This window comes from Poecilia formosa, unplaced genomic scaffold (assembly GCF_000485575.1).
Source record: "Poecilia formosa unplaced genomic scaffold, Poecilia_formosa-5.1.2 Scaffold135, whole genome shotgun sequence".
Lineage (NCBI taxonomy): Eukaryota > Metazoa > Chordata > Actinopteri > Cyprinodontiformes > Poeciliidae > Poecilia > Poecilia formosa.
Genome location: NW_006800074.1, coordinates 985,985 through 1,049,502, shown reverse-complemented (window position 1 = coordinate 1,049,502; position 63,518 = coordinate 985,985). Strand labels below are relative to the sequence as shown.

At 39.7% G+C, this 63,518-nt stretch overlaps 4 protein-coding genes across 16 annotated transcripts in view; all 4 read left to right on the top strand.

Annotated features, from left to right (window-relative positions):
- Positions 1–16,005, top strand: part of LOC103145080 (serine/threonine-protein kinase WNK2) — a 51,975-nt gene extending 35,970 nt beyond the window's left edge. For 5 of the 8 annotated variants that reach the window (XM_016676510.1, XM_016676511.1, XM_016676514.1 and 2 more), the window contains 15 exons: positions 241–397; positions 482–598; positions 1,139–1,309; positions 1,942–1,984; positions 2,129–2,227; positions 2,619–3,388; positions 3,900–3,954; positions 4,037–4,113; positions 4,248–4,900; positions 6,394–6,623; positions 6,819–7,043; positions 9,207–9,305; positions 11,584–11,628; positions 12,086–12,390; positions 13,475–16,005. In XM_016676510.1, coding sequence (XP_016531996.1) covers positions 241–397; positions 482–598; positions 1,139–1,309; positions 1,942–1,984; positions 2,129–2,227; positions 2,619–3,388; positions 3,900–3,954; positions 4,037–4,113; positions 4,248–4,900; positions 6,394–6,623; positions 6,819–7,043; positions 9,207–9,305; positions 11,584–11,628; positions 12,086–12,390; positions 13,475–13,837 — 3,409 coding nt within the window. In that variant the 3' untranslated portion in view covers positions 13,838–16,005. The remainder of the gene's footprint in view (positions 1–240; positions 398–481; positions 599–1,138; positions 1,310–1,941; positions 1,985–2,128; positions 2,228–2,618; positions 3,389–3,899; positions 3,955–4,036; positions 4,114–4,247; positions 4,901–6,393; positions 6,624–6,818; positions 7,044–9,206; positions 9,306–11,583; positions 11,629–12,085; positions 12,391–13,474) is intronic. The other 3 variants (XM_016676513.1, XM_007562349.2, XM_016676512.1) reach the window with 3 other exon arrangements.
- Positions 16,006–17,127: 1,122 nt separating this feature from the next.
- brpf1 (bromodomain and PHD finger containing, 1) lies at positions 17,128–29,971 on the top strand. 5 transcript variants are annotated; one of them, XM_007562345.2, is made up of 16 exons: positions 17,128–17,386; positions 19,220–20,007; positions 20,679–20,868; positions 20,955–21,242; positions 21,370–21,887; positions 22,521–22,710; positions 22,823–22,954; positions 23,067–23,195; positions 23,410–23,791; positions 24,295–24,597; positions 24,708–24,959; positions 25,051–25,198; positions 25,444–25,577; positions 26,900–27,015; positions 27,127–27,281; positions 28,933–29,971. In XM_007562345.2, the coding sequence occupies exons 2-16, from the start codon at positions 19,265–19,267 to the stop codon at positions 29,114–29,116; spliced, it is 3,864 nt and encodes a 1,287-aa protein (XP_007562407.1). In that variant the 5' UTR covers positions 17,128–17,386; positions 19,220–19,264; the 3' UTR covers positions 29,117–29,971. The 5 variants fall into 5 exon arrangements, with proteins under 5 accessions (XP_007562407.1, XP_007562410.1, XP_007562409.1 ...); XM_007562348.2 differs by lacking the exon at positions 17,128–17,386 and adding an exon at positions 17,586–17,660; XM_007562347.2 differs by lacking the exon at positions 17,128–17,386 and adding an exon at positions 17,667–17,754.
- Positions 29,972–34,198: 4,227 nt separating this feature from the next.
- LOC103145078 (uncharacterized) lies at positions 34,199–45,564 on the top strand. Its single transcript, XM_007562344.2, has 17 exons — positions 34,199–34,452; positions 34,642–34,657; positions 35,620–35,772; positions 35,908–35,978; positions 36,079–36,132; positions 36,240–36,339; positions 36,915–37,057; positions 37,141–37,194; positions 37,306–37,372; positions 39,420–39,598; positions 39,670–39,717; positions 39,800–39,845; positions 39,931–40,082; positions 41,633–41,701; positions 41,786–41,837; positions 41,936–42,043; positions 42,141–45,564. The coding sequence occupies exons 1-17, from the start codon at positions 34,378–34,380 to the stop codon at positions 43,040–43,042; spliced, it is 2,289 nt and encodes a 762-aa protein (XP_007562406.1). The 5' UTR covers positions 34,199–34,377; the 3' UTR covers positions 43,043–45,564.
- Positions 45,565–46,764: 1,200 nt separating this feature from the next.
- LOC103145077 (uncharacterized) lies at positions 46,765–63,182 on the top strand. Of its 2 annotated transcripts, none has more exons than XM_016676473.1 (16): positions 46,765–47,176; positions 50,046–50,073; positions 50,165–50,290; positions 50,517–50,573; positions 52,076–52,173; positions 56,901–57,006; positions 57,087–57,119; positions 57,960–58,087; positions 58,181–58,243; positions 58,322–58,379; positions 58,487–58,710; positions 59,046–59,099; positions 59,201–59,252; positions 59,639–59,734; positions 59,818–59,856; positions 61,014–63,182. In XM_016676473.1, exons 1-16 carry the CDS (start codon positions 47,069–47,071, stop codon positions 61,793–61,795), a joined length of 2,052 nt encoding a protein of 683 aa, XP_016531959.1. In that variant the 5' UTR covers positions 46,765–47,068; the 3' UTR covers positions 61,796–63,182. The 2 variants fall into 2 exon arrangements, with proteins under 2 accessions (XP_016531959.1, XP_007562404.1); XM_007562342.2 differs by having other exon boundaries at positions 46,767–47,176; positions 50,514–50,573.
- The last annotated feature ends 336 nt before the right edge of the window (positions 63,183–63,518 follow it).

The window sequence follows — 63,518 nt, the reverse complement described above, 5'->3', positions numbered from 1 at the left end:
TTTTTTTTTACATAGCTGACCTCATTTAACCTCACTCTGCCAGTGTCCCACATTCAAGCATTTCAGCCATGCTTGTGACATGTTTAGTCCTGCTTCGTCTTGTTCTTCTGTGTAGATTAAAATCTTGAAGACATGGCTCCAATGATAATTATGTTTCCTTTTTAGGTATTCAGAGAATTTTAACTCTAGAGAATTTTTGCAAATGTCCATATTTTTATTTATTTTTTTCCTCTTAATCAGCATCAACTCTGATGTGACATCGGGAAGAGAAATGAGCGATGGCAATGAAGGGACACATGGAGGCAAAGGTGAAGGAAAACAGCGTAGACACCGCAAGTCATCACGCACGCGTTCTCGACAGGAAAAGTGTGGCAAACCAAAGCTGAGCATGCTCAACGTGAGTGACCTAAATACTTTATAAAAGTGCAGACATCTTGTGGTTGTTTAAGAAGTTGAAATTATGTTTTGCCCCTTCTTGCAGGTGTGTAACACCGGAGATAAGATGGTAGAGTGCCAACTGGAAACTCACAATCACAAAATGGTAACATTCAAGTTTGACCTGGATGGAGATGCTCCAGAGGAGATTGCTACGTACATGGTACGTGAGCGGCAGAGTCTAGCCCCTTGAGTTGTTGCAAAGGTTTTTGAAGCATGCTTTGCCTTTGACTCCGTCGTCCTGGAAACTCCTAGCTGGTTTCAGCTGCAATGCAGCAAAAAACAAACAAACAAACAAACATATATTTGGGTGTCTCTTGCGTTTTCTCTCTTCTCCAAAGCTTTCCTTACACATTCATATTGGCCATATAAAGCAATAAGTGAAAATTTAATTAGATGAATAAATCAGTAATATGGTTATTTATTCCAAAAAAGATTGAAGACTCCTGAAAGCATAAATAAAAAGCCTTTTCAGCAATTCATTGGTACGTATCCAAACAGAAGTAAACATTTCATTTTGTGTAGTTATAACTTGTAGGGATTTATTTTACTTTGGCAGCACACAAAAAGAGCATTATTCCGGATGGTTTCTTTGCTGTTTTCTCTTTATTTATTTTTATAAACTGCATCAGAATCAAAACCACTCAGATTTTTTTTAGGTCACATCTGTCTAAGTTTTTTTTGTCTTATTCATTCTCTTGAGGTGGACAATGATTTCATTCTGCCCCTGGAAAAAGAGATGTTTATTGAACAACTGAAAGACATTGTAGATAAAGCCGAAGACATGCTGAGTGAGGACACAGAGGGTGAAAGGAACTCCGACCAGGGGTGTAACATCAGACAGAATGACGGATGTTGTGCACTGGGAACAGAGGTGAGAAAGAAACTGTTGAGCCAGGGGAAATGATTACTGAATCATCTGGTTTTGGTTTTGTAAGGCTGCTCACTTACAAAGAAATGAGCATTCTGGTTTTTATAGTAGCAAAAATTACAAAAACAGGAAGACAAATCAATAAAATTGAGTTAAGAGACTGTGATTCCTGCGCATAATATGTCTCCGAATTTTATGAAGAACCGCTTGGTGACCAGTAAAACGAGAAGATCCATTTTATGTGGTTGGTCACCAGGAGAAACATATCGGGAGAAATTTTAGCACATTACTCTTTATATAAACTCCATAAATCTTCAAGGTTTCCAGCCTGACACTCAGCGCTTTGGCTCCCGCCACAGATTTCCATTAGGACTGAGGTCTTAGAATGATTTGCCCCCTTCGTGACCCTAATGTGATCCCTTTTTAACCATTCTTCTGCTGCCTTGTCATTAGGCCTTAACTTCCAACGCTGCCCACAGAAGCCAGAAATACTAGTTGTTAAAATCCTGATCCAATTAAATGTATTCTTTGAGCTTATTGCTCTATTAAAATAAAAGTTTTACAGATGTCTTTTAAGCTGTTTTCCATCCAGTTACACTGTGTTCCCTCTCTCTTTTTTTTTTTTATCTGTAAAGGCTTCAGAACCCACCACTCCACAGCTGGTGTATCAACAAAATGGTAAGGCTTTTAACATGCAGCACACACACTTATACAGTTAAGAATTCAGTACTTGTATTGGTTTATAGATCAACCTGCATCTTAAATTTCTCACTGAGCATATTTTGGAGGATCTATGAGTTTTCCCATCTTTCCCTGTGACAGTCCTGCACACTGGAAAACGCTGGTTCATTATTTGCCCTGTGGATGAAACGCTCATGCAGGATAAAGACAACACACCAACACACAGCTTTACAGCACAGGGTATGTCCTGCATTTTTCTACTTTCACTCCTGTCTTCTGTGCAATTTACCTACATTAGCTTCTTACCTTTTTGCAGGATTAACTAAATATGTTGCACTTTTTTTTTTTTGCTCTTCTTGATTTAAAACACTGTGTATGCAGTTTTAGTGCGACTTTTTGTTACCCCCCTCTCCTCCATTGGGGTCAGTTACATAAGACTTGGTCTGCAGTGGTTCTAGCCAGAAACGAAGTGCAGGCTTTTATGCCGGCACACAGAGGCTGATGGAGGGGAATCGAGTGATGATGTAACACTTTGGCAGCTACAGCATATAGATCCTCTTCTTTGTAGCTTGGCTGTTAAGTTCACAATCTGCTCCCTTTCTGATGAACTCTGCCCCTTTTCTTTCTCCAGAGTATGAAACGTCTGGCTCCCTGTCAGTCGAGTCCAGCAGCGCCGCAACTACTTTGACGACCCCGGTCACATCTTTACCTTCCCAAAGCCCCACCGCGTCCTCTGCCCCCACCTTGGTGCAACCTCCAGACCAAGTTATCGGAGAATCCGAGGTCCAGCAGACCCAGCCCAGTGTTTCCAAACGTACCGGCACAACTGGGAGCGTTAACCATGACGGCTCATTTCCTGTGGAGGAATCGTCTCTCTCTGCTGTGTCTATGGTAGCAGATATGCCATGTTGTGCTATTGTGCCGCCCGTCTCTGTGGATGCTAATGTCGCCGATAAAGAAGCGAGAGCCGCCGGTGTTCTGATCTCGTCGCTGAATAATCAAGCGAATCAGACGGCCAGCCCGACTGAAGAACAAGCTCCTCAGCTGGCCAGCCAGCAGCCCGTTGTCCTGCAGCAGCCTTACGCCACGCCCATCCAGCCTGGGACCGTGACCTCTCAGCCCCAAAGCCCTGCACATCAGAACCCGACTTCAAGTCAGCAGCAGTGTGGCGGGCAAGGTGAGTCGGACGGGGAGGGCCCTCCTAGGGGGGAGTTTGTTGATCGGACCATCAAGACTTTGGATGAGAAGCTCAGAAACCTGCTGTACCAGGAGCACCCCCCCTCACAGCCCTCCAGCTCGGCCTCTGAGCCTCAGTCCTCCAGCTCAGACAGACTGAGCTCCCCTCCGGTCTCAGATGGGCACAGCACAGAGGCCGTCACGAAGAAGAAGATGGAACCAATGGTAAAATACCTTACTCCTCTTTATGATTCACATAAATGTCAACATTCGGTGACGCACACTGTGATCTTGGAATACAGTTTACATATAGGAAAACTGTGTGCAGAAACAATTGTCCCTTTCACGCATAAATTATGATTACCTCGCTTTGGATTTTCACCAGTGTTTTTACTCAGAGTAGGGCTGCATGATATTAGAAAGTCATGCGATGGCAATAATATTATATATATATAATATATAATGTTGCGATGACGTAATCAGGTGCAATATATTCCTGTTTTCTTCTGTAAAAAGCTCAAAAGCCGTTTATTTTAATAAAAGGGAGCATAACAATATTTTTAGAGTCATAATACAATTTGAATGTTGTCCAATTATCAGCTTGTGACTCATTTAAGAAGCTACAGTGCCAAACCATTTCTCTCTGATCAAGTGTTTGTAATGTTTTAAATGTGCTGCTACTTGAATTAATTCAACCTCTCACACTCCCACAACTTTTTCTTTCCTTCTCGGTTAGCCGCAGATTCCTGAGCGGACAGATTGTGTGGGTGCGCCAAGCGACTCAGCAGCAGGTTGGTAGATTTGATTGTGTAATGTATCATCACATAATAGTTTGAATGATCTCTTATTTACTCCGAGTTATTCCTCCTTTAGCCGCCGGCCGAACAAAAGACACAAAAGCCGATGTGTCTGCGAGCTCCGGTTCATATAAATCCAAAAGTCGTTTTCAAGTAAGAATCTCCTAATTTAGATTGCAGAGCTATTCAATATGTGTCGCTGTTATGGCTTTCAGATAATATTACTTAATAGGGATACTAAACTTTGATTTTGTAACACTGACAACTTGGATTTCATGACCTTTTAGATCATCCCCACACCACCCGATGCCATTTGCTGTTCAGATAAAAGCAAAGCGAGCTGCAGCTCTGCAGCACCCTCCAGTGGTTCTGAAGGGTCTCGCAGCCAGACTCAGAGCACTGAAAGAAAAGAAAGCAGCTGTGAGGTGGCTTGCCGGACCTCTGCCACACCTGCTCCTGATAATGACGGCACAAGATCTTCCAAACCCCAAAGCGGGAGCCGCTACTCTGCCCCTCCTGAGTTCGCTCACACCACTCCCACCTCAAGTCCCGACGCCACCCCACGTCACATCCCACGAGCCCAAACTGTTGACATGCCATCCCATTGCCACGGTCGGTCCTCGTCTCAGCTTTACTCCGACTCAGCTGACGAAGACAGCAGCACCATGGCGGTTCCTCCAGCTCCGGCTGCTCCGTCAGCTCACAATCTGACTGAGCACAGCGGAAGCGACCTCGTCAAGAGGGCGGTCGCCTTCTTGCGGCGCTCCGGACGAAGCAAAAGTGAGCAGAGCTCTGAATCACCAAGCTGCCAGACTGTTGCAATAAATGGCCACACTCCTTCACCTTCTGTTGGACATTTCCCCCCCAACATCAGCAGTGACAATGACTCAGAGTTTGAGGATGCGGATATGAAGAAGGAGCTTCAGAAACTTAGAGAAAAGTAAAGCATCACACTCACCCACAGATAGACACCCCTTTTAATCTCCTTCACACTCTGAGTGTCTTTCTTCAGCTAAGAATTACATGTAAACAATTATATGTATTATCTCTAGCTGACCCACAATAAGTTTGCTTTCTCAAGAAAACAGACAGATTTTTTCTTTGTTTTTTTTTTCTTTGTTTTTTTTTTACCATGATAAAACAAATCCTCTCCTGTTGGGGCTATCTGACATCAGGAGAGCCATGCCTGCTTGTAGAGATAACATCATGGCTGCATAGAACTGATTTAATCTGAAAATGATTGTAAGCAGATGGACTTCCTCAACTAAATCCAACCATACTCTTTAAATAACAATAATTGCTCTATGATTTAGTTTAATGTCTACTAGATTAAATGCAGAAAATTTGATTTTAGATTAAACTTGAGGTTTATTTAGTTTAACAAACCATTTTAAAAGCTGATTATAGGTTTTCTTAAATTGAATTTGGTTTCTTCTATCCTTTGATAGAACTTGCATGAAAACACAAAATTTTCATGAAATAATTACAGTGGTTGTTTTTTTGTTTTTGTTTTTTTTTTAGGTTTTGGGAAGAGTAATAGTCAATTTTAAAAGGCTTGTAGAAAGTATTATTCCAGACAATCATTTTTTTGTGATCATTATTTACTTAGCAAGAGGAAGCATTATTTATTTTTCTGGCAGGCATATTTATATTTCAGTCCTGTACTTTTTAAAATATTTTTTTGTAAAACTCAGGATGATTAATGTTGATTTGGACCATCTTAAAGAAAATGTACGTGGTAAAAGTGACATTGCAGCAGAAAATCCTTGTCCAGATCAGAAGTAATATATCTTTTTAATCTATTTACTGATCGTTCTAATAATTCTTTATATTTGGACAAATTAAGCCAATAATGACACCATAAAAATCAATAAGTTTCAATAACTTACAGTTAGTAACCTGTTGTTGCTTTCACCTTCCAAATGCAAATATTCAGTGTTATAACGAATAAAATAACCACTTTTATGCATCTACAACATGCACATTTCAATAAATTTAAATATTATTTGCAAGTAAATATTTACTCAGTGTTTGAGAAACTGACTTTTACAGCACTGTGTCATAGCATATTAATTCAAATTGTGTGGAAGGAAAATCTGATAGAAAAGGATGAGAAGCAGCAGAGATAGTCGAACCTTGAGAGGATTGTGAAGCAAAGCCCATTTTAGCGTTTGGGGGAATTTCTTAAGGCTTGAATCGCGACTAGCTAAAGAGCTATCGGATAATTTAAAGTGGTCTTATGTATTTATTCCCCAAGTTTTGTTTTTAGTGATTGTACGCCTCAACCTTAACTTTATACCTTTTCAGAACAAAATTATTTAAATTATTTTTTCAATAATGGTCAAATTTATTGAAATGCATTACTTTCTTTAATTATATATTTTTATTATTTTGGGAGCGTTTGTACCTTATTTCTTTGTGTTTTCACAATAGACACATGAAGGAGATCTCTGAGCTGCAGGCATTCCAGAGGAGTGAGATCGAACGTCTGTACAAAGACCTGGGAAAGTCCGTACCCCCCAAGGTTAGCCTGCTCCATGCTGTTCCTCCGACGGGTCGAAGGCGCAAAACCAGCAAACACAAACTGAAAGCTGGGAAACTGCTCAATCCGATGGTGCAACAACTCAGAAATAATCCCATCAGCACCAGTGTGGAGAGGAAAGGTGTGTGGGTAGAGATGTTAGGATGATAAACAGTTTGGATGTTTTTAGTCTAGTAGAACACGTTTTGTATTAAAAAAAAAAATAAAAAAATAACTGAAGTGGTTTTGATTTTATAAAGGGAAAATAGTAGGAGTGTGAAGCAGTGATTCAGTCTGACTCATCCGTTTTATTTTTTATTTCATTTTATTTTTCAAGGAGAAAGTGCTACCAGTTCATCCAGCTCTCCAGCTAAAAGTTCACTTTTGTCAGATGGCTCTGCCCACTCCAGCTGCAGCTCCTCCTCCAACAGCCAGCCCAGCAGAGTCCAGGAGCAGGTTCACACACAGCAACCCTGTTCTTTGAAAGGCTCTTTCTCCTCAGACAACATCTACGCTGGAAGACACGGGGATGGGATGGCCAGCCAAGCTGGTCCTGGCCAAGGTACTCTTCATGATAGTCTTTGCTCAGGCAAACAAGAAAAGACGCGCAAATAAAACTAAAATCAACTAGAAATATAAACACCTCAAAATGTTTGTCAGATTGCCTTTAGACAAACTGAACAAAGAAATTACCACTGTAGGTGTAAATAATTCATTATGTCCTCCACAAATTTATAATAATTCAGTAAAAGAGAAAAAAGTGTGCTATGAAGCACTTACTCCTTATAGTGCTAGAAAAAGAGGCTTATAACAAACCAAACACATTGAACAAGGCAAAGTGTTGGTGTGGTACAGATTTTATTACACTTTAACTATGCAAGTCACATGTCACAGACATTAACAACATATTATCCAACATGTATTAACAGCATCAATGATTAATCCTTGAAGAAGCTCATCGGTGTAGGATGTTTTCAGATTACATGACTGTGGCAAAAAAATATGCCGGAGCCTTAACTGAAACCTTTATCTGCAACTATTCATCAGCCTATCCACATATTCTTGATCTAAGTTTAGCTCCTTCTTCTGCACATAACAGGTGACGATGGTTTGGTTTCCTCATGTGAGTTCAGGAGTTGTGTGCCGACAGTCACTCAGCTTCATCACCCACCTTCTAATTTGCCATTTCACAGTGAAACATACAACAGCAAATAGTTTCTGTTAACCCATTGGATGTTTTGTGTATTCTACCATGCTCACCGTCATCTCCTGTTGTTGTTGTAACGGACTAATGACCAATGAGGAATAGGTCTATAAATGCTCCACATAGTATTTCTTCTATCTTTTTAGTCAGTTAATTTAAGACCCCTGTCACATGAGTTAAATCTGCCTTTCAGTCTCCACAAACATTTAATTGTTGCTGGATTGTGACACTTTTTTTTTTTTAGCTTGATGACAGACATGACCCTGTTGCAATCCTAGAGTTTAGGTCATATAATTTCCCTGCTATCCTGCTATTTGCTGCTATCCTGACCACTTATTATCTCTTCTGCCAACTAAGATATCACATCTGGGACTGAATATTTCCAAAACATCTGCTAAACTCGTGTTTAGATTGGTTTCTTAGCATTATGACACCAGTTGGGTGAGGAGATTTTATGTACAGAGGAAAGTGTACAGCTAGGTGTGCCATTTTGCACAGTAATTTTAACTTACCGGAATGTTTTGTGTATATGCATTTGCGAGTGCAGTCAGAATGAATCATACTTGCAAAGTCCAACATTTCAGTCTTTTTCTTATCATCCTAACTTATCACATGTAGGTTCTGCATACTGGCTTGATATATTAAAATTTGAAGCATGGTTTTACTCCTCCTTGTCTTCCTTTCCCTTCAGGGCAACAGATAAGCTGAAAATAATTCACATTTTTGTCAGATTTAAATCTGAAATAAAGAGAAACACAGAAGTGAGAATGCTAAATGCATTGTCACTAGATTATTTTCAGTCAACCAAGAAGTTTGTTTCTTATAGGAAATGAGACCAGCATCTCTCAAAGAAGATTTAAATTCAGATCAGCTGTGGTTCCAGAAGCTTTACACTAAATTACTTCAAGCTCTGCCAGTGTATTGTGGGCATGATGAGATTATCCTGATGAGAACTTCAACATGCTGATTGACTTTTTAAGATGTGTGGCTAATCACACATCTTCCTCTTAAACAGATTTGTCTGCGTTGGCAGAAGTGTTGGTTATATGTTTTCTAATGTTCTTGTTTAGAATTAAGTGATAGTAAAGTAGTATAAAACATTGGATGAACAATAACATTTTTTTTTCTTTCTTCCTCATATGTGACATGATGCACTTCTACAAAAAGATGTTTCACTTATTTGAACCCTTTTCTATGAAGGGACTAGAACACAGCCCCTTCCACTTAGTTATGACAACAATCAAACATCCAAATCGAATTTTACTTTAACAGTTTATCCATGCGTCCATTTTTAAACTCAATATTATTAGTTATATTTGTTTAAACAAGTGGTTATTCTTTCTTTTCTATTGTCTTTGATTATTTGCATCTTTGAATGCTGTAGTTGGTTCCAGCAACCCACTCAGTGTCCTTTTCTGATGCTTTTCATGTGGGGGTTTCTCATACCAATCTTTGTTCACTTTTTCAAAGTGTTTCTCTTGTTTCTCCTCTTCTTCTTCCCTCCTTTATTCATCTTTACAGGCTGGACGGTTTACCACCAAACGTCAGAGAGAGTCACCTATAAATCTAGTAGCAAACCACGCACTAGATTCCTCAGTGGACCTGTGTCTCTGTCCATCTGTTTGTATTTGTTCTTTTCTATTCCCCTTTGCTCATTTTTTCCACACACTTTATTTAACTTGCTTTTATTGTCACTCCTCTTTTAAAGAAAATAAGTTCAGTAGTTATTTTTTTTCCACCCTTCTTGCAGGCTTTCTCACCTGATGTGTGTCACTGTTTTCCTTTTTAATTTTATTCTCGCATATTTACACTCAGCCTCAAAACTTTTAAAGATTGTTCTGCGTCAACCACAGGATATCAGTGACGTGCATAGATTGTTTTAGTTTATCATTAAATTAGTTGAACCCAACAGTATATAAGGCGACAAAATGTTTGTGTTTCAGTTGCTGAGAGAAGGAAGTGATCCCTTTGTTTTTAGTTATTGCCTTTCTATTGGATCTTCTAATTTGGTTAGGTGGGGAAAGAAAGTATGTTATTTTTCATCAGTATTATATTGTCTACATTGGTGGTGTGATTGCATCCCAGCTTTTCCCGCTCACCTATGTGGATGCTACAGGAGTTGTTTTCATGGCAGCAACAGATTTTTTTTTCTTTTTGCCCAATTGGAGCTTCTGCAGAATAGCCTTAAAATGCTGCTTCAACCTGGTGTCAACTGATGCTGTAATTTTCTGACATTACAGCATAACTTCATTTGTTTCTCAGTGTATGATTCCTTGATAACTCTTGATAACTAGGTTTTTAGTAGAAGTCAGTTTAGTGACAAATAGGCTAAAGTTAATTCACCGTTTTGATAAGATTCATTGACAATTAGGCTAATTAGGCATTTTTATGTGGTCCCATTGTTTTTTGCTTTAAAAAACATTGTGCTTTTCCTTGAACATTGTAAATTGTAGCCAGTGGTGTTTCTACAGCTGCAGCAGTAAATGCTGTTTAACTTTTGCTGTGAATTAGGAGGTAATTAGCAAAAAATGTGCTTTTCATAGCTACTGATGTGGTTGGAAAAAAAAAAGTGTGCAGACATACCAAGATTATAGTTCAGAACATGAGTTGGTTAAGTTTAAAATCTCCATTATCAGGACATCCATTGTGCCTTCAGCCCTGAAATGTGTTTTTAGTCTTTTGTCATAATATTAGACCTAATTTTACCACTAAGCTACTGTTTCTAAGCGCCAACATCTTTACAGCTTCCTTATTAGCTTTAAAGCTAATAACTTCAATATAATAAGTAATCTTATAGGTAAATGGTTGGGTTTGTTTTGGTGGTCTTACAGTCCTCCATAATTCAAACAACAGCAGCATTCATAATCATTATAACTTGGCTATGTTGCCTCCTTTTCTCCATACTGTTGCTTAATGCAGTGCTTCTGGCTTAGATCAAAACACCTCACAGACACTCTGGCTTGGGAACAGCTAATCCTGTCCAAACATGGGTTGTAGGTCAGACCTAATGCAAAATAGTGGGACTGTGTCTACAAGTATCCATGTGTGCAGAGAAATGACCCGTTTTTATACCCTCTTAATTTCTTCTGTATGTCCATCCACTGTTGATTTTGATTGTTTAACATCCCCTAAGTAAAGGCACCCCAGTGCATACAGTTCCCTAGTGTTGGCAGGGCCCTTTACTCTCTCTGTCCCTCATGTTTGGATGGAGAAGACGTGCATGGTGCAGGCGCCAGACAGGGCACTGACGGAGACATGCTTCGCCACATAAAGGGCTGTATCATTGATATTGTTGGTTTTTTTTTTTGTTTTGTTTTGTTTTGGGGGGTTTTGTCACTTCTTCCTGAGTTATTTGCATGTTTGTGCTGACGAGTTTCAAATATTAGCAATGTCCTCTGTTAGCTTGTGACGTTTTATTTAGGTTTCACATTTTGTTCTACAGGCGTTCTCACATGGGCAGTGATTCTTTTTTCTCCAGTAATCTTTCTTTTGGTAGTAAACAGTGTTTTCTCTCACCTTCTGCCTAGCAACCAATAAAATCGTTTGTATATACACATTTTCATCTAGTTTATATGAGCAAATAAACAGTTTATCATTTCATTCTGAAACTTAAATGTCTTCGTCCTGACTAGAAGCACTGGTAGTCTTAACTTTTGCCAGTTAGGTGTAGCAGTAGGCAGTTTTGTTTTGTTTTTTTTCCCAAATGATCAAGTTGGGACAAGTTGGTTCTGTCTTCCAGTTTTACCCCCAGATTTATTTTAAATCCCCTTTTCCTCCTTTTCTCTCCCTAATTGTTTTAATAGCCGATTGTGCTTTTGAAGCAGCTTGTCCAAATCCTTGTGGCGTTCAGTGTCTTGGCCTAACTGTTTCTGTCTTGTGCTGTTTTACCTTTTTATAGGGTCCACTCTGAAACGACTATGTCTAGGCAAAGAGCGCAGTAGTAGTAACTATCTTATTTACTTCCTTTCTCTGTATTTCTTATTGTCCCCACAAACTTAGTCCTTATATTGTTTATGTACACGTTTTTGTCCTTGTTATTGTTTTGGATCTTGGAAATGTTGTACTGTGTATTTAAGACATGGACATTCTGACTACATATTGTTTAACTGACTTTTCTTTTGCATGACAATATCCATTGATTGCGTTTTCCTGTCACTGCTTGCATATCAAACATTTCATTTTTATGTTGTTATTTGGTTGCCAGGTAGGCAAATTAAATGTCTATGGCTCTATATGCATTTAGCCTGCCTGGCCTCACCAAACACTGTCTTAGCTGATTGTGACACAAGTTCCTTTTAATGCAGCTGCTTTTAAATTTTGCCATGCTGCAGCCAACCAATTTACCTGTCACTTTTAATGTTTTCTGTGTGGAAAGATTAAAGAGTTTTGTCTCTTTTCAGGGTCCCCTCTCAACACCACCACCACGACACAGATCACCTCGAGCCAAATGCAACCTTCGGTCACCACGGCGGCACAGTCGACCTCTCCTCAGCCGTTCACGAGGTTCGCTCAGGTCCAGACCAACAACAGCAACAACAAGAGAGGCACTTTTACCGAGGACCTTCATAAACTGGTGGATGACTGGACGAAGGAGACTCTAGCGGCAGCCAATCAGCCACGAACCTCCCTAAACAGGACGAGACGGCAGCCCCGCCAGCAGGCCACAGAGTGCAGACCTACACAGAGGGGTGCAGTTGCATGTGAGGTATTTGGGTTTGAGATGTGGAAGAAGTGGTGAGGGGAGTTTTTGCGGCTCTTATACACCAAACCAGACAATTCAGGCTTTCAGAAAAGCTTGTAGAGTCTGAATGTCCGCTTCCTTTCATGCACCAGTTAGAAATTTGAGACAATTTTCAGATCTCTAGTGTACAAAACCTTGACCTAGGAGCTATAATTAATAAGACTTGGAATGGTTTTTCTTACCCATTACGAAACATTTTTTCTTAAGCATTATTAAATATTATGTTAGGAAAAGACACAACTTAACTTGTTGGGTGTAAAAGTGGAGCCTTTGCTTCCTCTGACTTTTTTGTTTAACACCGATACTGAAAATGGGCGACTTTGAGTCGTCTTCCTTCAGTAAGCACATCTACATCAAAGACCGTTTCCAGAGTGACCTATTGGGGATTGACTCTGGTGAATTCGCAAATTTAAAAAGATGAGATTTTTGAGTTTCCATGAGGCTGGTCACACAGATTAAAGTGAAAATTGGCCAGTGCTAAACACTGATTTCCCAGAGCAACTCTAGTATATTGGAAGATTTTGTAAGTTAACCCCAATTATTTCAATAGTTTTCCATCCACATTTAACCTGCTGGAGTTGTAAGCAAGATAAGTTTAAATGAGTTGCTCTATGATGCTGACAATAAACTTAAATGTGCTTATATTGGCATTTTTAAATGCATCACGCATGGAAATGGGTATTACATTAGCTGCTAAAATCTGAATTAAAACAACCATTTTTCTTTTTTTTTTCTTTTTTTGTTTTTACTTATTCCCTAAAAGCTCCAAGTTCACTTCTTTTCTGCAAAGTTGATTTTTCGCACAGGTCTAGATTTTGCATATTGATTAGCAACCAGTATGTTATTCTTTCTGGTGTCTTTAAGTGGTATTTTTTCCCCCCCGATACTAACTATTTGAGCAAACATCAAAAAGGGTCTTTTGTGTTATAGAGGTTTGGTGTATAAGTGTCCTGAGACCCTGTGGTAGTGCATTTGGGGGGTTTCTTGCATTTTTAAATCTAAATCAAACCTGTGTAATATTTTCTAAAATACCTCCATTCTATTCCAGATGAAATGCCGTGTTGTTCCCAACAACTTGCGGCTACCTTTCTCATGCCCAAAGACCGCCGTTTTAGGCCATAATATGCCTGCAAATCTAGCACTAAACTCGTCCACAGTGCATCCTCCTGGCTACCTTGTGCAATCAGGCTCCTATGGTGTGATGGCTCCCACTCCTCTTTATTCACAGCAGTGGCCTGGCATGCCTAGTCCTGTAGCGTCTGTGGTTCCTGTAGGATTGCTTGGTGCTCCAAGAGCGATTCACTACGCCACATTGTCAAACCCAGGGATCCAGCCCTACTCTTTTGTTGTGCACAACCCTGAGAATGGGCCTTTCCCGAAAACCACAAGGACTACCCGATCCGCTAATTAATGTGTTGGTGTGCGCTCAGGACAGACTGATTTCGCCTGTGCTTTGGGCACCAGAGCCACACATGTGCATAGTTTTATCCTGTAAATAACACGCTATGGTGTTGCTATTCTTTCTGCAACACATTTATGTGTCGTAAATTGTGTATTTGTATGTGTGTATATTATACATTATGTGTTATGTCTGAATACTTACTGCTTTTTGGCTTTGTTCTTAGCTAAACTCAGCCATACAAGACATTTTATCTGCACTCACGGTAACCGACTTCACTCTGTTCTTCATCACATTTGCCTTTCTGTTGAAACACACTACATTGGAATCCAAATATTAGTAGCTTAAGATTCAGTGAGATGACAGTATTTTGAACAAATGAACAGTTTTGCAGGAATGTAGTGCCTTGAACATTTGTTTATGTATATATTTTCTTTAAACAAAGCATTTCTGCATCCAAGTTATTTTATTTGAAATGGTAGCTTGAGTGTGTTTTTTGGTTTACATACAAATGCCCTTATTGTAATGCACTAATAACACAGTATATAATCTTATTTTAATAAATACGAATATGGTTTGACCTTATTTACTTATCACCCCATTGATAAATGGAATGCCATAGCAGAGAGGTGATCTGATGCTTTCAGAAACAAATGACCAACGTATGAATGATGAGGTTAGGTTAGGGGAAAGGGTAGAAGCCAGCGTCCAAATCCACTTAATCCACTTAATTCAGGTCAAATGGTTCAGCTGGGCAAAGCCTCTTTATTTATTTTTCGATTGGAGAACCAACTCATTAGACAGCACGAGAGCTTCCAGTGTTGCAGAGGAAAGCCAGTGTCCAGAGCCATATAATACTGTACATAAGTCTTTCTACAGTAGATATCTCTGGTAGTTTTGTGAATCAGAATGTAGCAAATAACGTGAATTTTTTTTTTCTTTTCTTTTGAGGCTCAAAAGTGCAATTGAACCCCTTTCCACAAAGCTTTGATCGTAGTCTTGCCACAAGCCTTACCTTTAATGTGTGCAAGAGGAGCAAGCTTGAAAGGTTGAACAAAATTACAATTCACCAAACCACAGATGTTACCAGACACAAGAATCGATATTACAAACTACCCAGTAAACAGTTTATCACAGCTTATTGTTCTGTCAGTTTGCCTAGTACTCAACATACACTGTATGTAGAATACTTTGTGCAATCACCAGTTTAATCTGAGGTCTTAAGTTGTTTTGTTTTTTTTCCTTTTTTTTAATGCTGCTATTTATCAAAGTGATTTTTGCTGTACAGTTAAGCGTTTCTTTCTTGTTTGATGGTACAAAGCAGATGCTCATAAAGCAGTGTTATAGCCTTGTTAAAGGACTGGTGTTTTGTTTATTTTTGATGACAGCTGATTTAATTTTGCCTTTTTGCATTTATTTTCAGTGACATATTGCAGCATTAAACTGAAACTTGATGTCAGAGATTTGCACAACATATGGTCTCCTTTTATCCATCTACATGAGGAGTTCCTACACTGTATATATTTGGTGGGGTTTCATCACTGACGAGCATGGCCAATATTTCATCTTTCCACAAAACGTAGAAACAGTACAGATATAAGGTTAGAAATATGACATCTGCACAACCCCAGTCCTGCCAAAGCTGTGAATCGTAAAGTTTTCTTCTAGTAGCTCGTATTTGTACATTTTATTTTGACTCTTAAAAGTGGTGGGGCGTGGTTGGGGGTGGGAGGGTTGCTTTAATGTATATTAACTCCATCAATTCGGTTTGAATTGGATTTTTCTAAGATATTATGCAGAGTCTTCTGCTTTGGTGAAATACTTCCAATAGTAAGAGATTTCTGTTCTCTGTCACGTGTATCTTGTATGTTCTACTTTTCCTAGCTGCTAACTCATGGAGATCATGGGAGGAGGTAACCAATACCGGTATATATGATAAACTGGGGTAGTTGAACGTGCACAGAGGAGAAGGAGCATCCTGACGCTTTTTCCTCGGCACATCTCTCTTTTGTCTGGGAGAAACTGCTCCTCAAGATTATGCTCCAGTTGTGACTGGCCTGTGTTTGAACTGTGTGAGATTGCTTTGCCTGCTGTATGTCCCATTGCATTACCCCACCCTGTCCTGATGCACTCTTATCACAGACTGTATGTTGAGAGAGAAATAAATATTTTGTGCTTGATTAATTGTCTTTATTTCCACATGCAAAACCTGGACAGTAAAACAAACTGAGATATTTGACATTTAGTGTGGTTAAAAAAATCTTCAGTGACAAGCTAGAAAACTTTTTTTGGTTTGTATATTTGTGTAGTTGAGCTGCATAACATTAGGAAAACATGCATTATGCAATAATAAGACAAATAAGCCAGGAAATTGAATGATGTTTATAGCAAAGACTCCAGATAACAAGTTGTTTATGTAGCTACTGGGTGGAAATTCTGTTCCAATCTACAAGGTTTTGTTGCAAAAAGGTGAATCGAACCAGATATTATTACAACAAACAGACATTTTGTTATAATTATTGACTTTTTTTTTATAATTACTCGTTGCCATCACCTTATTTTTTTATTTTCCTTCACAGAAGACCTTAAATGAAATACCACTCCAAAACAATAACAGTAATTGCACTCAGAAGAAATGCACTTAAAATAAAAAAGATTACTTTAAATCTGAATCTTCCAACTAGTTTACTTGCTTCCCTGTCTTGCAGACATGTTTAGGTACTCTTCTACCTAAAAGGAAAATACCTTGGGAATTTGCTGGCTGAAATGGTATCAATATCCGCAATGACATGAGTACCAACAAGGGCTGAAAGAAGCCATTAATCCAAGCCAGATTAGTTTGCACATGGAGTCTGCATATTTTATCCAGGTACTCCATCTTCCTCCCAAAGTCTAAAAACATGGCTATTAATTTAATTGGCATTTCTCAATTGCCCTAGGATACAGTATGTGTATTCACGGTTGCTTGTTCTGTGATCGAATGGCAACCTGTTTAAGGGTACCCCACCTCTCACCCAATGGCCGATGGTAACATGTACCAGCCCCCGTGCGACCCTGTAAAAAAAATCACTAGTTATAGAAAATAGATTACACATATATCAGTTATGTGAGCAGGAATGGACGGTGCAAAGATAGACTCATTAAGCAGCAAAGGTAGCTCATTACTATGTGTGTGCAAACTATTTTGATTCTATCAACCAATCACGAAACGCATTCCAATTCCTCCGACCAATCACAGAAGAAACCTCCGCCCATTGCGTCCCTATGTCTCGTCCAATGTAAAATCGTTCTGGTTTGCGTAGTGAATGTGTCAACCCGCGTCTACGGCGAAGCAGCGTTACAGCTATGGTTGTCCCCCCCTTTTGTTCATCAGAGTTCCTCCATTATTGCACAAACAATGAAACTATCTGGATGTTATGCCGTTTCATGAAACATTTTACTGCATGTACGCCTTCCACGCTCTCCTCTGGGATTATCTAATGAATTAAAAGCGACCTGCAACCCTCCTGACCTGCTGTGAGGTGTCCGAAGCACGCAGTATTTCCTGAAGAACGTGGAGTAGTAAGTGTTGAAAATAAAGTATCAGTCTGGAAGTGTTGTGTTGGTGTTTAAGGGTTACTTTTGGTCACATTTTCACGGTCAGAAACTTGCTGAAGTTGTGATCCTGTGCTAATTATTGTAATCCATCATAACCCACTGTGCCCTGAAAAGACAGTGACGCGGGTAGCTCCCCTTATTATGCAAAATAAGCACGCCAGCCTTTTTTCTACATCACAATACCAAAGCATATTAATGCCGAAATAAAAATCTCACATGAATGAAGTTGTGGCGCTTGGTAAGATTCGGCATTGGACCCAACCACACTTACTGTTGCAGTTCGCTAACTTCATGAAATCGAACGTTTGCTGTTATTTTCTGGAATCCACAGGGTGAGGTGATTATGGAGGGAAACGCTGGGTCTGAATGTTTACAACGAGAACAGTTCAGACTCTGTTCTTGGATTTAGTCCTTACTATTTCTTACCGAAACGGTCTGGAACGGCTGTGGAACGGCTACCTTTGTTTAGCTAACATTTATTCCGTGAGTTTAGCTAACGCACGAGCCTTAAACGTTACCAACGGGAATAAGGTATTGAGCTAAAGTTTAAACGGCTTTTTAATGTCTGGATTGTTTGTTTGTAAAGGCTGTAAAGTATTTATTCCTCTGCTCCTTTGGAAGTTTGTAGAAATCGTGGTTTGCTAACTGTTGTTAGCAGGTTGGCTAAAGCCCCCTGCTACTGTAGTTCATTGTTGGAGAGAAGCAACACCAGAATGCTAATGTTAGCATGCATTTAGATGGTTGTGTTGCCGAGTTACTGTATATTTCGCGGTGTACAATTGAATTAAGTTGATTTTTAAGTTTTTTCCCCCTAGCCAAACCGAAGCTCATGTCCTAATTCACAGTCAGACGTTTTCCTGATTGTTTTATTGCTTAAACGTTTTATTTGTTGACCTGAATGGCACCTGTCACCGGGTAAAAGGGAAACATAAGTTGTTTCCCTGTTGGAGTGTGTTTACATTTTTAGAGGGTTATTTCCTGGTCATGTGACAGCAGTATAGATTAATTATTAGATTGTATTTGATGGTATTCATGTCTGTTACATACTGTAAAGAAAATTACAAAATAGCAAAATGGGGAAGCTTCATTTTTTAGCATTACTATAAACCTCTATGTTTCCATGGTAACTGGAGCCTATTCCAGCTGTCAGTGGGCTCTAGATCAGATCATCTGTGCATCACAGACCCAACCCGAGTTAATTCTGACAACTCATGTAATTTCTATCCTAATCGCTTGACTAAAATGGGATTTTTTTACAGTCACAGTGTGATCAGTTGTAGTCATTTCAGTTTTAGTCAACCAAACATTACTACATATTAATTGACTAAAGGTACTGTAAATTTAGTTGACTGAATTAAGTAGTCATAGAGAAATGTATTTTTTAGGCCCTAGTGTCTTTGAGGGTTATAATTCCCTTACATCAACGTTACACCTATTGATCTGAGAATGCACCTGAGTTAGATTTATATTTTTTAATACACAAACATGCGTACGAAGATCAAGTTTCTAATTGCTGTTCCACGCTATATTTCCACTGCATCATAATGCTTGATTAAAATAGTTTTTGTCATAAAAAAAATATAGACATTTGTTGCCAAAAAAATTGCATCAGTTTTTGTTAACAGAATATACACAACACAGTGGTTCATGATGATAATGGAAACAATGGAAAAGATTGAGGAAAACAATATCAGCCAATTACAACCCAACCCATTGCTCATATTGATATTGTGCAGCCTTATATTCCATTTATTTTGAAGTCATAGTTTCCATTTGTGTTTTTTTTTCTTTCTTCAGATGTAAAGCTGAACTTCAGTTGCCCCTGAAGAGGTTGTTGGCACCATGGGACTAGATTTTGATGTGAAGACATTCTGTCATAATCTTCGGGCCACAAAGCCGCCGTATGAGTGTCCAGTGGAGACTTGTCGTAAGGTTTACAAGAGTTACAGCGGCATAGAGTATCACCTCTACCACTATGACCATGACAACCCAACTCCTGCTCCCGCTGTGCCCCAGAAGAAGAGGAAGGGCCGCCCTCCTCGTGCCTCGCTGACCGCCTCGGGGGACCCGGACGACATTGGAGGCAGCGGAGGTGGAGGACCTAGTCCTGAAGGAAACGCACCTGGGAGCCCCAACCGGTCAGACCATTCTCACTCCCCTGGCAGGGAGACGATGACCTACGCTCAGGCGCAGCGCATGGTGGAGCTGGAGATTCAGGGACGCATTCACCGCATCAGTATCTTTGAGAACATTGATGTGGTGTCCGAGGAAGACAGCGATGCCGAGGACGCACCGCCGTCCGGCGCAGGCAGTTTTGGAGGAGGGGTTTGTAACGGCAGTGACAGTGGGGCTGGAGGCAGTGAAGTCGGAGGAAGCGGGAAGGACCGCTCTGATATCCCGTCCTCTAACGGCGGTAAAGCCACGCCAAAGACCGGGAAGCATAAAAGTAAAGATAAGAAGAAGGACGGTTCGTCTCACCATCACAACCCGCAGTCCGGTCTTGCTGTCAAGCTTCCAGAAGCAGTGTTTAGAGAACTGGACCAAGAAAGACCTGACGCCCCTACTCGGACTTTATCCTACTACAGGTGTGCAACTAGGATTGTAATTTGATTCATTAATATTTAAATGGCTTAGGTAGGTTAGTTTTTTTTCACTGTCTAAAAATAAAATTAGACTTAACTTTTCACTTTTAGTTAGGTTTCCTCAAAAGAATTCAGTTTATCAAATGTCAGAATAATGAGGGTGACTTTAAATCTTTTATGGAATTCAGATGTTTAAATACATTTCCTTAATATTTGGCAGAACTGCCTTTTGATCCATGTAGTTTATGTGATATATCCATTTGTGACCAAGCTGATGTCTTGAGATGCTGCTTCACTCTTCTAGAAAACGCTTTTTCTTCACGATCCCATCTATTGTGTGAGGTGTGCTAGTTCCTACTGCAGCAAAGTGCCCCCACAACGTGACGCTGACACCACCTTACACCCACATGTGGTAGGCTGTGGGCTTGCGAGCACTGTGATCATTATGACCAAACACTACAAGTAACTTTTGTAATCATTTTAGTAATCCTAACTGGCCTAAAATAGCAAAAGTTAAGTCTGATTTCACGTAAGTGAAGAAAAACAAGTTATGGGTTTGTTTTTTAATACAACGTGTTTAAATATTTAGTAATTCCATTTAGAAGCTTTAAACGTTTTGTGATAGATTTTTCTTTCTGCCCACATTTCCTCCTCTGTCTGCCTCCGGGCTTCAGGTACATTGAGAAGTCTGTGGAAGAGCTTGACGAAGAGGTTGAGTACGACATGGACGAGGAGGACTACATCTGGCTCGGCATCATGAACGACAAACGGCGACGTGACGGAGTGACGCCGATCCCTCAGGAGGTCTTTGAATACCTCATGGACCGCTTAGAAAAGGAGTCTTACTTTGAGAGCCACAACAAGGTACCCGAACTCGCATGCTAAAGACATTACAGGCATTCACCTGCGAATTTGAACTCTGACCCGTTCTGTTTGCTCGTCCCCCCCAGGCGGACCCCAGTACGTTGATCGACGAGGACGCCGTCTGCTGCATCTGCAATGACGGCGAGTGTCAGAACAGCAACGTCATCCTGTTCTGTGACATGTGCAACCTGGCGGTTCACCAGGAATGCTACGGCGTTCCCTACATCCCAGAGGGTCAGTGGTTGTGTCGGCGCTGCCTGCAGTCGCCGAGCAGAGCGGTGGACTGTGCTCTGTGTCCTAATAAGGGCGGGGCCTTCAAACAGACGGATGACGGGCGCTGGGCTCATGTAGTCTGTGCGCTTTGGATCCCGGAGGTGAAGCGATTTTTAATTTTTTTAATTTATTTATTTATTTATTTTTTTTTGCAAATCAACTGCAGAGATTTTGATTGGTTTCTCATGTTGCCCCAATAATAAAAAATGTTTTTCTCCCATTTCCTAGGTCTGCTTTGCAAACACGGTCTTTCTGGAGCCGATCGACAGCATCGAGCACATCCCTGCCGCCCGCTGGAAGCTCACCTGCTACATCTGCAAGCAGCGTGGCTCAGGCGCCTGCATCCAGTGCCACAAAGCCAACTGTTACACGGCCTTCCACGTCACCTGTGCCCAGCAGGCAGGCCTCTACATGAAGATGGAGCCGGTCAGAGAAACGGGGGCTAACGGCACGTCGTTCAGCGTGCGCAAGACGGCGTACTGCGACATCCACACGCCGCCGGGGTCGGCCAGGCCTCTCGCCGGAGTGGGCGGGGCCAGCATGGGCTCGTCCAACAGCGAAGGGGAGCTGGAGGACGACGACGAGCCCAGCCTCGGCCAGGACGAGGACTCCAAGGGCTGGAGCTCTGAGCGGGCCAAGAGGGCGAAGGCCAAATCCAGGCTGAAGATGAAGAGAGCGAGGAAGATCCTGGCAGAGAGGAGAGCTGCTGCACCAGTGGTGTCTGTGCCCTGCATACCTCCCCACAGGTAGATGTGCAGTTCACCTGCTCAGGCAGAACTATATTTGTCACTGTATATTCTGTCTTACAAAAGTTTACTTATGTTTTTTTTTGTTTTTTTTTTTACATTTTTTCAAATTAAAACCACAAAGTTTCAACTTATTTTAATGGGATTTTATGAGATAGACCAGAGGTCAGCAACCTTCACAACCCTAAGAGTTGGTGAGAAGATTGAAGGAGCTAAAAACAGGAGGAAGTCTGCAAAAATAACTTAGGCCATGGCGGAAGTTTACCTTCTCCCAGAACAGCAGTGGTTTAGATCAAATCACAGAGAAGAAAAGCAAAAAATCTCAGATTTACAAATCTGGTTGAGGCGTATGCCCATGAAACTACTTTAACAAGGTTGTTCGATTAAAGCATTCATCCGGAGGAGCCGACTACAGATGTCACGCTTTTCATTTTGTTTCATTTTAATTTCTATAGGAAAATGGAAATCATCTTTCATTTTCCTTCCACTTCACAGTGAAGCGCTCTTTTGTGTCGGTTTGCAACAAAAACTCCCAGTAAAGTGTTTGCGGTGGTAACGTCACAAACCGATAAAGTTCAAGGGAGCGTGAATACTCCTGTGTGACGCTGTAAATTAGTGTTTGCTTCTCTGCAGACTCAGCAAAATCACAAGTAATCTGACGGTGCCCAGGAAGAGTCAGTTCATGCAGCGACTCCACAGCTACTGGACGCTGAAGAGGCAAAGTCGAAACGGCGTTCCTCTTCTGCGGCGGCTCCAGACCCACCTGCCATCTCAGCGCCACGTGGAGCCGCATCCACCGCAGCCCGCAGCGCAGCTTCCCCCTGTAAACATGTCCACCTCTTGCTATTTGTTTGGGGCGGGGGGTTGTCCCATTAACTAAAATGAACACGGTTTTTGTTATTTGTTTAACGTTTTCCATCACATTTGTGGTTCAGAGGGACAGCGAGGAGAAACAGACAGCCTTAAAGGAGCAGCTGAAGGCCTGGCAGAGACTGAGACATGACCTGGAGAGAGCCAGGCTGCTGGTGGAGCTCATCCGCAAGAGGGAGAAGCTCAAGAGGGAGACGGTGAGGCTCAGAACGGATATTTTTTTTTACACTATTGTGATAATAAAATTGTGTATGCACGAATGTCGGTTTATCCGCTGCAGCTGACAGGTGTACAACTGTGCCTGTTTAGATTAAAGTGCAGCAGATGGCGCTGGAGATGCAGCTCACTCCCTTCCTGGTGCTTCTCAGGAGTACGTTGGAGCAGTTACAGGAAAGAGACACAAACAACTTTTTCACTGAGCCTGTTCCCCTCGAAGAGGTAAATGTGCTGACAGAAAAACAAACAAACAAAAAAAAAAAACCATTCAAAGTTTTCCCTCTTTATTTGCACATATAAAATTAGACCATGCTGCTGCATTGATATTGGTTTAAAGTTGCAAGCGCAGAGGTTAGAATTGCACGTCTAAATGATGCTGGTGGAGACTTTTCCATCAGGCTGTTCCTCAGTCCGAGCCTTTCCCTCCGTTCAACAGGTGCCGGACTACCTGGAGCACATTGACACTCCTATGGACTTCCAGACCATGTGGAACCTGCTGGAGTCCCATCGCTACCTCACGTTCGAGGCCTTCGAGGCCGACTTTGGCCTCATTGTCAACAACTGCCTCAAGTACAACGCCAAGGACACGGTGTTTTACCGAGCCGCCCTGCGGCTCAGGGAGATGGGCGCCGTCGTCCTCAGAGCGGCCAGGCGCCAGGCCGAACGGATCGGCTTCGATTATGAGTCGGGCATGCATCTTCATCGAGACTCGAGCCCAGAAAGCCAACGTGAGCCGGAGAGAGACAGAGACAGAGACCGAGACCGAGAGCGGGACAGGGAACAGGACAGAGACAGACCTTTGTCCTCTAATGAAGAGGGTAAGCTCCCAGCTTTTGCTTTGATTGCTTGGCTTATTGTGATCAGGAGAAGTGGCAAAGCGCTGAATATTTAAAGAAGACATGCCTTTCTTATAGATCTATTATTGTCTTGTGAATAGATTTGAAAAAAATTCTTATTCATTAAAATATATATGCTATATAATATATACTTCATTTAAAAGTTTTTTGCTTGTCATAAAATAAAGCTAAACGGTTCAGATGAAGATATTGTTCACGTAGCTTAGAGAAATGTCCAGCAGATGGCGCCTCTGTCATTGCTGTGCTGAATTTCACTGGTTCGAAAACATTAAAGGACCTGGGCTATCGACACCGCTTCTGTTCTCCACATGAACGTCATCAACAGCATTTTCTATTAACAAGTGTGTTCAATTGCAATTAGAGACGATTCACATGACGGCTCTAGTCCTATGCTGTTGAACCTGAGCGTTTTCTTGCCCGTTTGGTGGACGAGCTGTAAGTGTTGCTCTCCCTGCCCCTCCCAGACCTGCTGCTGCCAGAGAACAGGCGACGGCTGCCGCTGGACGAGCAGCTGCATTACCTGCAGGCGCGCCTTGATGAGGTCAACTCCGGGAAGCACAGCATCGGCCAGTCTCGCAGGGCCAAAGCCCTGAAGAAGGAGATCAGTGTGATCCGGAGGAAGCTAGCGCACCAGCGGGAGGTGAGCTCCATCATGGGGGGCCGTGAGTCGGCGGGGGATCGCAGTTCTTCTCTCCCGCATCACTCTTCATCTGCGGGACACCATGACGAGGGGGGAGAGAGCAGCAGCCAGGAGATTGGAGGAAAGGGTATGTCTATAGGAATGTTGAAATATTAATATGACGTGTAGTGCGATTCTCCTGACAAAATGTTTATTTTCATCTTTTGCCATTTTTATCTCGCGTTTTATCTTCCACAGCTCCCGAGGTTGGCCGGCGGACTTCTGTGCTTTTCTCCAAGAAGAACCAAAAAATGGCCGGACCTCCCAAAAGACCAGGGCGCCCGCCAAAGAACCGAGACATGGGCTACGCCGGGCCAGGGGTGAACCAGAGCCCCATCGGGCCCCCGCAGCTGCCCCTGCTGTCCAGCAGCAGGCCCAGGAAGAGACCCCGCACCCCGCACAGCACCTCCAGCTCCGACAGCGACAGCGACAACGATGACCTCCTGCCAGGTGCGGCGCACCGTGGCCGCCACTGCGCCTTTAATCATGTGACAGTTCCTGCGTCACAGAGTGACTCACTGCCTCCGTGTGTTACCCTCAGGTTTACCGAGCAACGGCTTTGATACAGGAAACCAGCCTGTGACTGAAAGCTTCCGTGTGTACAGAAACGAGCCCCGTCTGCCTCGATCCAGCTCCGACTCAGAGTCCACAACCAGCAGCAGCAGCAGCGCCGCTTCTGACAGGACCAGGTGATTGATGCGCGAGCGCTTCTGATCTAAAGTACCCACAATCCCATGTGTTGCTGTTGGTTCATGAACAACAGCATAGAAAGTGAAAACCAAAACCACAAATCGTATAGTGCTTTCTTCTCAAAAAAAAAAAAAGAAGAAAACGCTAGCAGAGCCTTTCATTGAAAGGCTCATTGAAGAAAAGCTCTGTTAGGTTTAGCTTTGAGTTTTGACGGGCGTGCTTTTCCTGCATTTTCCTCCCCCAGCACTACGCCCTCAAAGCAAGGCAGAGGAAAGGCGTCGTTCTCTCGTTCCACCTTCCATGAGGACAGCAGTGAGGAAACATCGGGCACAGAAAATGATTCCTACTCAGTTGGAGGATCACGGAGCGTTTCGCACTGTAAGCACATGCTCACACACACGCTGTGAAACCCTGCAAAGCGCACATGAAGGTGTTAAACGTTTCAAACGTTGTTTCAGTTCATTTCCTTTGAGAGTCAGATTACTGTAAGACTTGATGGAGACATTAGTCTGAGTCTTGATCAAATTTCTAATTTAATTATTCTAAACCTAAACTAGTATTTTGCTTTAGAGTTTAATGCTTCACCACCAGTAGAGTACTTGCATAATTGGCCTGCATTTGAGTTTCCCCATCTCTTCACCTCTACCCTCAAATAAAATCCTTTTGAACTCACCTATTGGTGAATAAAGTGATCCTGTATGTAGTTACCTTCTGTATAAGTGGAGCTGATCTAGGAAGGACTCAGGTTGATTCGAGAACACCTTGGACACTGGTAGTTTGTAAAAACCAACAAGAAAAGGCCATTGCTGGCAGAAGACGATTCACTCTTCTCAACAGACTTGTAGATGATCTGCAGTGTCTTGCTGCAAGCACAGATTCTTGAAGAAATGAAGTCTGCTCTGCCCTTCCTTCCAGACATCTATGCTGTTTCATCTTCAGTCTGGTTGTGTGCTTTGACTTGAAAATTCCTGTTCAGTCTGACTGAGGGTCAAGCTGTTTTGCAAATAAAAATGTTAAAAAATGTTAGAAATCATTTATTATTTTCCTACTGCTGTCACATAAAATCCCAAGTTCAAGGGATATTCATACTTTTACCAGGAATGTGACCACAAAGTTTTATTCTGCTCTAATCTAAGAGTAGCAAAAAAATAAATAAAATAAAAAAAAAAGTCCTAGCTCTTTTTAATCAAATAATCAAAACTAGTTGGTTCATATCTAAACCTGGGGATTTCTGCAGTGATGATTTTTTTTTTTTTTTTTAAAGCAGGAAACGGTTTAACGGCAAGAGTCAACCTGTCTTATTTAGTTTCCTTGGGCTAAAGAAGTGTTGGGTGTACAGGAAACAAGACTTAACATCTTGTTCCTGTTTTTGATTGCTACATGGAAGTATGGCACCTGCTGCAGTTGTTGCCTGAATGAAGGAAACGTAACATGCTCCACCAAAAAGCAAGACATTTTTCTCACCTTGAGAAACACTGAATTGTGCCGCTTCCAAAAAAAATAAACATTTTTTATCTGGTTTACATAACTTTTTTAATCCGTGTTGTTGCTGCACATTTCACAATGAGAAGGTGATTTACTCCTTTTGAACAGAAAGTACTTGTTTTGTAGTAAACGCTGAAGACAATGAGATAACATATGAGCTCATTGTACTGAGAAAATAAAAATGGCGTAACGCTGGCTTTTCTTGCTGCCGTCAGTGGTGCGTGGCCGGGACCGGTCAGGATGCTGGATGACGTCTGACGACTACTCTTCTCTGGAAGCTCTGGATCTGGTCTGGGCCAAGTGCAGAGGCTATCCTTCGTATCCTGCTCTGGTGAGATAGAAAAATTGTGCTAACCCTGAGAACTGCATCAAAGCAACCTGACTTCACCCGTCTATAGTAAATGTACGTTTAATCGTCATCCACGCCACTGTTCACCTGCAGATCATCGACCCAAAGATGCCCAGGGAGGGCGTGTTCCACCGCGGAGTCCCAATACCCGTACCGCCTTTAGACGTGCTTAAACTCGGGGAGCAAATGACCCAAGAAGCCCGGGAGCACCTGTTCCTCGTCCTCTTCTTCGACAACAAAAGAACCTGGTCAGTGTTCTGAATCCAGCAGTTTCAAACGTTTCGCTGACATTTGCAACCTTCCATCTGATACGGGTCAAACTTTGTTTTGCAAGCGAATCAGGCCTGGTTGTGACTGGGCGTAGAATCGTGCATGACTCTGCTGCAGAAACTTCAAAGCGGCGCTGCAGCGCTCGCGCTGCGAAGCATGAGCCGACGGAACGCGTAGCAGATATAGGCCAAACGTGGTTTTTGAGAATACAAAGCAAGGGAAAGAGCACCTGCTCTTCTAGGTCATCGTGTACACTGCTTTAATTCATGAGGAAAAACGAAGCGTGAGAAGGGTGACGGCTTCGTGCGCTGAAATCCTTCCTCGTTCTCATCTTAAAAGGTTAGCTGAAGTTCTTCCAGGTCACGCTCTGCAAAGAATCAGGAAGTCTGCTGAAGGAGACAAAGACCCCTTTTGTTTGAAAAGGCATTTTAATTACACTAATATTGATTCTAGCACAATATACTAATTTATGCACGTACATCTGCATCTCAATAGAAATGCTCATTTATTTCAGTATTGAGACAGTAAAAATGAAACTCGTAGTCAATTTAGTGCGCTCAGAATGACATATGCAGCTTTTATTTCTGTTCATTTTGATGGCTTAGAGCTAAGAAATTCTGAATTTCAGTTTTTCTGAAACCCCAGAATATTTTGTCACGATGGGGTTGTTATTATGAAATTGTCAGCTTATTGACTAAAATATGCCCATGCAACAAACAATACTTGGTCAAGTCTCCTTCTACATGAATTACTGTATCAGTGCTACATGAGCTTTGGCAGTGTGGGCAGCTACGTCCTATTAGAACATGAAGTTGGTATCTCTAGCATGAAATGCTCTAAAATATCAAATGTTTTCATATGAGCCTTGATGAAACTCAGTGAAACAACACCAGCAGCAAATCATCTCTGACTGTGGTAACTTCACACTTTACCTTTTGAACCACAGAGCAACAGTCAATCCATCCAACCATTTGCTTCTAAATCACTCCTTTTAGACCTTCTGTTGATTTTTCCATCCTTTCCTCTTTCAGCTGGTGATTTTTTTGCAGGTTCCATATGTAAAGGTGGTCCACTATAAATGTATTTGTCATAAATTTACTGGAAAGTATTTGATGTGCGCTTTAGAAATGTATGTTTAAAAATGTATGGAATTTAGAAATGAAAAATTATCTAGAACCCAATTTACAATTATCTCCTTCTTGCTAGAGCACATTTTGAAACACGGTTTGTCCCTTCCTCTCTGAACTTTGTCAGGTATTTTTAATGACTTTGCTGAGCTGCAATAAATAAATAAATAAATATTTTTTCATTACTATTATTTGTTTTTGAAAACCACTATTTTTTTACCTTTCACTTTTTGGATTTCCCTCCTTGTTGCGCGAATGTGAAATCATAAAATAACATTTCTGGATTAAAAACCATCTTTTCTTCTTGCCATACCTAATTTATTTTGTGAAAGTAAATTTGGGAACTGTTATTAACTATTAGTTATAAAACAAATTAAATACTTGAAAAATATCTCCGTTTAATGAACAAGTTTCATTTAAAAACAATATAAATGAATGACATTGTTTAAAACTGATTTTTCAGTTGGATTGAGATGCACCTGTGTGTTTGTGTGTTTCGCAGGCAGTGGCTGCCACGATCCAAGCTGGTGCCGCTTGGTGTGGACCAAGAACTTGACAAGGAGAAGATGCTTGAGGGCAGGAAATCCAACATTCGTAAATCCGTTTCGGTGGCCTACAGTCGTGCCATGCAACACCGCAGCAAAGTCCAGGGAGACCCCAGCAGCGAAACCAGCGACAGTGACTGATTGCAAACAGACACGCAGTCTAAATCTGCAAAACTTGTGGATTTCATGCATCCATTAAGGGAGCACAGCCCTTTGTCATGGATTACAAAGACAACAAAGCAAGCAGGAAAATTAGTAGGAAGGAAAAACTCCACTACTTTGGCCCCAAAACACATTCACTCACACTAAGCCATATTTAATCAGACATGTAAAGAAAAAAAAAACAAAAAATATTGTATTTAAGAAGATTAAAAATAAGGATATTGCTAATAATGATGATGAAAAAGAAAATGTTCCAAATCATGAATCAAAATGTTTAATGTACGTGGTCTGTATATGTTTAAAACAAAAGTGAAATAATGGTTTACAGACTTAAAATGTAGGTATAATATCACACTATGGTCCATACACAGTTCTGCCTCCCCCATGTCCTTTCTTCACATTCACTCACACAGGTAATCTTACACTCAAACAGGTAAATGCATGTTCTATGTGTAGAGTAAATATACACACACCTCACCTTCCAAAGGACAAAAGCATACCTGTGTGTGTGTGTGTGGAGTCGGAGGAGCAGAAGAAGGGACTGTTGCAGCCTGTTTGCAGGCAAATCAACGTTACTGTAATTTATTCTTTAAACTTTTTGTTTGTCACTCCAGCAGCTGCACATCTCACGGTCTTTTTTTTTTTTTTTTTTTTTTTTTTACAGATTTGTAAAAAAGTATTCCTGTCACATTGACCTGTAGAATCAGTCAATAATGAGGACTAAACTGAAACATGATCGTCTCCATGTCTCTTAGTCACAGGCCGACGGCTGTAGAACTTTTATATAACACAGATTGCATAAAAAAAATACAAGTTTAATAAATAAAAAAAAAAGAATAATGTTCTTTTTTTAAATTTGGGTCTTGTGTCGTGGTTACTGTTACTGCTACCTCTCTGACTCCTCCTACATAAGGAGACCATTGTGTGGACCATTTGTTTTTCTTTAGTGGAAGGGTGAGTCAGTAATTTATTGGACTTTCACATCCTTATATAGGTTTCTATTGAGGGTGCCGTATTCGACATGATCACACAGGCTTTAAAGGGACCATGATAATCTTTCCCATCTCAGGGAACGATTACCTAAGACGGAAACCTTTTTCATTTCTATCAAAGGCCTTTACGGTTTATGACCTGAAATCTGATGCCCTGTGGTTGGCTAATGCTGTACCCAGCCTTCAATCTGGCATGTAAAGAGACTCAAACATGTTCAACTCTGCTAAACCGCTTTTAACCTAATATGACCCAGACAAATTTAAAGGTTTGTCCAAGCATATGTGACAATGTCCTTACTGTGGCTCTGCAAATGTTTTTGCTTTTTCGTACAGTTGAAACCAGATACTTATTCACTGTACACAAAGACACACCTTCTTTTCCTGACTGTCTGACATTAAATCTGACTAAATTTGACAGCTTTGATCAGGTAAGGAATACAAAAACAATTTCTGGTTACTAAATGTCAAAATATTGAGAGCATTTGTTGCCTATGTTCTCATTTCCCTCCAATCACAAAGTTCTCATACAAAAGATTATATAAAGTTTTCATACAAGATCATACAAAAGATTACAATGCCTTAGCATGTCATCTGAGAGGTTCATTTGCAACATTTGAGTTTACGGAAAGCATGTCTGGGTGTACGTTAAGGCAACACCTAGAACATGCTGCTTCCTGGTGTGACCTTATGGAAAAACTAGATGTCAAGCATGATATGAAGAAGACGATTGTGAACCTCCAAAAGCCTGCTTCCTCCTTGTGTTCAAGTCATCAGTCTTGACAAGTATAAACAGTATTGGAACTTTATGAAGGGAGATCAATAAGTCGAAATGTAGGAGCAACATCTCAAGACATCGTCTTGGGTGCAGATATGTCTTCAATATGAAGGGCAATCCCAATTTCTCTTCTGAATTGGTTATGAAAACAACGAAGTCGATGTTTCTGAGTGGAAGCTGCACAGTTTAAAAGGAACTTCTGCCAAATACTAATGGAATACTAACGTATTTCATTAGTATTTGGAATGTACTAATGTAAACTTTAAATAAAAAGTGCATTATTCTGGAATTTAGCAAATACAAATGTGAAAGTCTGGTTTAATGTCAGGCAGTGAAGGAAAAAAGTGGTTATTTGTCTTTATACAGTGTGTAAACATTTGGCTTCAATTGTCTTTTAACAAAAGAAATCTGGATTTTCTTGTCAGGGCACTTTAAGAAAACAATGTCCCATTATGGCATCTTTAAATCACTCACAGTCCAATGAAGGGTTGTTGCAGGTTGATGCAATGTGAGAATATGTTAAAATCCATGTTGAAACATGCTAAGGCATTGTACTTGAAAGAGTTAAAATAACCTCACTGCTGCGTTTGTTTTTGGATTCATGCTTCGTGACTTTCAGTGACTGAACACCTATTTAAAACAACCAGTCCGTATGTCTACTCGCCTTCTCTGATGCAATACAATCTCAAGTGGTTGCGATGACAAAGATTTCGTGCAAACGCACGCTCCTCAAAGCCGAGGCTTTTTCATAAGATTTTCCGCAAATGATAGCGATCCCCCGCCCCAAAGGAGGACCCTCACGCCACAGATTCTGCCTTTAGATGAGCAAGTGTGATCAGACCCCAATGATCAGTTAAAGCCTCTCAGTTTATTTTGTGACACTCAGAAGATGTGTGGAAACATCTGATAAGTATTACGATGTGGTTTTAACAGGATGCACCTGATACAGGAGGTGACTTTGCTATGGCGAAGAAACACAGTCCCTCTTTTATCTTTTTTTTTTCCTAGATCCGTTTTAGGTTTTAGCTCTGTCTTATCCATTTCCTCTCCCTAAACACGCATTAGATTAAAAGACCAACAAGTTAGATAATTCCCTTTTTTTTTAAATCACTCCACCAAGAAGTAAAAGCTTTTTAACTTTTTGTTTATTTAAAGCGCCTAATCTCATGTACACAGTTTTTCTCACTACAACCTTTAAACTTTTTCCATCACCTCTTAATTACATGGGGAGAACGATTGTTTTTGAGGAATGTTTCACTACCAGAAACCTTTTTTGCAAATACAATCGCCGTTATGTTTACAAGTTGCATATTTGTGAGGCAAATGCATTTACGTGTTGGCAAACAAGAGAAATTTACTCAGCACTTTTGTTGTTGACTCAGAGTGCTGGTTGATTGCACAGTGTCACTGTTTGGGACATGCAAATCTGGTTATGTTGAGAGGCGTGTAGTGGACCACAAGTCAACTAAATTCCACTACATTTCTTGCTTAGTAGTTTCTTTAGGTCAATGGTGGTCCACGGTTTGTTACTAGGAAAACATCTTACTGGTTAGGATGGGGTTGTCCAAACAAAAGTGCATATAGTCAGTCACACAGTCATTCATGTTCTCGATGTCCTTTGCACGTGGCTCGCAAAACAAAGCTGTTTTTTCCAACTTCCTGCGACCACCTCAAAGATCTCTTCTTTACAGATTGCCTCTGAACTAGAGGTCTATATTCTGAGTAGAGAAAAATAAAATTGGGATCTGATTTTTCCAGAGGAGGTCTTGCTTTGAAAATATTTGAATCCTTGACATTTGCACATGGCTGCACAGCGGCGCAGTTGGTAGAGCTGTTGCCTTGCAGTAAGAAGGTCCTGGGTTTGGTTCCTGGCCCAGGGTCTTTCTGCATGGAGTTTGCATGTTCTCCCTGTGCATGGTGGGTTTTCTCCAGGTACTCTGGCTTCCTCTCACAGTCCAAAAACATGACTGTCAGGTTAATTGGTCTCTCTAAATTCTCTGTAGGTGTGTGTGAAAGCTGCAATTGTTTTTCTTTTTTATTGCCACACTACCACACTTCTGAGCAACATGACTATGTTTTTATTAAGATATATGTGTTCATTTTGTATTAAAAAGTGTCTTAGTCATTCACATGCTTTTGTGCAAATTAAATTAGACATGAGCGGTGAACTTTTACACAATAAGTCTTTCATATCAAGCCAACAGCCTAGTCAGACCTGCAATGCAATATGTCTATAGCCTCTGGGAGAAACTTGGGATTCACCGTCTTTCCGAGAAACTCTGTCATTTAGATAAAGTGTTCCTCAGATGAACCCTGAAAGTTTGGCAGCGAAGACAAAACACACACCAATGCATACATCTTTTTGTTTTGGTTACCCTTTGTCTAAATTTTTCTCTTGGAAGAGTTTTTATATATGGCTATATTCAGTATTTGTTTCTGCAGAAATGTTGTCATGTGAGGGTTCACTGAGCAGCAAAATACTGCAATCAAAACCTTCCTAGGATATACATGAAAACACATCTTGTTGTTTTTTGTATGTTAAGAGGTAAAACAGTTATTGCAAAGCTTAAATGGAAACTGCAAACCCTATAAGTCAAGGCCAATATGACACGACTGTAAACCTGGATATGATGTGCAAGGAAAGGTTTTATAAGAGAAGCAGCCAGAAAGACCATGGAAACTCTGGAGGAGCTACAGAAATCTAGGGCTCAGAACAATTCCTCAACAGGAAAGCTCATATCCGTGCTCTCTGTGAAAACGATACGAATCAATTTGAAATCGATACTTGAAAGAACGGGGAGAAATACCCGTACCGGGTTCAACCTGTGGTTTGCTATAGGGGACACAGGTATGGATGGAAACAAAGTTGAGCTTTCTAGTCGGCATGCAAAACACAAGCGTTGGCAGAAAAAAAAGAGTTTTCATTTTCAAGATCAAAGCTTATTCATATGCAACAATTTGACTGTGTGCATGATTGAACTGAAATGATTTTAAAGTGCCTCGAAACAACACTTCTTGTTATTTGACTATATAAATAAAACTGAAGTGAATTGAATCACAATCAGTACTATACTGTCCTTTAAAAACTTAATGAAATACTTAAGACATAAAGAAATCAAGAAGGGTGAATATTTTATAAAGCACTGTAAAAGCAATGTCGAGAAATTTATGGAGAGGGAACGATTATTTCTAAAAGAAATAGCGAAAGAAAGTAAGAAAAAAAGAAACAAAGAAAGGAGGAGGGGGTTTAGAAATGACGCCTTCGTGTTTAGTCATTCAGCGCCACAGTAGCCTGGGAAATAAAGCCTCAGTACAGCGGAGGAGTTAGAAAACCCCCAGTGAGGCAGCCGCTCTGACGGCTGTTACCAGAAGCAGCGACCAGCGGAAAGCCTCGCAGCTTTCATGCTGGAGCAGCGGCGTGTTTAACGGAGACATCCCCGCGTCTGTTTCTTCGGGGTTTCAATCGGTGTAACATGACTTTTAGCGCCGTGTTGACGCTGCTGCTTGCCGCCCTGTGCTGCCAGCAGGTGGGCTCCGCCAAATGCCGGGTGAGTTTAGACACAGTCCTGAACTGAGAGAGGCTGCACGGATTTAATCTGGATTTTAATCACTACTGGGTTCATTTTAGGCGTAAATGTCTAGACAATATGTTTACGAATGCCCCCTTTTCCTTATACATTTACTTATAACTTTATACTTAAATGTTGTGAACCGATTTTCTGTTTGTCCAATTTCAGAGAGTTCGTGAAAATGGTGAGTTCATTATTATTATTATTATTATTATTATTATTATTATTATTATTATTACATTTCTCACATTAAGTGCTCTTAAAGTTCAGCAATCATGGTTATTTTAGACGCCATTTGATTCATAATAGAAAATTTCTCATTGATTTCTCTTATTTTGTGTTTAAAATGGATGAGTTGAAATTTTGTTATTTGCTTATGCACACAGCCCACAGGTTAAAAGGGCAAGTACGTTTTTCCATATTCCTAAACTGCCATCCATCCTGTTGCGCTGTTTCCTGTACACCTCAGATATACATGGCATTTTTCGCTACCAAATCGATACAGATGAATGATAGGCTAAAATAAAAATATGACCTAAGTGTCGAGGCGGACCCGTCACATTGCAGTTGGGAGTACTCCGGTTGCAAGTTGGAAAGATGTTGGATTTGCTGTCTGTTCTGTCACAAACTACTATTAGCGACACAACATTTTGTTTTCCTTCTATTTTAAGGGCATTTTAACGCACTAAATCAAAACGTTTACTAATAAACATGCTACATTGCTTTAATGAGATCCAAACTATCTGAAATGGAATATAATAAATGGCAGCAGCCTTCACTACAGTCTGCAAATGCAGCCGCCTTGTTGGAACTTCAGGGCTCCTTCTGTATAAGTCACAATTCAGAGGATTTCCTTCATATACTTATTAGGATGTACCATATTTTCCCAGCACTTGAAGAGTTGCAGGGGGTGTAAAAATATAAGAATGAAGAGAAAGTTTATGTTTTCATTGTTTTAAGTTATATTTTAAAAAAATGACAACTTAAATTTCTTCTTATTCAGTTTTGATCACAAATTAGAAAATAAAATATTGTTTTTCAATGGAATATTTTGCATTTTAAAATGAAAAAAAAAAAAAAGACACACTTTGTTGTATTTCATAACCGGTTTCTGACAGAAAAATCTGATTTCAAAAACATTGACAGATCCTTTGTTGGCCCCATGTTGCACTACGGCTGTCTCAGATGTTGTTCAGGGACATTGTCCCATAAACTTGACCTCTGACCCGCCCCCAGCAATAGAGACAAGCAGTGGATATTATGAAACGATAAGAGTCCAGGTCTGGATTAATTCTACTGGTACGTTCTGTAACTTAACCTTTAATTATTTGTGCTGCTGTACATTTATCTGTAAATATTTTTGGCATCATCAACCTTTCATTGTGGTTTATCTGGCAAAGTTACTGGAAGGTTTCTCAAACTGCTGTCTTCCAGACTTTCTTCAGATTGAAATGGAAGGAAACTATAGAGAGGTTTTCAGGCCACACACGAGCTGCAAAATAAAGGTTCTCATTGCTTCTGAGTATTGTGTACATTGTCATAATTTTACAGTTTGTGATGTTTTATGTACTGTTTACAATGATGACATATTTCTTTGGACCCTAGAATCATCGGAATCAGGCAATCAGGTGTTGCAAGAATTCTGCGAACTCTCACCTGGTAACTACTTAAATATTTTTATGGACTAAAATGTAATACAAACATGATTATGCAAATATAAAAACATTTTTTGGTGCTTATCTTTTTGGGGATTTTTTTTTTTTCAGTGGAAGCTGGAGTTTGACTTCAAAGTTGCCTCTAGACAGACCGCTTATGTGTCGTACAGCTCAAAGTCGATAAACTGCAATGTTCATTACGTTGTTCCAGGTGAGGCATTTTGAATTTCTCGCATAATCTTTTATCATGCTTTTGTCTGCCTTCTTTTATCTGGTTTCTGTCTCTCGGACATCACCCTTTCCACACTCTCTTGGTCTTCATCATAAGGAGTTTTGAAAAGTGTGCTACTTCAAATGAACTTTAAGACATGCTTTGATATGTATTGAACTACATCTGCATTAACAGTTTCAGGTTTAGAGTAAAAAAAAAAAAAAAACATTTGTTCATGGTTTACCAATCTAACCATCATACAGGATAAAAGCTTCTTTCTACTTAGTCTAATGGTTTATAAAAACCTGCCATATAAGGGATGAACGCCTTTCTCAGCAGTCTTGGTTAGAAGAATGAAAGGTGTGCTTTGTGCATATGCATATGCACAGAAAACCTCAGATTTGAGAGGTTGATTGGTGCTACATAGTAAGAATGACTTCATAAACAAATGTAAAGAAAGAGTATTAATACATTCCTTTACATAAGATCTATTTAGGTTTTCCTTCATTTTCAGCCATTATCCCACCATTTTGGCTCACACCCTGCTGCTGTTTTGTTTTTCTCGTCTGACTTAGCTCCTCAGCCAGACTTCAGGCTGTCTGTGAATGAGTCGTCCAAAACCATTTCAGTCCATGTGGATTCTGGAGACCCGGTGAAAGTCAGATGGTGTTATGAAAAAGATTCTGGCTGCTCCAGTGGCGATCAACCACTAACCACAGTGAGCATCCGAGGCCCATTCATCACAATAAAAATTAAATTTATGTTGTTTATTTACGTCCTCTTTCTGCATGTGTGCTTCAGAGCCGCTCAGCTGTTATCACCATCCCCCATCTGCTGCCCTGTGTGTGTGTAGAGGTGAGCGCCATTCAGATTTTTAAAAAGATTTTTTTATTTTTTTTTTTGGTGGTATTTTTGCTGATGTTTCTGTGGTTTTCTTGTTTCTATATTCGTTGTATTTACTGGCAGGTGTACTACACCTACGAAGATGCCTCAAGACGTAGAAAGTGCCCATTTCGAAATGAAAGCCTTATTGGTGAGTGTGGCTGATGAATCATCTTAATTTCACCGAGGGGAAACATCTAAGCCTCTTGTAAGTCAAATCGAGTGTAGTCAGTTTGGGAAATTCAAAATATGCATGCGAGTAATCATGTTTGAGCTCGCTAAAAAACAGTCTTTATTTCTATGAGCATTTTGAAAGTGAGCACAGTTTCCAGCAATGATTCTGCTGAGATGGAGGTTGTTATTTGAAGGGGGATGTGTCACAGGAAACACAGGAAACTGCTGTGAACTCAGCTTAGAGTATGAAAAAGTTAGCTCTGGCCTATTTTTGTTGTTTCTCTGAAAGCATGGGTAGATATTTCTTTGCAAACTAGGAAATAATAGGCAAATAGTTTAGTCTCAGTTATTGCTCATCAACACCTGCCATATGATTGGGTATTAAAATAACAAGAAGTGGAGGGATAAGTGAGCTGTCTGACATTTTCAAACAGCTCACTCTGCACACAGAGTACAGAAATAATGATAGACAACGTCTCTCTGACACTTAAGAGTTAATTAAGGAACATTTCTCATTAGTTTTTTGGTTTTTCACAACTTTCCCCTATATGCTCATGGCATGTCTAAGCTGCAAAGATGCGAGCTGATCATTTTGTGCAAAAGTAAAAACAAAACTGATCATTTCAAAAACAATCTCTACAAAAGTTGATGCCGCAAAATTTGCTAAACATTTGTCTTACGGCAAAGAATGCCAAACATTCAACATACATCGTTCTAAAACTGTTTGAAAGATCTGAGACCGGCTCATGGCCAAAGCAGAAGCAGGCTTTCTTGTTGCCCTTATTAACTTGCAACAACTGAACAATCAGTCGCAAAGGCGGTAATAAGCAATGGAAGAAAAAAAAAAAGTCCTAGAATTTTACTGACGTATTAGAAATCTTCACCAGAGATAACGCTCCGTGTCATCCAAGTTATTCATAGCGTGCCACATCTTATTAAAGTTTCTGATCAAAATTCTGCAAGATGATGTATGTGGGTGGGTGACGGCACCCACAGTCTCTCTTTAATCTACAGAGATTAAAGAAGAATTGCATCAGTAGGGCTGTTTCTCTGAAGCTTGATTAAAATAAATCATTTCCCGAGTTTCTTCATAAATGCCAGCACTGAGCTCTGTCCAGTCTCTTAGATTTATTTATGTACACATTCTGTGAATAAGGTTCAGATGCCGCTCTAACTCCCTGGATGAGGGTCTACTTGCATTTCGTAAACAAGTAATGTAATGAGTGCATTTGGACAAACCTCAGTAGCCGTTATCTTAGACCTCACTCTACACTGTGACAGGAGGATTGAATTATACCGTCAATGCCAGGCTGTTGCTAATTAAATCTCTATTGCCATGTTATATGGCTAAATATTAAACACAAGACTCTTTGGTCTTGTTCTTAACCAATTACATTGTTAATTATTTAGAGACTGTGCCATGATGTTGTACTGTAAATGTAGCCACAGGGGTTTAGGAGTCACAGCGCACAGGTGGGAAAAAAAACAAAAAACAAAACCTCAAACTGTGTTACACATTGAGGCAGCCGCATGTGAACTCTGTGTAAACTGAGCAAAACTGTCCTGGCATGAGCTTGTCTTTGATTTAAAAGACAGCAGAGAGCTTCTTGGTTTGCTTTTGAGGTACTCTGGTGTAACAGGTGGGTCACCTGTACAAAGGTTCACTGACGCATTGAAGCTGAAGGGTAAACTGGAGATTTGTAGAATCAAATGTCACAGCCTGTTTTGGTGATGGATGTTTACACACTGTCGTGCTTCGGGGGAAAAAAAAGTGTGCTTACTTTTGGGTTTTATTTTGCGTGAGATCCAAAGTTGTGTGATATCTACATGGATACAGTGTGTTCCTCTCAGGGTAAGACGGGTGGTGGAGGCTGGTGGAGAGACATCGCCAACTAGAAATATCTGACAGGCTCCAACTCGAACCTCCAAAATGTATTTTCTGAAGTAAACTGCTTATGAAACAGAAAATCTAATTTTTGACCGGGTAAATCTAAAATCTGCGTTTATTTTAAATGATTCACCAGACAACAGAGAAATCCTGCAGACCTCTACGGTGACGATGTATGATTCCCACTTGTTGTGGGTCCCGAAGTGTCCTGAATGCAGAAAGAAAGTCTCTGCTGCCCTCTGCTGGAAGATGCATAATAACGTCTGCATACCTATTCCCAACTCCACTCTGGAGACGAGCAATGACCCTGCCCTGGTAATAATCTGCACCATTTGAAAATATATAACTGATTTATTATCTGTAACAAGCATTTTTTTTTTTTACAGCAAATTAAAACATCCACAGTGGATAAACACCCCCAGATATGTGTGCAGGTGAGATCACCTCTGAAAAATTGCCTCTTGTACTTTTTTTTTTTGTGTGATAATAACATTTATTTATTTATTTATTTTACAGTTTTTCATCCAAGATAGCCACTCCATCTCTTGTCTCTTTAACAACGGTGAGTCAGAGCTGTTTATACATGAGTGGTGACGCATCAGAGCTTATCTTAATGTTTTCACTCTCTCTTCTTTTGACCCTTCCAGATAAACCTACTTGGGAAGCGCATATCACGCCAGTCAGACAGAGCATGTTGGTGCATATTACCTTCACTCTGTCCGCAACGTTTTCAGCTCAACTCTGTCTTCTCACTGAGGCAGGATGTGTGCCTCGGGGACAAATCCACTCAGAAACACTGGTTAGTTCAGATGTTTACAATGGAAATATGCGCAAATGAGCGAATTTGGTTTCATCTAGTAAACAATTTGTTGCGGCAGGTCTTAAAAGTGCGACATCTTTTCAGTGAATTTAAATTCCCAAACAACAATGAAAAAATACGAATGAAATGAGAATGAAATGCCTTCGGTTTGTTGGAAGGTGATCTCATGAAGCGTAGATTTGTGATAGGATACATTAAAGTACCTGAGGTCAGCCGCCTTACTTGACTGGAGTAAAAACAATGAATGGTGACATGCAAGGCTGATAGGCACAGAGCAAGAATAGCAGATATGTTGGAGAAAGGATTTATTTTAAGGATTTCTGAGCAGGAGGAGGGAAAGAAGAAGAACATGGTGACAGCTCATGACTGTAGCAAAGGAAGATTTGATGTCAGAAGCACAAAACCTCCTGTTTGAAAAACAGTGCCTGTTGTGTCTCAACATGTCCCGATGAACTGGGGTGTAGATTTTTTTTTTTTATCTAGTTGCTTTTTTAAAAAAATTTTCTAGCAGGCACCGTGATTGTGAGCAGCTTTACTTGTTTTGAAAGTTTTGTTTGGTTTAAACCAAACAAATCTGATGCTTGTTTTGAGCATCAGCTTCCAGAGGGTTGGTGAGGAGGTGGAGGATGTTTGGGACAGAGTGAGATAGAAGCATGTGAGCTCCCCCTACAGGGAGTAGCTGGAAGAACAAATAAAAGACAGCGAGTCTGTTTTCAACATCCACTCACTCACTGTCGACTTTATTAAGTACACCTTTCCAATACAAATTTGAACTCCTTTTGACTTTTCAGACTTTCCGGCGAGGTCTTCTGCTGCTGTAGCTCAGCTTCCTCTGGTTTTATCAAGTGGTTAATTGAGCTACAATTGCCTTTCTATCACCCCAATCTCCTATATCAAGGCTACTGGATATTTTCTTTGTCAGATGATTACGTAGACCACTTGATGCTTAAATGCATTGCTGTCTTTTGGGGCAAGCACAGTTGTTACTGTAATTTCTTAAATTAAGATTTATTGGTTGAAAAGAAAATGTTGTTTGTGCAAAACAGCAAAGAAATGTTTAGTGAAAAATTTGGTGGGGTAATGTATCTCAAGGGCTATGCATCAATATGCAGCATGGCAATAATAAAATTCATCGGTTGGGTGGAGTTTTTCTGTCCTTCAGTGTTGTACTTTTAATTTATTTATTAACGCTAACAGAAGGCTCTGAGGACATCATATGAAAAAGAAAGAAAAACAAAAGGAAAATGTAGGCTATTTGTGACATCGTTGTGGGAATATTCCATAATAAAATTATATGCTTACCTGACTGATTAAACAATTTAAATTAATTTAAAGTGCTTTTTACAAATGAAAAACATAAATATTGTGCTAACTTTAGCCGCCGTTCGTTCTGTAAGCATATATGTGGAGTGCCAACAACTGCACCATTAATAGCTGTTATGTCTGCATTTCAGTTTTTTCTTTCATTTGGAATGCATTCATTATATTTTCATGCTACGAAAAGTTGTGACCTTTCTCTCTCGTTACAGGCCACCAATAACCAATCAGTCGGGATAAATGTACCCATTCAGGACATTACTGAGAGGTCATGTGTGCAGGTAAAGAAAATACTGGCTGGATGAATTTCTGGTTCTGTGTTGTTGTGTTTTCATTATCTGGTTTTTCACTTGTTTTTTCTACAGGTGTGGCAATCATATCCGGCTCTTAGTGGGAGAAGAATCCTGTGCCCGGACTGTAAGGAATTACTTTGCGTGTCTTTGGGTTATGCATGAATGCACATGTACCTCTTAATTAAAAACAAACCTCGACTTGCTGTTGTTTGTTTTTTCTAGACACACACAACAGGCGGGGTGTGTACGCAGTTGGAGTTTTGCTACTTGTTGTCATCTGCATGTTACTTGGATGTTTCATTCACCGTGCCACCAAAAGTGGAATGGCAGGTCGGTTCTGTGGTTTCGTTTTATTCGTGTTGCACAACGATTGTGCCGGCAGATCTTAGTGATGTGAACACATTTTCTGTGTTTTCCTTACACCCAGGATGCCTGACCATTCAGAGGCCGGTGCTGCTGGTGTGCTCGTCGGATCAATCGGCCCACGTCTCTGCTGTGTGCGCCTTGGCCTCCATACTGCATGAGGAACTGGATGCATCAGTGCACACTGCTCTTTGGGCCCAAAGCTCTCAGATGCAGGCTCAGAATGGGGCTAGCGTGGCGGATCTGGGTCCGCTTCCTTGGCTGTACGGGCAGTGGGAAGCTGTCCGTAAGGCGCAGGGAAAAATGCTGATCGTGTGGAGTCCTGAAGCTAAAAGGACTTATCAAAGATGGAGAGTCAATAGGGTGGATATGAATAATAGTTGGAGAACTGACAAAATCAGGGCACCAGTGCATGACCATTTAAAGGTGACTGGGTCTAGGGTTGAAAAAGTTAATGATGAGAAATGTATAGAAAGCGAAAGAGCTAATTGTTTTGAGGATGAAGATTCACAAAAGGAGCCATCTACTGTTATAAAGCCTGTGTTTGTGGCTGCTCTGGCTTCTCTGGAAGCAGCACTGCTGGAGGGCAAAGGTAAAGATGTTGCCATTGTTTACTTCCAGGGCCTGTGCCACAGCCGGGACATCCCCCATGCCTTCAAAGGGGTCCCTCGCTTCTGTTTACCTCAAGAATTCAGCGGGCTCATACAGGAGCTGGCAGAGGTGAGAGAAGGGACAAAAAGCGGCGAGGTCAGATGGCACTGCTGGCCCAGACTCCTGTCTAAAGTTCTGTCTGTGTGGCTGGCTCGCCAGCTGACCCAGAGGCTACAAACCGTTCTGCCTCAGACACGAGCTCAGCGTGTCCCATCAGCAATAAAAACGTCATCAGATCAGACAAAGAGCAAGTGGAAGTTGCCTCTCGTTGGCTCACCCACCAGCAAACAGGAACGGGAGCTTCTGCACAGGTAGCTATGGGGAACTGGGAAGCTTTGATCTCAGGCTTCACACACCAGAAATTTGCCCTGCAGGAAACATGATCCTGGAGATTCTGTGAGGTAACATGTCAAAGTTGAGCCTTTGGGAGCCGCTCACTAGAACCGTTCGTTGCTTGCTCTCACTTGTTTTGCATATCAAGGAGAGGCAAACACTCTGTCTTGTCCCCCGGATTTCACCACTCAAAACAGAGGCAGCTTTATGCTAACCTCACGTGACAGAGGCAGAGAGCGAACACCTGCCTTATCTCTGAAAGTATGCTAACCACTATGAAAATGGACTTGCAAATTATTACTTCACTTTCTTCGTGTGCTCGCTCAGTGTTTTCGCATGCTGTGACAACACAGGTGACAAACTGTACGGACGCTGTTCGCTGTGGTGGACACATTTGCATAGGATTTTCTAAACACATGCACATAGCCACGACAGTCTCAGGATTTCCTTTGTTAGAATGCAGCGGTGTTGAAAGATGAAGATGACTGACTTATTTGCAAGTTTTGATTGTTCTGATGTTATGACCCTGCAAGTTCAGCCATGTTTGCTTTTGGCAATTCTGATTATACTGCAGACATACTACCTCAAATTCCAGGTAATGCATCTTGTTTAAGAAACTTTATTTGCATAATTTGTCGCCAGGAGTCATTTGATGAATATAAATCTAATCCAGTCTTAGTTAGTTACTCAAACGTAAACATCTACCTCAAAAATCTCAGAGCATTAGAGCAAGAAAAGCATGACTGAGGTACTTTCCACATCTATCCCCCTTATAAAAAAGAGTCTCATCAAAGGTCAACGGTTAAATTTATGCAAAGCAACTTTAAACTGTAAGCTTAAACTGTAGACGCGACAGGATATCTGCAGATGGATATGATTGCCACTTTAGGAAATGTTTGTGCAGCTCTTTTATGTTTTTTCACTGCTTCAGTAAACCATGTTTAGCGTTAGCCTTGCACTGCTGGCATTATACAACAATGTAAAATAATGAAATACTTTTGATAGAAAAAAAAAAGTGTACTTTGTGAAAATCTCATCACATGCACCCTGTGTTATATGACATTCGTGGGGGACAACGTTGTTACTCTACAGAACCTTGCAAAAATTCACACACATTGAACATTTTCATATACTTTCATGATCTCTTATTTTATTTGGATTTTAAATTAACAGAACGACTCAGAGTAGTGCGCAGTGGTGAATTGGAATCAATTGCAGCTGAAAGTCTTTTAGCTAGCAATGGCTTTATTCCTATCACTCTTCTGTAAAGGACAGATTTATCTAGTCCATTACTTATAATTTCACCATTTACAGATTCTCCCTCCCGAGCAGTGGATCTCTGCAGCTCCTCCAGAGTTGCCATAAAAGTAAGGTTTTGGCCTCTTTCCTAAATAAAAAAAGCTTTCCTAACCAGATTGTTAGTTTAGCTTTACCCCATATTTTAGTATGTTTCATTATATTGTTCTCTTTCTTTCCATTAAAAAAAACATAGATCAACTAGATCTTTGTGACAGATCCAAATCTTGGGATATGGTTTTAAAACTTTTCCTGCTTTTAACTTCTCCGCAGCATAATCTCTGACCTTTCGGCTGGGTTTTTTTAGTTGTTTGTTCACTTACATTTCCTATTAAACCTTTGAGATCTTCCATATTACACAAAGGCAAACTGTAATTATTTTTTGGCTTACATTGGAATTTACTTGAAAATATCAGAATTAAAGCGATCCTTACAAATGCTCAATATGTGCTGCTTGACGGAGATCAAATATAATCCTTGTAAAACACTCTGTGGTTTGTGGTTGTAACAGAACAAAATGCAAAAAGCTTGGGTAGTGTGAATACTTTTGCAAACATAGGAAGCAGATTTTAATAGTCATTGATTCACCTTCCTTGCTGATCGCACTCAGACATGATTTAACTGTACCGCCGCGATCAAAGGGCACAGTCATAGAATGTAAACAAAAGCCTATACCACATCCACACCTTGATGTTGGTGCATTTTTCAGTATATTACGAAGGTTGGCTGCGCTTCCCTGGCAGGCCAGTTTACTCTCACGAGTACAAAGGTGTTTAATGTGGAGTTGAGCCAAATCTACTATTTGAAAACTCAGCAAACTGTATGCATTTAAGAGCCCAGCATGATTTTGTTTTTAAATTTATGGTTGAACCAAACGCTGCAGGCATGTCAGCCTGTTAGGAAAGCAAGGAAACAATCAGTGGACCTAACTGATCCTAGAACTTAAGGAGGAGGCAAGTCATTAAATGTTGACGCCCAACTGAAACAACCAGACATGTGGTTCCTGCAGAAAAATTCATGACCACAACACAGACTGTAAAGTTGTTTGAGATGTTTGCTGTTCAACTACCTTTGTGGGCTGAACAGCTGTGAAAAAGATGATTAATTAAATGTGCTCTTCTCCCTTTTTTTCTTTTTTTTTTTATCTCAGCTCTGAATGCGAGCTTTAATATCCTTGTGCTTATTGTTATGATTAAACATGCTTGACTCTTCAAACCTTCAATTATTTTCCAACAAAGAGATAGCAAGGTACATTTTTCACTGAGTCCTTTATTCATATAATCTAAAAGAAAGAAAAACTGATAGGATTGCTGGAAATTTCACAATAGAACCTATAAATAAAAAAGTGCATGATTGATGCTGGAATAAGATTCTGTTTTGATTCTGTCAATATATATATATATAATTCAAGCTTGTATCACAGCAAAAGAAACACTGAATATGTTTCTAGTGGAAGAGTGAATCCTATTTTTATGATCCTATGAACTAAACAAAAAGGTTATTTATACAAAATGGTTCAAAGTTTTAACAGAAATGTTTTTTTTTTTTTTTTGGAAAAGTGGTGCCTTCAAATTTTAAGTTGCATACAATTGTGAAGTGAAAGAATAATGGTTCAAGATTCAGATTTCATTTTACAAGTAAAGATTTTAATAGTTTGCCATTCATTTGTATTCAGTTCTCCTTTTACTCTGACGTCCCAAAATAAAATTCAGTGCAAAGACATGCCTTCAAAAGTCCAATAGCCATCCATCTATCTATCTATCCACCCATCCATCCATCCATCCATCCATCCATCCATCCATCCATCCATCCATCCATCCATCCATCCATCCATCCATCAACTTTTTCTTCCTTTATGAATAGACTCACATTTCAGAGCTACAGGCTGCCATATATTAAGATGTGAGCAGATAAAGACCATAGTTTGGAGGTTCAATGCACACAAGCGATGATTAAACATAATAACCATGTTGAATATGGGAAGCCAAGGGTCTGCTGCCTACACCCCTATAAAAAGCCAGAGTGACTGTAGTTTGGTGGGGTAACTCTTTTTGCCTTTGTTCCCTGCAGGCCAAGCCGTAAATTTAGCTTGCTTAATAAACGTATTCATTAACTTAAGCCTGTCTAGCAGAGGTTTTACATATGCATCTCACAGAGGCATTTCATCAACAATTAATTAAGGCATTGAGTTTCCTCTCAATGCCTTAATTAATTGTTAAACACTGCTATTTCATCTGTTTTTCCCTTTCATTTCCATAATATTTAAATCTGAGATCTTCTGTCAACTTTAAACTTTTACTACCAGGAAGCTCTTGTTTACCCCATATCCTGCCATGACCTGAAACAAATCTTTCACCTGTGTGGCTATTGTTCAGGCTTACGTCATAACCCGCACAAACGGATCCGCCCATTCTTCGTCGAAAACCTGTCGCGCTCTGTGAGAAGTCAACTTTTCCACTGTTACACCTGAGCAGGTAGCTCAATAGCGACACGCCCACGTCCCGGGGCTGTCAATCAGTTTGTGCAGTGAAACCTAGTACAGGCGGCTCACATGTGCGGATCCAACAGCAAGCCAAGCAGCTTGTCTTCTTCTTCTTCTTCTTCTTGGAAATATAGTTCCGCTGAGGCGTAGCGGTGCTCTATGGACGAAACGGTCAAGGAGAAGCTGGGAGCAGAGGATTAAAACGTCCCTGTCGGCTGCGAGCGGAAAATATGACTCCCTTTCTCCGCATGGGAGCGCATGTTGTGGCTGTGCTCGTGTGGCTGCTCCTGTCAGCAGGCGCGCAGGAAAAGGGCACACCTGAACTAAGCTGCGGCGAGGTAACCGACTTAACCGACATTGTCAACTTAAACTTTAAAATTACACCTAATTGGTCTATTTCTGCTTCATAAATGTTTATTATGTGATAACATCGCTCGTTAACGTTGTTTTACGGTGCTACGTATGAACATTATTGTTTTACGGGTCGGAATTCAGGAAAGACGCGCATCCAGGCAGGGATCCAAGTTTAATGTCCATTACTTATTTAGCTGTCCTGAGCATGACACCTTACCTCACTGTCCCAGTTCTGGCCAAGTTACTTTCACACAAAACCACTAAACTTCTGAGTAGTATGAAACAGCCTTCTAAAATAAAATGGCCATTTTCAGAGTTTCATCCTACATTTTTTTGTAACTTTTTTTTTCATGACTGCACCTAAATGCACTTTGAAGAAGTTAGAACATCACCTAAAAGTTTATTATTTCAGATCATTAAGAGGAGCTCCTGTATTTTGCAGGTTCATTACAGAGAGGGTGATACATTTCATGGATGATTTTGATCATTAACTTACTGTTTTGCGAAGCCTAAAATTCAGTTTCTGTGAAGATTAGATTAGGACTCGTTTTAAATTCGTTTTAACGCAAACATATTAAGTTTTTGTTTTACAATGACTTAAATCATTGGCGGCACTGACTGACTTTTCAGTTTTCCATTAAGAGTTCTTAAAAAAAAAAAGTCTGTTTGGGGTGCCGTGTCGTGAAAAGTTGAGTGGAAGAAAAAAGTATGGAAAGAAAATGCCCAACCAACTGAAATAACTTCAGCCTTCCGAGAATTATCTAAGAGTTTGGTGGAGATTCACTTGCCACAGACTGCACTGTAACTGTTGCATTCCTTGTGGTAATCCCCTACTGAAACAGAGATTATGCCTGAAGTGTTTTGGTCTCATTGGTTGGCTGATGCCTGTTTACCCCCTCCGGGGTGAAGATAGCTGTTTGGTGTGCTGAATCCAAGCGTATAAATATAAATTTGAGTGACAGGAAGAAAATGTAATTTCAGAAGTACACAAGCAATAGGTTGAAGTCTTAGTAGATGCTTTGCACTAACACGATACGTTTTGTTTTCTCTCACAGATTTACAGAGCAAGTTAATTAAAAATATGTTCTTGGAGCTGACACCTGAAACTGGTTGTACTAAAATTAGTCGAGTGGAAATAATTTATACAATAAACACGGATACAGAATCAAACCAAACTGCGGAACATCTGGGATGAGTTTGTTTTGACACTGTTTCCAAGTGATCATCTGGAGCTATTTATGGAAGCATAAATTAGATTAGGTTACCTCTTTATTTTTGCTTCATGCTGGTGTTTTATTATTAAATAAATTATTATTACAGCAACAGTCTTCTATAGTCACACATTTTTTGGGGGGGATAAAAACACATTTGCCACCAGCACTCCGCCCTGATTTAACCCAAATTCCACTTTATCTTCACCTGATTTAACCAGTCAGACATGCCATAAAAATAAATGGTTAGTTGTAAATTACACCCATCAAACGCATTCAGAAAGCGGGGAAATAACAGATGAAGATACAGTGGAATTAAGGAGAAAACTAAAAGTATTTAAATTGGAGTTATTTAAAATTGAGGTCATTTGATTTTCCAGGCACAATGAGGTTCATGTCACCTTTGAACAATTTCTGAGCTTCTAAAAATACAGAACCCTCCATTTTTACTGGGTCACCTGGTAAAGATGTGCCAAAACCTTCAAACTATCTGCTGCTCTGCAGATGCAGTAATAACAAGATGATGCAGTTCCCTAAAATTCACCCTTTGAGATCTTTTTACCACCCTTGATGTGATCCATAATGGGAGAATAAAGTCTTTTTACAGCCTTTTGTGTCACAATTTCAATTTCTTCAAACGTTTTTTTTTCGTTTATCATTATCCAGACTGTACATATTGAAAAGAATAGGCAAGTATTTTCTTGTCAGCATTTCATGAGTTATGTAGAACAATAGATATTTGTCTGACCTAAATGCATGTTCTCTTGTCTTTCTCTTTTGACACATGTTTGCCAGAGGTTAGCTGTATATGTTCCTCTCTTCTTTTACCAAGATAGTTTATGCATTGTTGAGCACAGGAGGAAAACTAAAAAAGCCTTGTAAAAAAAAAAGACGTTTTTATGCAACGGGTTAATTTTTCTCTTCCCCAATAAGAAAGTCTCCCAGGCTGTGGGAACCCTAGCTTTTTTATGTAAAAAAAAAAACACTTTTTATGGGTAAATATAAAGTTACAGATGAATTAAAAAAAACACACAAATATAGAAGATTAAATCAGTTAAAATTAAACCCATTTGAAGGTCAAACTTATGAGAAATTGAACAGGATCAAAGTAAGTTTATGTGGAGTTTATGACTCATTGCTGAGTTAACTGACACAGTCGGCAAAAAAGCCCTGCCGACTGGAGGCATCAAAAATGAAACCTAAATTCAAATACTGTTTTTTGTTCATGTTTTTTCAGATGAAATCTCTATGAAAAGTGTTGTGAAAACCTGACACCCACCAAACACATTCAGTAAGAGAAGAAAGCGGGGAAATGTACTAAAAAATGATTTTAGTGCATTTTTTCTGTTGTTTGTCATAGCCCTTGTTCCGTGTTAGAGGTAGAATGAGGTTCAGAAGCTTTAGAGAACACTGTGACGCTTTTATGAAAACTGCACCCAATTTTAAACAAATGTAATGTCCTCAAAGTCCACAGTCTATAAAATTTTAAAACAGCCAGGTTGAAATTTAGTTTTACTCCTGTAGTGGTTTTGTTCTTGTATAAAAACCTGTGAATACCTGTTAAGCCAGTATTTATTCTTGATGTGCTTCGTAGGTGTGGTTCATTAACATTTCCCTTATATCGTTTTTTCCTCGCCTCCAGGGTCTCTCTGACTGCCACATGACCAAAGGTAGCTGCATGACATCGGTTGTATGCTTCTGTTTTATAATGACAAGCTCGCACGCCTGCAGTCGGTCTGAACAGGCGCTCTTTGTCTTCAGTATCTTTCAGAGATGCCCCACCTGATCCTTATGGCTCTCTAAATATTACACACGTTCATCTCAACGCCACTCACTGCCACCCTGCCTCCTGTGAACCATGTCTACAAATTGAAATCAGTCTCCAAGGTAACTTCAAATATTTATTTTCTAAAAGAAATCTACAGTGGCCCAAAACCGTCGACAAAACGCAAAAACCACAACAAAAGCCATAATGCTAATGAAACTATATATATATATATGTAATTATAGCTTCTGTTGTAGCTTTTTGTTGCAGCACTGTGGCTTCTGTTGTTGCTTCTGCAGTATTTACTAGTGCTGTTTTCTTTGCTGACATAATTGCATGTTGCAGTAGGTGCAGACTTCGAAAAGCAGAGTCCTGACGGATCAGGTGACGACAGCGATGAAGAAGGTATGAAATAAACTCTTAAGGAGGGTAGTTAAAGCTCATGTCACATCACTGGTGCGCCCAGTAAAGGTGTGGAAGAAGTTATAAAATGGTAGAAAATTGTTGCCTTACTACGTTTACTGGTGGGAAAAAGTTGAAAAGTAATTTTTAGATAAATTGTCAGTGCCTCGTTTAATTGCTCATTAATATTTGATTGAAATTGGGTTTGGAAATGGGAGAGTTTTTAGTTGGATTTCACAGAACTGGAGTGAACAAAGAGAGTCCTGAAAAGTCTGTCAGAACTTCCAGGACCATCAGAAAAGAAACAGTCCCACAGTTTGATGGAATCTACACTATGTATAACAGAGGCCATGAGGTGCTTTCCACACATTCATCCTGTGTTTCCTGCCAAACTAATTTGGAGGGTCTGTTCATCAAATGTGGATGATGTTAGTCTCAGCTGACCCAAACACTCAGTTGAGTTAAATTCATTATGTTTGTAACTCAACGCAAGCTATTATACAATAGATATTACAATATCTATATTACAATATTATTAATATATTATATTACAATATTACACTAACAGTTCCAACTTATTTAACCAAATCAGTCCAATCATAGAGATATAATCACACTCAATTACATTAATTTTATAATATATTACACATTTCAGGTTAAAGTCCCAATAGCATTTGGCAAACTCTACAAGTTTAGGCTTGTGATGGTATCAACGATTTCTTCCCGACATGTAGATCTTAAAGACCTAAAATGCCACTCTGTGGCAGTGAGATTTTTTTCAAACTCCATCTTCATGGTGTTAAGATGAACTTGGATCTTTATCCACCCAATTATGTGACAGTGTCATGTGTTTTAAGCTGTTTGCTCGGAATCGGAAGTGTGAGCAGGTTGAGATGATCTCTTTCTTTAAAGGCAAATCTTAGCTCTTGATGGTCAGTACAAATCTGTTTGTGCCGACTACCACAACATAGTTACCTTTAGTTACATGGCTGGACTAAGATCCAAGTTTATCTCACCACCAGGAGCCAGAGGGTTTAGACCCGCCTCCTGGCTCTAATTCGTTGTTTCTAGTTAGCACTGGGAGAAGGCGAAGAAGTTGGATTTTGTTTTTCCCACAGATTAACTGTGTCATACCATACTGTCATGACATAGTGACACCATCAATAAATATGTAAAAAAATATGTATTTTTTATAACAATTACATGAAGTAAGGTGCTTTTTTCCCCCTCAATTTCTCTCTATTGATTACATTAACACAGTAACCAACAAACCTCCAGATGAGCTTATTTAAAAAGGTAGAATTTTCCTGACTTACAAAAGATAACCAAATTTTAAGTCCTCTGTGTGTCTTTACTAGGATTGCTAATTTTGTGAATGACACTTCAGTTGGCTCTTTATAATAACTGGGTCTCTTATATTTATATATATATATATATATATATATATATATACACACACACACAATACTGTAATTTGTATAGCATTTGTTTTCTTTGTCTTGTAGTTATTGTGAAAGTCTGTCTCTCCTTGCCGGGATCCATCGAATTCTGCAGGGCAATCCATTTTAAACCAGCCCACATGAGCGCGTCCTCCAAATACAAGGTAAGCCTTGTATAAAAGACAGCCTCAAGTACAGTCCTGGTAAAAGGACACCATCATTAAAGTCCATGGTTTTACATAGATTTTACATAGCAAGCATTATTAAAATTAGTCATCTAATCCTCTTCTGGGGTTGCAGTTTGAAACGCACAACCTGTGCTGAACAACACTAGATCGCATGTAACCCTTTAACACAAATTCAACAAAAAGTCTGAACATAGAGGAAATGTATCAAAAATTGAACCCGCCCGACTATTTCCACAGGGATTCTTATGGTATAGAACAGGGTTTAGTTGACTAAAAATACAGTCAGGAGATCGACAGGAACTTGAAGCGGATCCGTGTAAGCAAACTTTGTAGGACTCCAGTAATGATAGCAGAAAAGTAATTGTTGCAGTCCATAAAATCTGACAACGGTTAGAAGGTGCTCTGTTCATCGGCACTGAGAAAAATGTCTCTAATAAACTGAAAATATTGAGGACACCACTCAAACTTCTCAGAAGTGAACATTCTACCAGATTAAGAGTAGATCCATGAGGTGAATCAAAAGGTTTTTCTGAACTTGGAGGCAAATCGATAGCAGAGTGGCTAAACATTTAAAGGGTTTAGAAAAGTTCATTCAAGTCCAGGCTTTGCCCTGACTAAAATGCTCTGATAGGACCTTAAGATAGATCTGCATACAACTTCTGAAACAACTCTTTGAGTAAAGAAAGGGCCATAAATTCCTCCACTACAATGAGCGAGACTGATAAGATTATCCAACTGATCAGAGCCGGTGGTACCGCAAGCAGCTGAATCTCAGGGTATGTTTGGCTTTTTGAGCACAGCTTTTAAATTTTGCTTTAATTTCGGTCAAATAAATGAAATGAACTATGCTTCTAAAATGATTTAAAAAAAAACAAAAAAACTTGCTTCTAAATATTTACATATTTTATAAACACTACTTAATTTTAACTATGATGGTAGATAGTGGTCCCTAAAGATCAAAGGTATTTATTTTTGCTTGTGTAACAGGCAGTAAAGTCTCTCTATTCCTACTAATTCTATTTTTTGGGAAATTATTCCCTTTGACTTCTTCCTGGTAAATTGATGTCATCCTCCCACGTTGTGTGTTTGAAAAAAAAAAAAAAAGAAAAAAGGACGAACCGAAACCTGTAGACATGAGTTTTTAAAGCAACACCCTGGAGCGGAAGCAGAAACGTGTTCGAACATCTTGTGGGCAAGATGTTTTTGCTTTGCTGTGTTCATTAAATTCTTTGGAAACTGATGCACTTTAATGCCCAGAAACAATTACCAACATCACTTTGTTGTACTTTTTAAAAATAGATTGTGAAATTTTATACATACAATGTTACCTGAAGTACAATATTCAATGAATGTGTGTTACAAAAGGGGCTAGTCTGAGCAGAAAATGCTCAAGTTTACAGTAAGAACATATTAATTTGTTTTGTTAATTTGACTTTTATTGTTCTTGCTGCATTTATTTTTGTTTATGCTGCTGAATTCTTAAAACTGAATAAGATAAAATTGTGTAGAAAGAGGGAAAGATGGATAAGTAGAATATCGTAGGTCTAACAGCGCCACCTGATTATTTTTAGTAAATCTTTAAAAACAGATGNGGACTCCAGTAATGATAGCAGAAAAGTAATTGTTGCAGTCCATAAAATCTGACAACGGTTAGAAGGTGCTCTGTTCATCGGCACTGAGAAAAATGTCTCTAATAAACTGAAAATATTGAGGACACCACTCAAACTTCTCAGAAGTGAACATTCTACCAGATTAAGAGTAAATCCATGAGGTGAATCAAAAGGTTTTTCTGAACTTGGAGGCAAATCGATAGCAGAGTGACTAAACATTTAAAGGGTTTAGAAAAGTTCATTCAAGTCCAGGCCTTGCCCTGACTAAAATGCTCTGATAGGACCTTAAGATAGATCTGCATACAACTTCTGAAACCACTCTTTGAGTGAAGAAAGGGCCATAAATTCCTCCACTACAATGAGTGAGACTGATAAGATTATCCAACTGATCAGAGCCGATGGTACCGCAAGCAGCTGAATCTCAGGGTATGTTTGGCTTTTTGAGCACAGCTTTTAAATTTTGCTTTAATTTCGGTCAAATAAATGAAATGAACTATGCTTCTAAAATGATTTAAAAAAAAACAAAAAAACTTGCTTCTAAATATTTACATATTTTATAAACACTACTTAATTTTAACTATGATGGTAGATAGTGGTCCCTAAAGATCAAAGGTATTTATTTTTGCTTGTGTAACAGGCAGTAAAGTCTCTCTATTCCTACTAATTCTATTTTTTGGGAAATTATTCCCTTTGACTTCTTCCTGGTAAATTGATGTCATCCTCCCACGTTGTGTGTTTGAAAAAAAAAAAAAAAGAAAAAAGGACGAACCGAAACCTGTAGACATGAGTTTTTAAAGCAACACCCTGGAGCGGAAGCAGAAACGTGTTCGAACATCTTGTGGGCAAGATGTTTTTGCTTTGCTGTGTTCATTAAATTCTTTGGAAACTGATGCACTTTAATGCCCAGAAACAATTACCAACATCACTTTGTTGTACTTTTTAAAAATAGATTGTGAAATTTTATACATACAATGTTACCTGAAGTACAATATTCAATGAATGTGTGTTACAAAAGGGGCTAGTCTGAGCAGAAAATGCTCAAGTTTACAGTAAGAACATATTAATTTGTTTTGTTAATTTGACTTTTATTGTTCTTGCTGGATTTATTTTTGTTTATGCTGCTGAATTCTTAAAACTGAATAAGATAAAATTGTGTAGAAAGAGGGAAAGATGGATAAGTAGAATATCGTAGGTCTAACAGCGCCACCTGATTATTTTTAGTAAATCTTTAAAAACAGATGTAATCAAATTTTGTTGTTTAAGCTAAGGAGCCCTGAACAAGGAAGTCAAGTATATTATATTTATATATTATGTTTCTTATCTACTGTCTGAATCTATGAGTTGTAGTTCAGCTCATGTTGAGCCAAACTTTCTTAGACAACAGAAATATTAAAATCAACCTCCAAGGCTTTATCTTTATCTGACTAATTGCTACAGAGCTTCTCTTCCTTATCGGATTCTCCTCTTCTTCCTGTTCTTATCATTGCTGGAAGCCCTGAAGTGAACTTCTGCATACTTCTTATATAGTTATAGTCTATCATTGTTATTGGGCTGTTACAAAGTAATTACCGTAAGTAGTGCTTGAAATACTTTTAATGTTTAAAATTATAATTTTTAAAGAAATATAGTTATTGTGATTGTTTTATTTAGAATGAACATCCATATGAGTGACTTGCTTCAGCTGAATGCACATATTTCTAATCTATGCTAACTGTATTTACCTCGGCTTGTACAACAGCCTCATTTGTTTGTGGCACAGATTCAACAAGGAATGAGTTGGAGATGATTTGAGATTTGTGACGAAGTGCATTACTATGTTAAAGTAGTCATCAAGTTAGGAACAATACGACTTTTATGAGACTGTGTTAGGGATGGGCAAAATAGACTTAAAATTTTATTACTAGAATTTGTGGTATGTACTGACATAGATGTAAAAGTAGTCACAAAAATATTTATAGCTTCTTTGTAATCTCTCAGCATGTCACTGAAGTTCAAGCCCAATAAATATTAAAACTGCTGATAAAATCATATGATTTTTAAAATAAAATAAAAAAATCTTTATCAGATAAAGATTTCTGATTTCAGTTAAGATTTCTGTACACATAACACAGGTTATGTCTGCAGGTTATGCACACATAACCTGCATTTTATCAAATATTTGAATTTATGGTTCCACGTGGAAATACCGTAAAAGAAAACGGTCTATTAAGATACACTATTGGCAATCCCGCCAACAGTCTTAAGTTTTTGAAGTTTTCTGACGTCATTTGTTTTTATCACGATGAATCAAAATTCGTGTCATGGTAAGAAATTGTTCACCATAGTGATAATTGCCCAATTCCAAAACTGTGCAAACGCACTGTACAAAGTGCCAGCTGGCAGAGAAGCTCTTCTCCTTCAACTTTCAACATGTTGTGTGTACGGATGGTATTGCACAGACCCTGGTTGTAATGAACGGTTATTTAAGTTTCTTTTACTTTCCTAACTTTTTCAGTTAGGATGCAAATTATCCTCTTACATCAATAATTTGTCTTTTACTCAGACAAGATCTGCTCCTTGTTTGTTTACTTTTTTTTTGGACTCAGATCTAGCTGTGCATGAACATCCAGATCAGCTGTTTTTGAAATCCTCAGACAAGCATCTGGGATCATCTGCATGCTGCATTTAAAATAGCTGAAATTTACTTTATAATTTTAATATCGTTTCTTCTTAATTCTGATGTTCGGGTTAATCTGCAGCAAGGCACGGCCATCATTTCTAGATACTTGAATATTACTAGCTATTTAAATTGAAAAACAAGCTCCAAGTTTTCTGCTATCTCGATTACAACCTCTTCCCAAAGCGAGTAAAACTTCATTGGAGCAGACAGACCATCTGTATGGTGCAGCATGAGCCAAAGTTACGTTACCAAGAGTACACTATGAATGTTTTGAACTGTTCAAATGTGACTGACATCAGCCTATCGCATTCGCAAAAAGAAGTGTTATTTAAAGTGTCTGGATGTTATGTCATTTAAAAATGCAATGCAGATATACAATGGATTGACGAGGGTATAAAAGTTTACATTGTTTTTATATTTTTTGGATAACACAGTTGCGACTGACGGAGAGAGTGGATTTTAAGGCTCCTATTGTGGTCACAGCAGATTCAAAGGAAACACAAATGGTCAAAAATATCACATTTCCTTTGGAAAAAGATGGTGAGTTAAAGTGCTGTAATTTCTAGCAAAACAAAAAACAGCAGGGTCACTGAGTTCCTTTTCCTTCCTCTTTCTTTCAGTCTGTCCCTTGAATCGTTCTCCAGAGCCCAAAGGTAAGAGATTAACATTTCACAAATAGAATTGTCCACAAAAATCTATAGAAATGTTACATTCAGTACTGTATTCTGTCGACTGATGACACAAAAGTAGAGCCTTTTATAAGACGTACGTTTCATTAAAACTAGAGTATCTCCGACAGAGAAACATGGAAATAGTAGTGCGATGGTGTAGGGTGCTTTTCTGCTTCATGATCTCAACGACCTGCTGAAATTGATGGAAACGTATCGGATCATCAGTTTCTTTTCGATTAAGCTCAAGTGCGTTTGGGTTAAGCAACACGACAGTGATCTGAAGCACATTAATAATTTCACCTCTGAATGAATTTAAAAATTAAACAAAATGAAGATTTTGGATAAGCCTTGTGAAAGTCCAGACTTAAATCTGGTTGAGATGCTTAAAATCTTTTAATGTGGCTGAATTAAACCACTTCTGCAAAGAAAAACAGGTCAAATTCCCCTACAGAAATTTAAAGCCAAATGGTTGAGGCCACTTTGTTGCATCCAAATGGTTGAGGCCACTTTGTTGCATCCAACTGTTAGGTTTAGAGAGGGAAGTTGTTTCTCACGGTGGCTTGGATGACGTTTTTTCCCCCCTTAATTAATGAAAGAAATCATAATTTAAAAACTGCATTTTGCATGTTGTCTGGTTATCTTCGTTTGTTATAATGAAAATGATAACTGCATGTGTCTTTTACTGTGCTCTGTGAATTTTTGTAAGAGAACGCATTATCTGGAATCATTTGTTTGTTTGTCCTAGCACATGCCGTCACGCAATGCATTTAAAAAAAAGACTACGGTCGGTTGTTTACGATGACTGACATGTTCCTCTTCCAGTTCCTAGGCTCCATGTATATGACACAGAAAACTTGGTCCGGCTGCAGCTGCAAAATATTTCTTCCACACAAGGGAAGATCTATTGGGTAATGGAATGGGATGACATATCTGGACAGCCTCTTTTGTGGGTAAGTCATCCCTGAACTATCCAAAAATGTTCATGCACACATTTCAAAACGTTCAACAATAGTTTCACCTGTGTAATTTGCTTGTCTGTGCAGCCTACCAACAAGAGTGAAATAGTTATCCCATCATATCTCATTGCACCATGCCTATGCTTCCTGGTAACTGGAATTTTAACTTGGAAAAATATTCATTTACATATGATGAAAGGAATGATTAAAAAGTAACTATTTTTGTAGGCATGGTTTGATAGTAAAGACATGAAAGGGAAGTACTGTCCTTTCACAAATAAAACAGGTAAGAGTTGTTTCCTGATGTCGCTGTCCGATCTTATCTGCTTCGTGATGCTTTGGTTCATGGAATATGACGTGCCATTTTCTGCTTTTTAAAAATATGTTTAATAGACGCTCTGAGAAGAATGCAGAACAACGTGTCTGTGGCTATGGTGGAGTCTCCGTTAAGTAGTGGGGGCACGGGGCTGAGCTGGAATGTAACCTCTCCCTGTAAAGTGCAGACAGAGGTGCAATTGTGCAAGAAAGACATGGCAGGAGGCCAGTGTGAAGAAGTGACGGGCTCCAGACAGCAACTCGGCACTACTGGTTGGAAGGCGGTGCACAGAGTACACTGGGTAAAAATAAAAAAAAACATTCCTCAATATGCTACACCCTCCGTTCACAAAGTAGGTTGGATCGATTCCAAACATTTGTCAGCTTAGGAGACTTATAAAGATCAGAGGTGAAATGATTCGTATAAAAGAAAAGACATTGTTTGCTTGATGCCTGGCATGAAGTATTTTTACAAGTCAGGCAGCGTTATTGTCCGAGATGTCCTTGCGCATCACAAGTCAGACATTCGATGTGGTTACATCTGGTTACATCGGTTCCTGTGCTTTCAGATCATTTTGAGATCTATTTATTGCACTTATTAATTAGCATTTTAATTTATTCCTTTTTGTCCTTTCAGCAAGCAGGGGAGTTCTCGCCACGCCAACACCCACACCCTCAGCTTTGTGTGCAGGTACCATTTGTACTTTTTTCTTCAATAAACCCTCACTGTTTTTAACAACATTTTGTACTGAGCCATTGAACCTACAGTCACTTTAAACCATTATGCCATAGGTTAAATCTGAAGGGATGGTCTCGTTCTCAGAGCCCCAGTGTCCATTTGAAAGTAAGAATTCAAACTACTTCCATACTCTAAAGAATGATGTCCAAAGTTTATTTTTACGTAGATTATGTATTTAATGCATATTATTGTACAGTTCATGCCTAAGAAAAACATGTTTTTCACAAACTTTACTGCCTCATCGTTGCTCTTTTTGTCACATTTTTATAAAGTAGACCACTCTGAACTCACTAATAAACATGTAATATGTTTCAAAGGCCTTTAATTAGAAATACACCACTTTCATGCAAAACTCTTAGGTCAGAAAATAAGAGTAGATTCATGAGTTTCCTTCTAAACTCTTAGTTGTCTCTTTATGTACTGAATTGTATTCTTTTTCTTAAAAAAAAAAAGGCTTCTTGATTTTTTTTATTTATTTTGTTTTACTTTAGCACATCGAGAGAGATGGATTCTTCTGCTTCTCGTCGGATTTATCCTGATATGTCTGGCTATACTTGGAGCCTATTTGATACGAGGCGTTCTGAAAGGTTGGCTTCTTTAGGATACAAAACTGAATGTCTCTTGCGGTTAGTATGAAAACGTCTCAATATTATTTCTGCTTTTTCTCCAGGATATGTTTGGAGGTGGTTGAAGGATGATGACGTCAAAGGTTTGTCTAACTCTTGTTTTTTTGTTTATGCTGACAAAAAAATACCAAAAACCTTTTGCTGATGTTACAATTCCTTTAAAAACTAGTCTTACAGCTTAAAATCTTCTGCTTCAAATGAAAATGTCAGTTTGTTTTATTTGAACTTGATGTTGTAAACACAAAGTAGAGCATAGTTATAAAGGAGAAGAAAAGGTGTTTTTGAACAATTTAAATAGTCCGCCAAAGTGTATTTAAATCTCAATCCAGCTTTTCTGTGACGCTTAGAGGTTGTTTGAGGAGATAAGTGAACAAACGACATCACTGCAGACTAAGGAACATGCCTGCTATGTCACAGATGAACTTGTAGAAAAGTTTAAAGTAAAGTTTTAAAACAAAATCAAAGCTGCAAACCTACCAACTGTACTTATCTGTAGAGGAGATCAAGCTGAAAATTAGCCACTGTAACTATGACGGAGGTGCAGTGAACCACAGCTCCGGTAGGATAATCTGTCTAGAGTGCAACAATTAGTCGTCCACTCCACAAATCAGGGCTAATTCTGTAAGAGTGGCAAGAATCCAGCTCTAAGAAGTCCTGTTCATGGGTTATGGCATAAAAGAAACAGCTGTGAATGGTTAGCTTCGAGCAGCAAACTTGTACAACAACGGAGGAGTGACTAAGAATAAAGTAAATCCATGCGTTAAAATGGCCACGTAAAAATCCAGACATTAATCAAATGGAGAATATGTAGAAATCTTTTGAAAATACCCCCTGGAAGCTTTTATTGCAGTGAAAGTGGTCCTTCAAAGTATTGGCACAAATATATGCTACACTTTTCATATTTTTAATTGTTCAGAAACTTGAAAAGTATCCAATGTCTTTTCTCCACTTTACAGCCATGAACTCCTTAGTGTCTGTCTGTCGCATAAAATTAAGATAAAATCCACAAAGGGTTTGTGTTTATCACGTGACAAAATGTAAAACAGTTTTTCAAGGCAGTGCAAAAGTTAGATTTTTTTATTTATACCAGTTGCATAGTTCAGGCGGGATTTTTCTTTTTACTCTGTGGCTTAAAAAGTACATTTGATTCATTCAGTGTTAATTTATTACGACATGCATTTTCAACAAATACTGAATTTGCCTTGTGATTCACCCAGCATGAATGTTTTCTTTCTTTCAGGTGCCGTGGGTGGCGGTCATGTGATGCTGCTATATCCGCCTGATGATGACAAGCGTCTGCCAGAGCTCCTATGTCACTTGGGTTCATCTCTTCAGGCCCTGGGCTTCACCGTGTCTCTTGACCTCTGGAGCCAGTGCGAACTCGGCGTGCTCGGCCCCGTGCCGTGGCTCCACTCGCGACTGGACCGTCTGAAGCGGCAGGGCGGCAAGGTGGTGCTAGTCCTAACCCAGACCACGTGGGCCAGAGCCGAGGAATGGGGAGCCCGCAGCTGCGAGAACAATGAAGAGAACATCAGAGGAGTGGAGAGGGACTCTGCCTCGTCCTGCCACGTGGATGTTTTTGGCGCCTCGCTGAGCTGTATTCTTGCAGACTATTTACAGGGCCGCGCAGGCGAGCGGTTCATGCTGGTGCAGTTTGAGTCACTCCCTCCTGCGCCTCCAGGTGGCTATCGGCCGCTTCCACGGCTTTTTTGCGGACTCCATCTCTACAGCCTTCCTTCCCAAAGTCTGGGCTTTCTGACTGAGCTGGCGGGCTCCAAACAAATCGCCTCAGCATCAGCAAGGCGGAAAAGAGCAGGGGGGCTTCGAATGGCATCCAGAGCGTTTGCCAAAAGGCTGTCGGGGTTCACAGCGGGGACAAATGTGTTGCACCTTGCTGGTGTATCTCCAGGCTGTGTTGGGCGGGAAGAGGAAGACTCTGGGGAAATACTACTATTGGAACCAAATTTAATCACACCACCGTCCAGTCCTGATACAGTGGTCGGTAAAATGGATTGGGTCTGACAACTAGAGAGGATCGTAAAGGACAAGTTATGGGAGGCTTCAGTGAACAAATATACCTCAATTAATGCACAAAGACATCCATTTTCTGTTTGCGTTACCCTTACTGTATTGTGGGATGCTGTCGCTTGATGATCTCCAAGTGTCTCCAGAAGTTGTTGGACAGAAGGCAGTTAAGGGTTAGGATACAACTGCATGACATTAGAACATCTTTCAATGGAAATAATATTGGTAAATATTGCATTGATGATATCAGTTACGATATGCCTAATATTTTCCTTCTTGTCTCTATTGTCTGTGCTTCAATGTTATTAGCGTCCAGTGTGAGGATTTGCTGCAGTGAGACTGTGAGATTAATATTGGAAGAAAATGCAATTTCATAAGTCTTGGAATATGTTAGCTGCAATTATTGCACTCCAGAGAGTCCTTTGAAATATGTTTATTGCGCAGTCTGATATTGCAATAATTTTGCGATATACTGTGCGGACCAGGGTACACCCTGGTTGGGTTGCTGATCCAGGACATGGCAACACAGAAAAGCACAAGGCAAACAACCACACAGACATGTTCTGTCACCTGTGGGGAATTGAAAGAGAAACTTGGCGCACTTAGTTTGGACAATGTGAAGAAAGTGGAGCAACTGGAGAAAACCTACACACGCATAGGGAGAAAATTTGAACTCAAGAGTTCAGAAAATACACACAAACATCTATAGTTAGTTTGAAGTGACCTGTTTACCATGTCTCTCAACTGTGGGAGGAATATGACATGTTTGGGAGAAAACGCTCATCCATAAGGACAACATGGAAATTGTGTGGGACATGTTGAGAAAAAGCATAATGTTGTTCAACAGTTTTGCTAGTTAGGTTTATCAAACAGTAATGTCAGCTTGATAAACCTGGATGGTGTGTTTAGCAGCAAGAGCAGTTTTATATGATAAACATCAGGTCAGTAAAGCTTGAGCAGCTAACGCTTAAGAGAAACTTGATCCAGCACTGGAACATGACACTACCTGGAAAAACAAAATGCATTAAATATAGAAGATATTTTTAGGAGTTTGCAAATTGTGTTTGATTGTGATCTTGAAAAAGCAAAATGGCATTAACACAAAACCTCAGAGAGAGCATGCACATGATATTTATACCAACCTTTTCACAGGCACTGTGTGTATTTAAGTCATTTTACTTGTACATGATGGTCTTGCACTTCATCTGGACAGTAAAAACCGTACAACTCCCAAAAGAAAAAATGTATATATATATGATAGACTGTACATGTAAATATGCTATATGGTTTGCTCAGGAATTCTGAGTTGGTTTTATACTGTGATTTCTCTTAAATGTTTTGATATGGGATTGAATAAAGCATTATTGTACTTCTCTATAAACAACTTTTGCTCATGTCTGAGTAAATATGTCTGAGTAAATAACAGATACTTTAGTTTGACTTACTACAATTTCACAATAAAGAGATGAAGCTCAACAGGAACACCATGAAGATGTAAAATTAAGAAGAGATGTGCCAGTCAGCACTTTGGTTGTATGGAGAATATGGAGCACTGCAGATGCAGTGTATGACTTGGGTAAAACAATACTCAAGAGAAGCACTCAATAAGCATGTTTTTACTCAAAATTTAAAAAAGTAGCCATCTGGGAAATTATTTCCGTAGGTGAGCTTTTTGTAGCTGTGAACATTATGTTTGATATATTGAAAAAAGTATTTAATC

Bases quoted from the DNA above. Each gene is read 5' to 3' on its own strand.
- LOC103145078 (XM_007562344.2), top strand. From the start codon at position 34,378: ATGACTTTTAGCGCCGTGTTGACGCTGCTGCTTGCCGCCCTGTGCTGC. The intron at 37,058-37,140 runs GTGAGCATCCGA...TGTGTGCTTCAG, and splicing joins GCGATCAACCACTAACCACA to AGCCGCTCAGCTGTTATCAC. The intron at 42,044-42,140 runs GTCGGTTCTGTG...CCTTACACCCAG, and splicing joins CACCAAAAGTGGAATGGCAG to GATGCCTGACCATTCAGAGG.
- brpf1 (XM_007562345.2), top strand. From the start codon at position 19,265: ATGGGACTAGATTTTGATGTGAAGACATTCTGTCATAATCTTCGGGCC. The intron at 21,243-21,369 runs GTGAAGCGATTT...CCCATTTCCTAG, and splicing joins GTGCGCTTTGGATCCCGGAG to GTCTGCTTTGCAAACACGGT. The intron at 21,888-22,520 runs GTAGATGTGCAG...GCTTCTCTGCAG, and splicing joins CCCTGCATACCTCCCCACAG to ACTCAGCAAAATCACAAGTA.
- LOC103145077 (XM_007562342.2), top strand. From the start codon at position 47,069: ATGACTCCCTTTCTCCGCATGGGAGCGCATGTTGTGGCTGTGCTCGTG. The intron at 52,174-56,900 runs GTAAGCCTTGTA...TGGATAACACAG, and splicing joins GCGCGTCCTCCAAATACAAG to TTGCGACTGACGGAGAGAGT. The intron at 59,253-59,638 runs GTAAGAATTCAA...GTTTTACTTTAG, and splicing joins GCCCCAGTGTCCATTTGAAA to CACATCGAGAGAGATGGATT.